The sequence below is a fragment of the Diceros bicornis genome, chromosome 14 (assembly GCF_020826845.1).
Source record: "Diceros bicornis minor isolate mBicDic1 chromosome 14, mDicBic1.mat.cur, whole genome shotgun sequence".
NCBI lineage: Eukaryota > Metazoa > Chordata > Mammalia > Perissodactyla > Rhinocerotidae > Diceros > Diceros bicornis.
Genome location: NC_080753.1, coordinates 40216308 through 40271820, shown reverse-complemented (window position 1 = coordinate 40271820; position 55513 = coordinate 40216308). Strand labels below are relative to the sequence as shown.

Sequence of the window (55513 nt, the reverse complement as noted above, 5' to 3'; positions counted from 1 at the left end):
AATAACAGGTGCTGAATAAATGTATCTTCATTTCAAGGGAACTGTGAACGAAATTTGCAGCACTCTCAAGACCTCCCTTTTATTTGAACTGGGTCAGATATGGCCAGTTGAGGACTGCTCCGTAAGTTAAGCTTAGGATATTTGTGCATTATGATGGGAGGCAAAAAAATGTTTTCAATTGTAGGGGCTCAGAGCACGCCACCCAAAATATGCCTCTCTGGTATATTGATTATTTTAAGTTAAAGGCTTCAAGTGCCTTTTTTCAAGTAAACAGCAGATGCAAGAAGGGCACTCTTACCTTCCTTTTTTCTTCCCGAAGGCAGGAGATATAATTCTCCTGTGAAAGGTGCCCTCCCTGTGCCAGGAGGAAGCAAGCTTTCTTATTGCCAGAGACGGGGAGTCGAGGCTGAGAGATCTGTATAAAAACATCTTGTTAAACTAACCCTTATCATCCTAGTCTCTTTTCCACAATTAACTGCCCTAGCCCAAACCCCTTTGTCCTGTCACGTTTTCACAATGTTTGTCCAACCGAGTGTGTAAGCATTGGGCTCTAACTGCTTCTTTGTCTTCATTTCTCTTGTGAGTGCTCCCATGTACATGTAAAAATTACTTAATAAAATTTGTATGTTTTTCTCCTATTAATCTGTTTTACATCAGTTTAGTTCTTAGGCCCAGCCAGAGACCTTAAGAGGGTAGAGAAGATATTTTACCTCCCCTACACAATCTCTCTCTCCCCTCCCTTCCTACCTATGACACAATATTGGTCTAACAAGTCTCCTTCAAACTGGCTCTGCTCTCCAGAGCCTTAGTAAACAGTTGGAAGACTTTCGAAAGGTGGTGAAGCCACCAGGCCAAGGGGGTTGTTTGAGGGCCCCATAATCCTAGTTGTTCCTTTGTGTTGTTGCAGGTCTTATCAGTTTTTATTTCTCCTTAGAATCAAATTACAGTAGACTTAGAAACTGATGGTCTTGGGGTGGTTATACCAAATCTATGGTGGGCTGGGACCATGATAGAAAGACTCAACTGTGTACCCATTAAACACTGTGCACTAGGATTTTTTTTTTTTTTTTCCCGGGCTCTGAAGGTAAGATGCAGGATTATAGAAGAGAGAAAAATAATCAAATAGCCCAAGTACAAAACAGAAACTCAGAGGTTTTCTGAAACCAACAAGAAGGGCTTCCAGTTCCTATTGAAAAGGACAAATTAGAAGATAAGATCATGTACCGGAAGCAAGGATTGAACCCACGCAGATGAGCAACTTGTAAACTTTAATTTCAAAACCTTGCCCACTCATCCATTGCAGCAACATAGAATCCTTGTTCTTATATCAAATCAAATCAAACCAAAATAATTGTTTAAGTTTGAGGAGCCTAGGATTAACTTCATAGGTCCTTGAAACATCAGTGCTGACTCACAAGAAAATAAACAAAAAACAAATCTTTTGATTTGATTTGTTCCTTGATGGGAAATTCATAAAATTTAATTCAAAAAGTTAATTTCTTAAAATATGTTGTTTACATGCTATGACTTGTGCTGGGTGTTAGGGGATAACTAGACTCTTCCTGACCTGGAGGGCATATATTCTAACAGGAAAAACATAACTTTATTAAATACATGACAATGTGAGGAGGCTAAGATAAAGGAACTGTAAGATGCTGCATGAGCACCCACACAGCCTGAAGACCCTTACTAAACCAAAACTTTGGGCACTAGAAGACACAACTACAGCAGATTATCATATAAAAAACTAACACACGTATAAAGAAATCTAGAGGGATCAATATCTCAAATGTGAAAAAGAAAATCTATACAATTTTATTTTTAGAGAATAAAACATTTTTTTAACCTAGTAGCAGAGAAAGACCCTTTAAGCATAACCTCAAAAGTACAAACCATAAGGGAAAAAAAAAAAAGATAAATCTTTAACAAAATCAAGGATCTGTCATTAAGTTCCTCAGCTGACAAAGTCAATAGACAGGTAACATAATGGTAGACAATATTGCAAGGTCTAAAATCTACAATAGACTAATAACTGCGATATACAATATACCCCCTGTACATCAACATGAAAAATACATCAATCTCAATAAGAACATGGGCAAATAATAACAAAAGAGTCAATGTATATAAGATGAATTCAAATGGCTCACAAACATGTAAACAGATGCTCAAAATCTTTAGAAAACATAAATGCAAATTTAAAAAAACAATAAGAGGATTTATCACTCTACACATATTAGGTTACAAAGTAGAAAGCTGGATAATGTTGAGCATGGGCAAAGATACAATGCTGGTGGGAGTGTAGGCTGACTGGAGAATAAACTAGGATTAGTTATTAATTCTGCTTCCACATGTATATCCCCATGAAATGCTCACACAAGTGCATAAAGGGGGATGGATGAGGAGGAGGTGTTATTTGGAGTGGTGGGACAGTAGAGGCAACCTGTGAGTCCACCACTGGGACAGAAGATAGGAAATACATCATGAATGCCCACCATGAGATTTTATATAACAGTTAGAAGAAATGACTTACATGTACACAGGGCAACTTTGGTCGACCTTAAAGTGATGATGTTTTTTTAAAAGGCATAAAATATACAATATGCCATTTATGTAAATTTATAATATATGTGCACAAAACAAAAATGTAAATTTTGCAAAAAATACGTATGATCAAAATGATACACAATAAACAAATTGGAAAAAGTTGCTTAAGGAGAGGAAAGTTACATAAGGAGAGGAAAGGCAGCAGGACATGGGGACAAAGGGAATAAATAAATCTTGAAGTGTTGTAAGAAGGGGCAAATAGATTAGGTATAGGCTAGACTGGCAGGGAAGAGCTGGAGGATGCCCAGAAGAAATCAGGTATACAGAGGATCTGTCACAAGGAGATCTCCTAAGTGACTTATCACCTCTCCAGGGTCTTGCACTTTGTAGGTGCTCAGTGAATGCATATGCCCTCATCCTTCCCCATAAAACACAAGATGGTTATTTAAACATTTCAGGATGATGGGCTCATCGGTTTTTCCCCCATGCTAAGCTGTATTCAGGCCAAACAAGTTACAACCCCTTGTACATTGTCAACCTGACGTGTAACCTGTCAGGTGAGAAGGCGTGTTACTCTGCTAAGACACTCCCTGCCCCACGCCATTAGAGGCTCCCACAGCATCCTGTGGGGGTTATCACATTTCACCCTAATTTTCTCTTTACTTCTCGGTATTCTCCACTTAGTTTTACAATCAATGAAGACATAAATCAAGTCAGTTTTAACCCAGAGGGTCAATGAGCAGAACAAGACTATGCCAGAAGAAAGGTTTACTCCTGCAGAACGCCGTGCGGAGCAGCAAATCTATTGAGGCACAAACTTTGTAAGAGAGGGCCTGACAGTGCCTGGTTTGGGCAACTTGGAAGCAGGATGGCTGCGAATCTCCTCTGCATCAGTGTGTCCTCATTTTTGCTTGCTTTCTTGTGACAGCTTAGATAAAATAGAAGGAAGCATGATAGTCTTGTTCAAGTGCAGTGAATTAGCTCTGAAGCTAACACCGTGGGCTTTGTAATCTGTCAGTAGCCAGATTAATTCTTAATTCCCTCGTCGTTTCTTTGGGGGCAAATTTTTAAAACTTGCTTTCTTTACCTCCCTCTAGAGTACAAATTCTATAAGGGAAGAAATTTTTGTCTGTTTTGTTCACTTTTCTATCTCCAATACCTAGAAAAGTACCTGAAATACAATAATGACTGAACAATTTTTGACAAAATGAATGAATTAACGGAGAAACAAATTTAAAATGTGTTGCAATGTCCAATATTTCCTCTAGAGGGCGATAGTCACCATGAAATAGGAATCTAATTCAATCAATTTGAAATCATTTTTTTAAAGCTTGCATTGAAGACTGCATTTTTTAAATGTAGAAGTTTGTGTTTTAGTAGGAGTTCAGAAACACAGAAGTGTCCTCTTTGTCATAAAATCAAGTAAGTTTCTGGCAAATTGCTACATTTCACAGAAAATGTTACTAATATGATATAAATGAAGAGTGGCCCAGAAGTGGGCCCTGTGGCTTAGCTGGTCAAAGCGCCTGTCTAGTAAACAGGAGATCCTGGGTTCGAATCCCAGCGGGGCCTTCTCTTCTCTGATTTTGTATTTTCAATAGTGTAGTTGTTACTAAATACGTTGGAGATGCATTGAGATGTTTATATAGCGGGTGAAACCTGTATTGAATTGTTACGCCAATTGTAGTCTCTCTTCAGATAATTGCATCACAATCTGAGGGATTGGAATGAAGGGAAAAATGAATAAGTTTTCTGTAGTTCATAGAAAGCGATGGGTTTGCTGATGATTGGTAAGACTAGGATATGAATTGAGCAGAAACTTTCTTGCAGTAGGTGACAGAGAGTAACATTTCAAATTTTCTTGAAAGTTTAGTCTTGGATCTCTTAACCTGTGACAGCCAACATTTTCAGCTAAATAATGGGTTTGGGTTGTCAGTGTCAAGCAAAGAATTAATAAGCCACAGCATCTGGTTTGGAGTTAGACTCGTTTTTACTTTTGAGAAGAAGTAAGAGAGCACTGGCAAAAACTAGACTCACCATTTTGGCTTTGTATGTACAAGCCTAAGACCTGTCTGTCACATCTGTGCATCAGTAGAACCTACTGAGTGCAAGGGGGAAAATTGGAGCTCAATGACATTTGAGGAAATAAATCACAAATAGATTATCACTTCCTTGAATCTTAAGTGACACTGTAGCTCATAAACTAAAATGTACTCTGTGTAGCACTGGCCTACACGTTGGACTTTTCCATTTTGTCTAAGGAGATTCCAAAGATAATGACTGGAATTCTGTAAGAGTCATTGTCTTTTCGCTTTAGTAAAAGTAGTCCTGCACTATGCCTGAAACCCTGTTTATATTTCACAGTAAACTTGATTTCATCTTCCTTGTTTTATTCATAGCCGTTCTACTCCATCTACTTCCAAAGAGATGTGAGCAAAATATGCCACTTGGGGATAAAGGTAATTGGGAACTGAAGGCAAATGAGAAGAAGCAGATACAAAAAAAAAGCTCTCTGCCTTTCCCCATCTGCCTAAAAGCAGGACATAAATTTACAGAGATCCCTTCTTCTCTCTCTACCAGAAAAGACAAAAGTTAATCCCCAGAAACAGCTTTAGACCCTATCAGCCTGGAATCTAAATAACAAAGTTTACTAACTAGCCTTTATCTCTGCCCTTGGAGACCTAAAACTGCTTTCCTTTGTCCTGTCATTTCTCCATAAATTTATTGTTCTTTACTGATGCTATCTATACAAGCTGGAATTCTAAGCCACCTCCGAGAGTTAGTTGTTTTTCCCTGCATATCTCCTGTGCATACATGAGGTATACATGTTGATAAACTTATGTTTGTTTTTCTCTTGTTAATCTGTCTTTTATTACAGGGATCTCAGCTAAGAACTCAGAAAGGTAGAGGGAAAAGTATTTTTCCTCCTCTGCAATCACAAGCCTCATATAAATTTAATGCTGCAGTATTCTCTCCTTGCAAACTAAATCCAGTGAAGGTTGAAAATACCTTTAGACCTATGTATCATATATTAAAGTGCTGTTATTCCTGCACTATACTTACCAAAGGCTCAGTCAGGGAGGGACAAATACGTTCTCATGTACCTGTCAATACCCTAACCCTAAACTTAACTATTAACTCTGTTTAGTAAAGACAATTTTGCTTATACAAAAAACAATAGTTTACAACAACTAGAGTACTGGAAACACCATCAGCTGCAGAGAGACACTGCAGGTACCTGGAGCCCTTCCCCCACACCCTTCCCAGAAGACCCTGGGGGCCCAAACAATCTTTGTCTGAACTATTAAGTGGAACACATAAATCAAGAGTCAAACTCTAACTACCTAACACCTGTCAGTTACTTCAAACTCAGGAAGGAAGGCTTCCTCCATTAATACATCGCCAGATTACCCTTACGGCCTGGTTGAAGGATAAAGAAGTTAAACCCTCTGTCCTTTTGTGCTGTTATATTTAGGAAAGAAGGAGGAAGGAAGTTAGGAGGAATGATAGAAGATGAGACAGAACATATGGTGCCAACATCATTTAGAGTTTTGCAAGATAACAGATTCAGTGAAGATTTTTTATAGAGGAGTGACATGAAATCTTCTTAGAAAGATAATGATTAAAACAAATTCAAGAAAGCAAGACATACAGACCAAAATAAATACACAAAAATGCTTCAAGCAAAAGGAACAACACTTGAAAATAAAAATATCTGACAGTTTACTGGCAGTTGCCTTGGTTTTTTAAAGAGACGGATTTATAAATCAGATCCTGAAATACGATTTTTAATGATGTACTTATTTATTTATCTATTTATTTACATTTTGGGACTGGCAGAACATTTCTGAAACAGGATTACATCTCAAGATCCTCCTGTTCCTGGTTTTAATTCTCCGGTGTTTAGACCGGTGTATTCAAAGAGCCCTTTGAATTGGAATGCTGCTATTGAGAAACATTATAAACAACTGGTTAGACTGTGTCTTGAAGAGTTAAGTATCTAAAAATGCAAATTTGGAATGCTTGTACCATTACAAACAATTCCAACACAAATTTTGAAAATGCTTACTTACTAATTCATTTGAAGACAACAAAGTTGAACACATTGCATGTTAATAACATCTTAATAATACTACTAAATTAGTTCTGACATTGTGGACTCCTGAGATCAGTCCTAAAATAAAGTGTCAGATTGTTCCGGAATGCAGATGGGCATAATAAAAGACAAAATTTGGAAATGAATTTTATTTCTCCTCATTTATAATACCTGAATTTGAAAAGCCATGAAATGTATTAAAATCTAGGAAAGTTTGCTTAATTTTGATGGGCTTGTTTCCTTGGTTTACTGCTAATGATCTTCACCTACAGTATGACAGGGCTTTTTCCCCCTATGTAATCTGCTTGGATTCTGTATTTGAGCAGAACAAACTTTTATAGTTTATGCTGACTTTATTGCCTTTAATTATTGGAAAAAACAAAGGTTTCTCACCTAGGAATGAGCTAAAATTCTTTACAATAATGTTACTTCTACGTTTATTTTTAAATGCTTTATTTTCACTTTGAAACGAGTAGCCAAGTGTTTTCCCAAGCAACCGTGATCTGATTCCTATCCTAAGTGTTCAAATGTTCTGACAACTTTTAATTTTTGCCTTCCCAAAATCAAATCCTAAATGTAAAATAAAACTTTCAGGATATCTTTTGCACCTAAAACTGTCCTTCAGACTTCCCAGAAGGCCCCTGGAAATCAAGACTTGTTCTTTCACGTTGCAAAAAGAGAGATGCTGGAGAGAATCACGGTTACTTGATATGTTATTGTTGATGAGCGGCATAGGAAGAGTTGTCAAATCAGAAGGGATACCAGAAGAAGAAGGAAGAAGAGGAGGAGGGAAAAGAGAGGAAGAAGAGAGAGAAGGAAGGGGAAGGAGAGGGAGTAGGGAGAAGAAGAGAAAAGCTTAGTTTTCCCTAGGTCAAATTTGCATGGGCAAAATGTTATTAATATAAATATTTCAGAAATTGTATACTGAATGGGAAAATCCTAGAAATTTATCAGAGCTCTTACTGTCCATGATATGTTTCTATTTATCAGAGTCCTAGTGTTGTTTTGCCCGATACTAGAAAACAGCAGTAGAGTGTAATCAGTCATAATTTCAGTGATTTTTTTTAAATGATAACTTGGTCACAACTTTACTTCTCTAATTTGAAGCTAGCATTTTCTGGGCCACTGAATTTCAATTACAGATTTACATCACTTACCTACGGAGTCTCATTAATATATAAACATGTAGGATCTACTCCAGACTTACTGAATCTCTCTGCTTCATATTAATATATTCTTGATATATTCTTACTATGTGATTTGTATATTTGTGGCATATTATGTCTCAGGATTATTATATGTTATGTCTTGAAGGGCAGGAAGACTATCTTTTACCCACTCTGCGTCCTTTCTGGCTGGGCTACAAATTAAATTGACATGAGATCGAATAGCAGGAGAAAATCAAACAAAGCTTTATAACATGTATACGTGAGAGAGACCCGGAAAAACTGGGTAGCTTGACAAAATGGCAGAGGTTCTCATCTTAAATACTATCTTCAGCTGAAGACAAAGGAGGATGTTGGAGGTGGGGGGAGTCAGTTATGGGAAATTATCAGAAAAGTACAGTAAACAAGAATAAGGTTATTATGTAGATTTCAGGCCTCACCTTCCACATTGATAAGTTTCTAGAGATGAGGTCATCCCCTCCTCTTCCCAGTACGCAGAGGGAGATACCTTTACAAATGGAGATTTCCCTTACAAATGTAAATGTTTGGTAAACAGAACTTTGATAAGAATGGGCTCAGCAAGGACTCTCCCAGTCTATCCATACCCAGAGTTATCTATGGTTATGGCCTGTCCTGGGGACAGGCCTCTTATCTTAAATGCTTTTAGGCTGTTTGGGGGAAGGTCAAATGTCCTTCATGATTCTTCTGAGCCTTTATTGTCTTCAGCTCAAAATAATCCACATACCAGAGTAGTAAATCTTGGAGCAGCCTGCCCTAAATCCCATCAGTCTCAAAACTTTTTCTCTGTAAAAATTATGTTCATCCACTTTCATAAATTAGATGCAGTGTTCACTGTCTCCTTTGAAAATGTGGTTAATCATTATGTCTATAGCTATTTTGTCTAAAACTTATTTTGGATTGTCTTTGTTATCTTGTTTTGCATGCTACAGAAACAGCCAAAATTCTGTTAGTGGCATTATTCTTGTTATGAACTCTGAGCAGATCTTCACTTTTGAAAATTATAGTAATAAATTAACCACAGCTATTTTAAATCTTTTGTCATCCATATATAGTTATTTTGTTTTACTTTGATGCTTCCCTGAAAGCACTTGCTATCAGCTACGGGCCAGAGTGCCTTATCTTCAACAAAGAAGGACTGTCTCAAAGCTTCATAGAAAAAGCAGGTACTTTTCATAGCAGGTCCTCTTGAGTACAGGCTTCTGATGGCATGGCTTAAGGAACTTCAGACCATAGCATTCAGTTGAGTCAGGATTTCCAGAACTCTGATCAAGAAGCACATGGGTTCAGGAGACTGTGTTGGGGAAAAAAAATTCTGCCATCAAAAAGGCACTTCCTTATCAATAGAAGAGAGAGAACAACACACTTTATTAAGTAAAAACTAACAGATTTACATGTATATAACGGAGCACAAAAGCAATGACAAAATTATGACAAAATCTCACTTTTTATAGGAAAGCTGAAGAAAGAACATTAACTTCTCTTATTTCCTTGAGAATCAAAGGGCTGTACTTTATGACAGCCTCCCATGTTTCTCATGAGAGACTCCTGAGCTAATTCTGGAGGTACATTTTCACATCTTTGGGGGTTATTTGGGCCACGACCTTAGAAATACTCTACATTGTAAAAACTGAAGACTGAACTTAATCCCTAGAAATACTTATCTCTATTCTGAAGATTTGAGTAAAGCCTCAGATTCACTATGTCTCCAAGGAAACACTCCACAGAAAGGGGGGGAGGGGATGGGCACTTTTCTTTATATTAATAGAGAAAATTATTTTCATTTACCCTTAAAACTGTTAACTCAAGATCTAGTGGAACAAGAATTAATTATGTAGGACTAAATGAATTGTCGAGGGATAATTGCAGTTTTTGTTTGGAATATTGTTGATGTTGTTTTAGTGTTCTATTTTCTGGATCTATAAGGAAGTTCTTTCTCTTCTTAAGCGATCTATGTTATACGACTACTCATAACAATTTAGTAGACTTTGATTTGTACACTGAAACGAAATATATGTAAATATCTTACTGTCTAACAATGTGTTCATTTTTATATTTGCATGAGAGTCATGGTTTTACCTTTTTCTGACAATTGTCTTTGAATAAATCTACACATAATTTCCTTTGATGAAAAGTGCACTTTGGAGCCCCTTCTTAGGACTATTTGAAATATCATATGGTTTATGATATCATATTTGAATAAAACATATTAAAGTGTTTTATTCACATTATAACAGAAGATCAAAGGTGCCATCTCTCCACCTTCTCTCCAGCCCTACTTGCATACTTCCTGTCTTCAGTGATAGGATGGATTTAAAAGTTCAGATTCAACTTCTGGCTAGCTGGACCAACTCAATTGAAAATAGGCTCTGTTTCTGTATAGTATATAATATTAAATATGCTGTTTGAAAACTCTGTAAGTGCTGATAAACTAGATATCTCCAAGATACAGCAAGTGAAAAAAGCAGGATACAAAACAATGTGTACAATGTGAAATTTCCTGTAACTAGAAATAAAAAAGAAAATTTATATTCATATTTACATCTATATACATAAAGAAAACCAGGGAGAATATATATGAAACTAAGAATAGTAATTATATATGGGAGATAGTGCTGAGAATTGGCAGTAGAGGAGGCAGTGCTGAAAACTGGACAGATAGGGAATGAGAAGGAGAGGGAAAATCTTCACTGAGTATCCATTTGGTTTCTGACCATGTGAATGTATTACCTTATCCAAGAAAAAACAAACCAACAGTCTCATCAGACCAACAAGAAGGTGTCGCAGGGCCAGGTTCCTTACTGGAGGCTCTAGGAGAGAATTTGCTTCCAAACTTGTTCAGGTTGTGGACAGGATTCCGTTCCACGCAGTTGTAGGACTGAGGTCTCCGTTTCCTTGCAGGCCCGCAGCTAGAAGTCATTCCCAGTTTCTAGCGGATGTCAGCATTTCCCGGCTGGTGGCCCCCTTCATGGCCTGTGAAGTCCTTGTACTTCAAATCTGTAAGTATATTATTTAATATATAATGGGGTAGTAGATATCCCTTATTAATTAAGACAAAATTTTTTGGTGCTGACTGATCCAGTCACTGTTCTTGACATGAAGGGGGCAGCACTGATCAAAACGGAGGAAGGCCCTGCCTTCTTGGATTTATGGAGCATCCGCTATGTCCCTGGCGCTGTACTTGAGACATTACTTACATTATTTAATCAATATCGTTACTGTTATTTTCACATAACCCAATACAGTACTTGCAAACAAGAGAAAGAGTAAACATATGTTGTGAGCCTGAGGGACAGTGCAAGGGGCGAGGCGAGAAACAGGTAAAGGAGGCTCGTGCTAGGCACACGGAGACCCAGTGGCCGGACTTGAAGAAAAGAACAGGACAGGGAGATTAGATTAGGTTAGATTGACAGCGGCCCCCGAGGATCTTGCCCTCCTATCCCCCACCGCGCACCCCGCTTTCGTCATTCAAATCTCAAATCCACCGCTTTTATGATACAAGCTCAAAAAAGATTTAGACAAGTTGTAAATGGGTTGGCAAGTGGCAGCGCTGAGGTAACGGTCAAATATAACCCAAAGGCCGACCATTGCTCGGTTTTACCGCAGAGCATTCGCGGTTGCCGGTCTGGAGCTTGGCGGGAGGCAACACTGCGAGCCTGAGAGAGTCTCATAGCGAGAAAAAGAAAAACTAAATACCGCCTTGAGTATACTGCAGGTGTATGGAATTTACGATCTTCACACTATAAAAACAAAGCCCTAACCAAATGAGCAATTTACCATGACGAAGAGTAAAGATTTCTCTTTCGAAAGCTTAAACTATACCAAAACAGTATTGCTTCAAGTTTTTTCCAGGATGATGCAAGAAAGTCTCTACTTCTCCCTATTTCCCCTTCCCTAACTGGACCTGCCCTATCTCATTCAGTTTTCTTAAAAGCTCTCCATCCTAACTCTTGTGCGTTATTTCTTTTAAAGAAAATAAACTCACAAATCAAATCGCTCAGCGGTGTGATCTAAGGACTATCTGTAATTGGATAGAAGACGGCAGTGTCCACGGGTGATGTGTTGGATAGAAATGAGTGGGGGAAAAAGGGAACCTCCTAGTGGCCCGTACGGGGATCGAACCCGCGACCTTGGCGTTATTAGCACCACGCTCTAACCAACTGAGCTAACCGGCCACCCTGCGAAACAGTTCCTTACTTACCTCTTTTAAAGTCATATCCAACTGAAGTCCGGCGTTTTCCCTTGCATAAGTTTACGAAATGTTCCTTTTTTCTATAAAGAAAGGGAAAAGAGAAATCCCGGCTCCCGGCTCGGATGAACCGTGTTTCTTCCCGGGAAAACTAGTCTTTCTCAAGCTGGCTGGAGAAGACTCAGATAAATGTCCCCGAGAGGGATTTTCTTCCAAATACTCCGAGAAGGCCCGGAGCAAACGCGAAGCTGCTCCAAGCCTGACATGGAGGCGGGCGGATCAAGGAACTGATCACGGAACTCCCACAGTGCAGGGCTCGGAGGACTGGGCTTCCACGCGAGGGGTGAGGATTCTCCGCTCCCGGAGACCATTCCGGGGAGGTCAGCTCTTCCTTGAGGCCGCAGGACCCAGGAACTTGCAGGCTCTCGCCGCCTTGCCTTGAGGTGGCTCCGCAGTCACCGCGACCCTGAATCTGTGGCTGTGCGTCCGGAGCCTCCGGCTGCGCGCGCAGGAAAGTTATGGCTCTGGAGGTGCAGTGCCGGTCATCGAACACTTGGTGGCAACCGAGTGCGGGGAGGGACGTCTGCGGAGACAAAGGGACTGTGGGGACTGCCCCTCTCGAGACCCTTCCTGTCGGTACCCTCCCCATCCTAAAAGAACCAAGACCCCCCAAATCAATGTCAAGGGAAGTCGAGACCAGGGCGAGCCCAGAGTCAGGGCCTTTATCTGGACCAGGGAGAAAAGCCGGGATCTGAGAGGAGCAGAGGAGAAGAGGCCCAGGTCGGGCAACTGAGAGGAAGGAGGCGGGACACCCTTGCCTCTTGGAGGTGCGCCCCTCCCTGCCCCGGCCTGATCCACCTGCAGGCAAGTGTCCATCCTGGCCGGGGCCTGTAGAGGAGCTAATTCCTCAGTCACCCTCTGCTTGCTCTCTTTTCTCTCTTGGACCTCACAACCCTCCCATTTCTCTTCTACTTTTCTACTCTTTGTTGCACCTTAAGTTAATTGATGTGTATATATATATGGCATGATAGACACTTTTTAAGAAAGGAGAGTTATATCTTTTGATGAGGCAGGTTAACTATTCATTTACTTATTTTACTTATGTACCTATCTTTAGCACATTTCTTTAACTTTGTATCTGCACCCACCATATGAACTAGTAGTGGTCTTCATTTACTTTGTCCTCTAGTAAAAATTCGGTGCAAGGTGAATGGAAAAACCAGATTTTTTTTTTTAACTACAGTGTTTGCTCTCTGTAGTTCCTTCTCTTCTCTTTGTACTTTACTGCCACTTCTCCGGTTTTATAAACCCTGAGCGATCTCTCTCTGCCTAACAGCCAGGATGTCAGCTGTTTGGGTCACTGGGCATTCTCTTTGCTCTCCTGTTTTCCCCAGGCTATTTCTGGCTGGGAGATCTCTCTCCAACCAGAAAGCCTTGGAGAGATTTCTTCCAGCTCTCCAGTCCTGGCTTTTGGCAGCTAAAATATAAAGTTCCCTGGATTGGTTGTGTTATCTCCTTGACTCTCTTGTTTTGTCTTAGCACCACCAGAACATTCACCATACCTACCGTAAGTTGACATTTAACCAATTTTTGAAAAGGGAACAACGAATAGCCAGTTTGTTCTTTCAATCTCAAGTAAGAAAGAATAACATGTATTCACATTGATTTTATACAGGGTTTCTAGTGTGCCTTTACACAGTTTCAGATGGCTTAGCTTAAATTCCCACAGATTTAAGCATTAACTTCCAAAGAACATGAAAAAAATAAGAAAAGTGACCATCTGGTATAATTTAGATAAATTGACTACTCCTGTGATGATTCTTTCCTGTGAAGTAAATTCTCTGAAGCCACAGGTGCAGGGAAAGCCTGACTCATTTTTGACAAAAGTTGAAAGTGTCGTGCTGCTTCCCCTCACTCATCCAAAGCTCAGATAAAAATTAGGTAAAGGCATTTTGTACAGTAGGTCAAAGAAATCTGAATCTAAAATGACCATTCAGGACAGAAAATGAGTACTCATGTTCTGTTACTTGGTAGTAGATCCTGGTACCTAGACATGAAAAGTGTCATCGGTAACAAGATGTGGTTCCCTTAACACTACAAAGTGTAGTGACTTTGAAAGAAAGAGGGAAAGAAGACTAACAGGCTGACTGTGAATGAAGATAGAGCAGCCCAGGTTCCACCTTACCCCATTCTAGTGCAGAAGAGATTCTAGTGCAAAAGAGGATATCAAAGAGTAAAGATGGAATCGGATGTGAGCATTTGTGAAAACTTCTGCATATTAGATTCTGGTTATTGTGAAAGTTTTGCACAGGGAGTAGCCAGATGACATCTTGAAGGAATACGGATCATTCGGCAACACCAAACAGACAAACAGGAGAAAAAAACACAATAAGAGGCTGAGAGCAATTGAAACAACAATGCTGTATAAACATTTTTTTGAGATCTGAAACAAAATCCAGGGAGATATGTGGGAGGTACCCAGGAAAACCCAGTAACTCCTACGTATGTAGGAGGTATACATGTTATTAAACTTTTGTTTGTGTAACTCCTGTATACATGGGAGTTACTCAATTTTCCTGGGTATCTCCCATGTGTACAGGAGGTATACATGTTATTAAAATTCTCTTTTTTTCCTCTTGCTAATCTGTCTTTTATTATTATTCTCTTGCTACTCTGTCTTTTATTAATCTGTCTTTTCATTACAGGGGGGCCTCAGCCAAGAACCTAGAAGGGTAGAGGAAAATTATTTTTCCTCCTCTATACAGTTATTTGTGTGAACATAAGACTTCCTTTCTCTGGGATAAATGCCAAGGAGAGCAATTCCTGCTTGCATGGTGATTTCATGTTTAATTTTTTAAGGAAATGCCAAACTGTTTTCCAGAGTGGCTATACCACATTCCCACCAGCAATGTATGAGTATACTAGTTTGCTAGGGCTTCCATAAGGGTAATTCTATTATTCCATTTTCTGGTTCACTGATTCTTTCCTCTATCCCTCCATTCTGCTTTTGAGCCCATGCCCTGAGATTTTTATTTTGGTTATTGAATTTTTCAATTCTAAATTTTCATTTTGTTCTCTTTTATATTTTCTTTCTTTTTTTTCTGTTGCTTTCTATTTCTTTGCTGAAGCTTTCTATTTTTCGTTTGTTTTGAGCATATTCATAATTGTTCACTAAAACATTTTTATGATGGCTGCTTCAAAATCTTTATCAGATAATCCTACCATCTCTTTCATCTTGATTTTGGGCTCTGTTGAAATTTTTTTTTTTAATTCAGTTTGAGATTTTCCTGGTTTTGATTTGACAAGTGATTTTCATTCAAAACCTGGACGTTATGTGTTTTGTGTTATGAGAATCTGGCTCTTATTTACACCCTCTTGTTTTAGCTGGCCTTCTCTAACAGGGGAGGTGGAAGCATCTCCTCATTATTTCCAGGTAGAGTTAGAAGTCCAGGATCCTCCACTCAGCCTCCATGGACACTAGAGGTGGGAGGCTCCTTATTACTGCTGAAAGGTGGTGAGAACTCTGGCTCCCATGTGGTCTCCACTGACCCAAAGACGGGTGGAGGCAGGACCTAGTCACCACTAGGCAATGGCAAAAGTCCTTATTCTTCTCTAAGCCTCCTCTAACACCACCCCAGCAGGGAGAGAGAGAGGGAGAGGAACTGCTGGATGGGGGTACAAGTCCTGGCTTCCTACTTGGCCTTCTGTGACCCCTCCCAGACAGGGGTGTTACGTCTCCTGGTTGTTACAGCCCCTAACGGTGGAAGCCTAGGCTCCCCACTTGGACTTTGCTGGCCTGGGTAGAGATGGCACTATAGTTTTTCTGTGGTGTCTGGTTGGAGGAGAGCAGTTATTGTCTAAAAGTTTTCTGTCTTGCTAGGCTGTCCCTTTGATGGTCTTTTGGTAGAGAGTGGCTTTTCTTAGGGATTTTTGTGTATTCCCCCATTGGCATTTCACTTTTTGAGCTTATTTAGCTCCAACTCAAGGATAGAAGAGGCAAAAAGAAAACCTAGGTAACTTGCCACCATGTCATTCGTCTGGTCCCAAGCTTCCTAGCCAGTCTGCCTTCTTTTCTCCACTTTTCAGATTCTTCTTATGTTTGTTTCATATGTGATGTCCAGGGGTTTTAGTTGCACTTAGAGAGGGCACAGGGGTAAGTACATCTACTCCGTCTTCCCAGAAACTCTGATAAGTTTTTAAATCTGTATTTATTATATTACATTTATTGTTTATATTATTTATGTTAATAGACTATAATAAGGATATTTATATAAATTATATATTTATAATATAAATAAATATCAATATAATATTTATTAGAAATATATTATGTTTATTTTATTGTATATTTACTTATATTTCTTTGTATATATCCCATGAAAGCAAACATGAGGTTTCTAGAGCAAAGATTAGAGTTATTATTACTAACAGCAAAGCCCCTTAGTCTTTTCCTGATTTACATCAGTGTGTCTTAGATTTTCTGGGTCTTAGATCCCTTTGAGAATGTGAATATTCCGTAGACACTTTCCCAAGCTACTTTCTACAAAGGCCACCAGCGCAAGAACAAGCACTCCCAACTCCCAGACGGGGTGACAGAGGTTGCTGCCACCACCCAACACCAGAGGTGCTGTTGCTCAGTGATTGGTGCCCTTAATTGTTAACTGTCGTGTGCTGCCAAGGATGTCCCTTATCTGCATGTACAAAGGCACCAAGATTGCTTTTTAAAAGACTACTTGGATTAGAATGTTACTGTTGAAACTGTAGTAGGTGCTATTTACTAACTCTTGAAGAGTTAAATACTTTAAAATAATAACCGGAGTATTAGTCAGGGTTCTCCAGAGAAACAGAACCAATAGGATGTTTATATATACAGAAAGAGATTTATTTTAACAAGTTGGCTCATGCAATTGTGGAGGCTTGGAGAATCCAAAATCTGATGGCAGAGGCTGGCAGACTGGTTACTGGAAAAAGTTGCAGTTTGAGTCCAAAGGCAGTATGCTGGTGAACTAGGAAGAACTGATGTTGCAGACAAAGTCTGAAGGCAGTGTGGTGTCAGAATTCCTTCTTATTCAGTGGAGATCAGCCTTCTTCCTATTCGAGCCTTTAACTGATTGTATGAGGCCCACCCACATTATGGAAAGTAATCTGCTTTACTCAGAGTCCACCAATTTAAATGTAAATCTCATCCAAAAACACCCTGGAAGAAACAACTAGAATAATGTTTGACCAATCTGGGCACCATGGCCCATCCAAGTTGACACATAAAATTAACCATCACAACTGGTAAATATATTTATCCTACCGAATAATTTCCAGACAAGGCCAAGACATTCAAAGATGTATATCTTCGCTAGAGTGTTTCTCCCTGAATGAAATACTATTTTTCCCTTCTGGTCTCAGTAATTTTTTTTCTCATCCTTTAGATCCTATTAAAAGTCATCAGTTATCTGATTTACTAGTCAGAATGGCCTACATCACTTTTAATCTTATGATCTTGTGCCCAAATAAAAACTAGACTTTGTCCATCTATCTGCATATTCAGCTGACAGCACAAATGTAAATTTTGGCAAATTCAGCCAACTAATTTCTTACCAAATAAAATGAAAAATGATGCCTGCTAAATGTCCTGTACATCTTGTAAACAACAATGCTAAGAAGAGGTGTGGTTTACTCACCTATGATTGAAGCTTTCATAATTAAAGGCTTTGGTCAGTTTTCAGATTCATTTGGTAATTTCTCATTCAGAAATGAGATTTTTGACTGCATATAAATAGATGGATATGGCATATTTAAACATGTGCTTACAGGATATCTATCATTGCTACTGGCCATAGAAAAGATGTTAAAATATTGGCCTGCTGTAAAATCATATTTTCAAATTATGGATCAAGAAGAATGCCCTACTCTAAATTAGGAATATGTTGAGGATGAGAATGTAGAAAAGAATTACAGTAAAATAGAAATTTATATGCTTCTTTTCCAAAACTATTTGATGATCTTTGAAGAGGCCATGAGGAGATTAGAAAAGGGTGAACCGACTACCCCAGAGTTGTTCAGTTACGTGTCAATTGCCACAAAAATTCATATACTGAAAAAAATGACTCAAGTTTTGGAACTAAGACTATTTCCAAATAGTCTACTAGGCACTGCCCCCAGCTGCTATTTTTAAAAAAATCACCAGAAAAGGGCAGTCAAGTTAAACAGAACTTCCTCATTTCTTTTCTAAAGTAGTAACTTATTTGGAATCCAACTTTTATTTTACAAGTTCAAATTACCTCTGTGCTTTAAAACCATTTTCCCCAAGAAAGAGAGGTTTGACTGCAATAGTATTCAATACGCTATGGGATATGGAATATTTTTAAATGATGGACATTTTTGACATGGAGATGATATGATGAATTTATAGAGGCAGAGGGCCTGATTGACAAGCAGCAGGTCTACCCAAACAAGAGGTAAAGTAGATGGACACTTTTGGAGAGCTAGAAAGTAATTCCCACCAGTCTAAGAACCTGCTGTTTCTATTATGTAAAATCCTGAGGATTCCGTGCTCAAACATTTTTGTTGAGAGGATATTTAGTTTGATGTCATCCCATTGAATTAACACCAAGAACAATGTAATATGGGCTTGATACCAGCAGAGCTGCATGTCAAAGTGAATTTTACCTTTAACTGGTTTTGGTTATACTACTACATTAAAGAAGAGAAGAATGTTCTAAAAGCTGCAGGCAGTTGAGAGAAATAGCACTGGAAAAGGAAACAAAGAATAAAAATATCCTACTGTATCCTGGGGCAGAAAAAAACCATGTCATCGTTATTTTTTATTAAATATAGATAATTTGTTTAATTTGTCCTATTGTATCTGTCATCCTTTTTAAAAATGTTACATGTATGTAATGATACAGTCTAGGAATATATATAGTCTAGGAAATTTAGTATTATTAACAATAATATAATCTAGGAAATTTAAATATCCAATAAAAAGTTTAAAAATTTCTGTACCAGAGAACAGAAAGAAACGTTATAAAAATGTTGTTATATTTTTCTCATATATTATTTGTTTAATTAGTCCCACTATTAATTACTAATTGCTGCTTTTAACTAATCCTATTGTTTTGATTAAATAATAGCATTTATGTAACAGAATAGCAAATAGAATAACATAGTTTCAAATAAACACCTGTTTTTCGTATTTTTATGTTAAGGTAATAATACATATGGGTAATTATTCATTGTATATTATATGATTGTTAGTTCGGCCTGGTGTGGCTATGTCCCGGGTTGGCTGTCTAAAAAGCTGGTCCTCTTAGCACACAACTCCCAGTGTTGAAAATTAGACAATACAAGTGCTCCAAGAGATCTGGAGCGAGCTTGCTCCGTCCTCCCACCCAGGACTGTCCTGGCCCGCCGGGCACCGCCTCAAGCTGGACTGGACACTGATAGCTGGAAACGTCCGGGAGAAAGAACCGCCAGTTTATTTCAAAGGCCCAGTTTAGGCCTCCTGCCGGTTCTCTACACAGCACACCCCTGGTCCGCCCCGCTCCTCCACCCGGGAGAGCCGTGCGCGCAGAGTCCCATACGCCCGGCCAGCGGAGCTCCGGGACTGGACGAGCCAGCGCCCGAGGCAGGGACGCGCGGGCCTAGGGGGCAGCTCCGACCACGCGCTGCCCGGGGGCAGACTCTCCGGGACGCAGAGACTCAGATCGAAACCCGCCGCCACCCCTGTCCCGGGACCACGTTCCGGGCTCCGCCCGGCCTGGGAGCCTCCGGGAAATGGCGCGCGTTAGGAGCGGGGGCTTCGCTCGCATTGTCTCCGCAGCCCATTACAACATCTCCTCCCACGATGCAGGGGGTCAGTAGATTTGGGTTGAAAATATTTATCTGGCAGGAAATAAACTGGAGCTGGCGGCTGATGTCCTTGCCGGATACTGGGTAGCAATTGCCACTCGGTTTCAAGGTGAAGCCTGTCTTTCGTAGAAATCCAAATTCCAAAGAGAGCAACCGGTCCCGCTGCGCCGGCTCGTCTCCATCCTCTGATGCTTTCCCAGGGACCCTCACAGGCCTTGCGGGAACCCAGCAGAGGGGAGAAAGATGGGGAAAAGATGTTTCCATGTGAACAGCGAAAAGATGCGGCAGCGCCGTTCTCTCAGGATAACTCCTGCTTTCAAACAGAGGCCGAGTGCGACGATTTGTGAGTTATTTGTAAACATAAGCAAGTTAAAATCAAATACATTTCGGGGAAAAAGAAAACGTGTTTCCGCCCGGTTTCGAACCGGGGACCTTTCGCGTGTGAGGCGAACGTGATAACCACTACACTACGGAAACCCCCGGTTGGGTAGAAGTGCATCACCCATACATAATTGAGGAGATTTTGCCTGTAGGTCCCAGGCCTACTTACAGGTTTGTTTGGGAAATGTCCATTGTTGCTGTGCATTTCTCGATTTTTTCTATTTATTAAGGAAAAAAAATCCTCATAACCAAGCAAAGCCTTCTCCCAGGGCACCAATTCTTGCACAAATTCCAGGCATGAAAAGCTAAGGCAGCATCCTGGAGATTTTTTGGGTTTTTTTTTTGGTGAATTAATGATATAAGTTTTTATTTTTTTAAACTTTTTTCCAGTTCTATTGAGATATAATTGGCGTACAGCATTGTATAAGTGTAAGGTGTACACCATAATGATTTGACTTACATGTATTGTGACATGATCACCACAACTGGAGAATTTGATTCCAAGACCTCCCCACGCCGTCTGCACCTGTTTCTCTGTCCGTGCAATGCACCCAGATGTTCATCTCTAGGTGACAGAAAATGACTCTTTGGGGACCAGAATTGAGCGGCCTGAGCTCAGGGGACCATCAGAAGCCATCAGAATTTTCTGCCACAGCCTCCTCACTTCCTTTGCAGAAAATTGACTAGAAGTAGCCCTGTGGCTCCATCTAACTACCAGGCTTCTAAGAAATATAGACGAGGAGACGAAACATTTAGAGAACATACCATCTCTGGCACAGAATGCAAGTGCAAAAAGACATAGTCTTTGCTCTCAAGGAACTCAGAATCTAGTAATATGTCTTCCTTATAGATTCATGGTAACTTTGTTCTATTGTTTTATTGTCCAAACTTACAGCTGCTACAAACAAGAATCAAGACAAGATTATAAGTCATCTTACTCTTGGATCTCATGCTCTTTCTATCATAATTGCATTGGAGATATCATATTAAAGCAAATTTTTTTTAATATAAGGAATATATTCCAACTAAGATGGCAATATTTGGCAACAAAATGTAACTGGCCCCAGTTGCTCTTGATGAGACTCAGACTGAGAACTGGGCTTTCTAAATTTGCTAAAAAATTAACCGACTTGGGTAAAATATAAATTCCTATCTTGGGGGATGGGTAAGGATAGGATAGTAAAAAAAGAAAGGAGTAAACTGCATAAAAATTTAATGATATGTGATCTATATTTTAGAGAGTTTGCTAAAAATTAGGAATATTAAAGATTTTATTTTTTTCTGGAATGAAATAAGCTTAGAAGGTGAGAGCTATCACCTCTCTCAACCACATTTAGGGAAATTATTCTACATTTCCAGATTATGACTCCTAGTGCTAACTGGTAGAAGCAGCCCTTCTACCCTAGCCTGAGAAGGTTAGTGCCTCTTGCCTGAGGAATTTGTAATGACCTCTCTGAGGTGGTTGTCTTACTAGGCCCTGCTGATAATCCTCAGGATCTATCACTACCACTTCTCCCTTTTCTGAGACCCCAGAGGGTCAAGTACAAAGTGTGACCCACAACGAGCTGTGATACACATCAAGAGAGTTGCATGATTTTGCCAATTTATATTGATGGAAACCTAGCAAATTTGAATGGGAATGGATCTTAAGGGTATAGGATCAAGGTGGAAAGAATATAAAGTTGCATCAGACCAAATTCATTGATATGGTTTTCCTAGGCAGAGATACCTGGTTTGATGTTTCAACTGAAGAGCCTGGGCACAGCTCTAATTTTTTATTAATTAAAAATTATAATTAGTAAATGATTAATATAGGAACCCAGAGTTAGAACGACCCAACAAAACGAAATTGAAATATCAGTACTTCCTTGGTACTCTGTAGGGCAAAGTATCTAAAGGCTTAAGGACACTAAAATTCTAGAATGGATTTATCTTTTTCTCAGAGGAACTAACTTTCACCAAGGTTGTGAGAAATAAATTCATGAGACGAGCCCAGCATCCTTGAGTTGCTCTGTGGTGACTCTTCCTTGTAGGCCAGAAATTTTAGTGGGACCTGCTACCATTGAACTGCAATCCCTAAACACAATGAAAATGATTGAATCACAGGGTAACAGGGGCCAAATGTTGGCATTTAATTGCCAAAGACTAGATGGGTGTTGTTAAGAACTGAGTTGTGCCCCCTCAAAATTCATATGTTTAAGCCCTAATCCCCAATGTGACTGTATTTGGAAGCAGGACCTTTAGGGAGGTAAATAAGGTTAAATGAGGTCATAGGGTGGGGCCCTCATCCAGCTGGACTGGTGTCCTTTTAAGAAGAGAAGGACACACCAGAAATATATCTTTCCTTATGTGCACAGATGAAAGGCCATGTGAGGACACAATGAGAAGGTGGCCATCTACAAGCTACAAAGAGAGGCTTCACCAGAAAACAACCCTGAAGGCAACTTGATCTTGGACTTGATCTGTAAGAGCGAAAAAATCTCCCAGACTCAAGCCATGTTTGAAGGAAAAGAAGTCCAGTTTCCCTTGAGAAAGACCACTGGCACGTTGCCAAAAATTTATACTGTTGTTTTTCCTCATAGCCTTTCCTGAAGGGACCTGTGTCCATTTACCAAAGTGACAGTGCATTAGGAAAAAGGAAGTAGTCTTTTCAGGGATTACTAGACAAGGGCCCTGAACTGGCATTAATTCTAGAGATGTAAAACATTACTGCTGTCCACCAGGAAAAGTAGGGACTCATGAAGGTCAGACAATCAATGAAGTTTTGCCTCTGGTCCATTTCACTGTGGGCACAGTGAATCCCTGAACCGCCCCTGTGATTATTTCTGCAATTCTAGATAGAATATATTGTTTCTATGACTGATGGAGTGAAGGCTACTATGGCGTAAAAGGCCAAATGGAAGCCACTAGAAATCCCTCTAACTATGAAAATGGTAAACCAAAAGCAATACTGGTATTCCTGGAGGGATTGCAAAGATTACTGCCAACATTAAGGACTTGAAAGATACAGGGGTGGAGATTCCCACCATATCTCTATTCAACTCGCTTATTCAACTGTAGAAGACAAATGGATTAGGGAGCATGACAGTGAGTTATTGTAAACTTAGTCAGGTGATTATTTCAATTGCATCTGCTATTCTGGATGTTGTTTCATTAATGGAGAAAATTAGCACATGCCCTGGCATCTATTATGCAGCTATTGATAAGGTTAGTGATTTTTTCTCTCTACTTAATCATAAAGACCATCAGAAGCGGTGGGCTTTCAGCTGTCTAAGCCAGCAATACACCTTATCTACCTTACCTCAGGGGTATATCAACTCTCCAATCCCATGTTATAAATTAGTCTACAGAGACCTTTACCACCTTACCATATGCTCTAAAGTTGAAAGCTGATTATTGTTTTAAATATGGACATTTGAGGCAAATGTATATTAATGCAAACTGATCGGAAGGTGAACGGGTCCATCTTTCCAGAACTGGCTCAGTCTTGTGAGCCTCATTCGTGTCTCTATTCCAGTCTTAGTCTGTTTGGGCTGCTATCACAAAAATACTATAGACTAGGTGGCTTAAATGGCAAACATTTATTTCTCACAGTTCTGGAGGCTGGGAAGTCCAAGATCAAGGCGCGAGTAGATTCCGAGTCTGGCTTCCTGCTTCATAAATAGCAGTCTTCTCCCTGTGTCCTGACATGGAGGAAGGGATGAAAGAGCTCTCTGGGGTCTCTATAAGAGCCTAATCCCATTCATGAAGACTCACCCTCATGACCTAATCATCTCCCAAAGGCCCCACCTTCAAATACTATCACATTGGGGATTAGGTTTCAACATATCAATTCCTTTTCTGACTTCAACTATGTTTAGTCAATAATTAGTTGACACTGACCTCCTGTGCAGTGAGGCCAGGGGCGAAATGGGTCACAGGTCTGATTAGGGTCACAGTTCCACTCCTGGCTGTCTAGTTTTCCTTTCTTTTTCTTCTGAAAAACATCTTTCTTCCTACATTGTTCAAAGAAGTGATACTGAAACTTGAGAGTAAAGGTGATACTGAAACAAATTATTAAAGCGTTTTGAAAGGAAGTTATCCTGAATTGATTCTTCACATTGGGAAGTGCTGCCCCACGGTGCAGCCTTGGCTCTCAGTTGAGTCTTCAGGAGTCTTCATAGCCACCAAAGGAGCCATCTTCTAAGATTTCTTTTTACCTCTCACTTCTTTCTTCCTGAAATTCAGAAAGAAAGTTGACTGAGACTCTTGGACGAATTTTAAAATCAAAGAAGGTTTAAAGGAAATGATAATTATTTACTAGTACTTTCTCCACCAACTTTCTTGTTATTGTGCAGCGTCCACACTCATTTGCCATTTCACAGCTCTCAGTCCGGGGGTTAATCCTGGGGAAAAGAGAAAGAAAATCTCCTGGGGTAATGCTGTGTGGAAGAAGCCTGCAGGCTCACGGTGCACCAAGTCTGAGAAAACGTTTAGAACCGAAAAGAATCTCAAGGAGACCGGAAGGAAGGGATGAGCAGGGACTGCTTTGCGATGGCGTCCTTTTAAACAAACGGCTTCCTCTCTCCGTTTTTTTTTTTTTTTTTTTTTTTTCCTTAGGGACTCTTTAATTTCTTGGTAGAGTAGAAGCACTAGGGGGAAAATCAAGGTCTAGCTGAGAAAGAACCAAAAACATTTCAACAGAGCCTTTTAATTTGTGGGCGCATTTCACAATCTTCGTCCCAAGATTATTTAAATCTCCAAAGTGTTCTGCCAGAGGCGCTGGGAATTCAACCAATGAAACGGCCACGCGGCCTGCCTTGGGCAGGTCCCGGTCTGTTGCACAACTGTGAACTGGTTAAATGGCAAAGCAGGGGTCTGGAAACTGCAGATTCGTAGTCACTCCACTCAGTGCTCTTTGCCCCTGAAGCCGAGAGAGGATTTCTGGTGAAAACAGCCCCTGGAATCTGTCCGCTGGACGGAGAGCTACTCTCTCGCCGAGACAGAGAGTAGAAAGAGGGCTGTGCTCGGTTCTCTGCAAAAACAAAACAACAGAACAAAACGCACAAAAAACGGTCTTTAAAGTTGTACTCCTAGACCCAGAGGAGGAAGTTTAAGCTATTTAAATTCTGCGAATTTGGACAAAATAGTCCACCGAAAATACACTGTGGAGGGAGAATTTTTTCCACTCCCCCCGGAATATCCTAGACCAAATCAAGATTGCTCTCCAAAGGGCTTTGAAATCAGGATGTGCAGATGGTGGGTCTGACACTCTCAGCTACCAGCTGGTCGTGGCTGCACAGACGGTGCTGGCAAACGGAGGATCCAATTCAGTGTCTGAAGAACGTTCCAGGACCGTCTGATCGGGGATCTGATGACTCTCCCAGAGCCTCCGGGTCTCCCTTGCCCTGCGCGTCGAGGGCGAGACTTGGACGCCGTTCCAGAGCTTTCTTGCCTTTTTGCCTCAGGGCCCCCGAGTGGCTTCAAATCGTATTTTGCGCGATTAGCTCCCTCTAAGGGGGCCAGGGGAGGTCTCCTTCAGAGCCCTCGGTATTGCTGAGTTCGAGAAAGGAAGCTCCCTTCACCATTCCAGAGGAGACCTAGTAAGAACAATTTTTATCCTCCACCTCCTCGTTTATAGTGTTTTCTTGAGCTTTTATTTAATTTTTGAATAGGTAACATCCAAAGTCTAAGATGACATGCAATTACCTTCTCCCTCCTGCTCCCAAACAATTCCATCTCCTTAGCCTCCAGCCCCTCAACTGGTTGCTGTTGTCGTGAGTTTACTGATTATCCTTGAGAGAATTTTTGTAAAAAATGCGTATATAATCTAACACAAATATATCTCCAATGGTAGCATTCTATACAGATTGCTGTAAACTTTGCCTTTATTTTAAAATGCGTATGTACATAATGATCTTTCTCATTTTCTATTTATTTTAAAGTTTCAGTGCATGGTTGTGTATCCTAGTTGTTGGTTTTTTTAGTTCTTTATGTGAGCCGCCGCTGCGGTATGATAAGTGACAGGCAGGTGGTGTGGTTCCACCATCGGGAAACGAACCGGGGCCGCCGCGATGAGAGCGCCGAATCTCAACCGCCACACCACCGAGGCTGGCTCGCCCACTTTCTTCTCAATAGGTATAGCACTCCGCCGTGTGGTTATGCTGTAATTTATCTAATTAAATAATTCTGAGTAACTAGGTTTTTCCCAATCTTGCTATTAGAATTAATGCTGCAGAGAATAAGCTTCATCACAATATAATCTCTCGTGTGTGCAAGTACATCTTGTACATTTATGGAAATGCTGTATCAAAGGGTATATGGGTTTGAAATATTGGTAGATCCTGCCCGATTGTCCTCCACAGCAGCAAAGCGTAGTGTATTTGTCTACGGAGAGCACAACTGAATAGGATCCTGGGCACACTTAATACAACTCCTTACTTCATTCCCTGCCAACTATGAAGCAAAATCAGGCAATCCATGAAGATTGTAGAAAATTTTTGAAAATCAAGGATTCTTGTGATGCTGGGATATTGCCTTCTTTCAGAGGTGAGATTTCGCAGCCTGAGGCCTGTCAGGTTGAGGTGAAGCTGGATGAAGCTGGGAAAGCGCTTAGAGGAGAGATCTGATGGACGGGCTTGGGGGCTGACTTCCTTTTTATACTGCCAAATAAGCAAGAGTGGCAAGCGTTGATAGACAGGGTTATAAATCCGGGCCTTGCACGAATACGTTTTTTAATACACAAATAGGGAGGGCATGTCAGGGCTGTGATGGCCGAGTGGTTAAGGCGTTGGACTCGAAATCCAATGGGGTCTCCCCGCGCAGGTTCAAATCCTGCTCACAGCGTATTTCACTTCTTTCTTTTTCTAAGTCACAAAATTTAATTCTCACAAAAACTGTGATTCTGTGCTTTCACCTTATTCCACAAGCAAACTGACAAGTAAGAAGACAGCCTCCTATCCCTAGATCTGTAGTGGCCTACCCATCTTTTCCCTAAGTACCCCTTTGTGCATTTTGACCCTTATATCCTTTTCCAAGCTGGGCATCTGTGAATCCCTGAACGCGGGGTGGTGCTTCCTTTGGCCCCACTATCCACAGCCTCTCCGCAGTCCACACGAAGCCTAGGACTTAGCGCTCAGAATAGATGCTTATTTTGTGCTGAGATTGTTAAGCCTGAAAGCAGCAGCAGACCCTAATGGCAAAAAACAAACAAATAAACAAACAAAAAAAACCCAGGAAATTTTATTTTAAAAAATCTGTAATAAAATTCTCGGTGCTGATATTAGAAATGTCAGTAACTTCCTTAAAGAGTTCTCTGGTATTAAAAACCAAAAGCAAACAAAAAAACAAGCTGATGGGAACCATAAAGGTCTAAGATCATAAATATCCATCAGTGTGTGTGTGCCAAACGCTCTTTAAAACATTGAACTGAGGAGATCGAGGCAAAAAGATACACAACTTGACAAAGGCAATAAATCTAGAGGGAGAGGAGTCCAGGTAAAGGCCTTGTGCACCTGGCTGCACTTGGACCCAAACTGTTGTGCTTCTAGCTCTGGAGGAGAGGACCGCTCTCACTTATAAATAATTTTGTATTTCCACATGCCTGTTTTGCCTACATTGAGCCCTCAAATATAGCTAGCCAATTTATGTAATGATGACTGGTATTCTTTAATTTTATAATTATATAAACTCTGAGCTTCTAAGGTCCTACGAGAACTTGGTTCTTAAAATGTTTACCTTTATTGAATTCTTGCTTCCCTTTGGCCTTACACAATGTTTCTGAATGTCTTTTCTGTAGCACAGAGTCTGAAATTGTTTTCTCCGAAGTGATTTATGGCTCTTTGGGAGAGTGAAATGGAAATATGATTAATACTTTAAGAATGTATTTTATTTCATTTTATTTTTTATTATATCAAAATTTAAAATTATGTGGATCACTAATTATTGATCCACAAGAAGCATCAGTATCTAAAAAGAAAAATCAAATTGATGGATGGACAGAAGAACCAACTGTATAAGTTAATGAAGTATTCACAAGTAGAAAAACAGACAACAGCACACACATAAATGAAAAAAAAGTGAATGAGTCATTCTCTCACGTACATGATGTTCCAAAGCAGAAAATCCTTTTATAAATGCAAATATTTTAACAGAATGTACCTTATGTAAATTGACCACAAAGCAAATCAGTCAATTTTAGCAAAATCCACAAATCTTCCTTGATAAATTCACTTCTGTCTGCATCATGTAACACTATTTTCTCAACTATTCTAACGAATAATGGATAATCGAAAACCCTGACTAAGTGGGCCAGTGGCGCAATGGATAACGCGTCTGACTACGGATCAGAAGATTCCAGGTTCGACTCCTGGCTGGCTCGGTAACTTCCTTTTCGTTAGAAAAATGTCTTCCTGTGTCTGTTATTCAAATTGATAACAGAAACAAATTCTTAAAGTCCTTCGAAAGGTACTTCATCGATCTGACTCTTCACCCTGCATGGTGCTGCCACGCAGGGCAGTCTTGGCTGTCCAGTAAGTCTGAATGGATGCTCAAAGAACCCCTCTTCTGAAATTTCCTTCTTTTTATCGCGTTTCTTTTACTGACACTAAGAAAGGGAGTTGGCTGAAAGAGATCTTTGGAAAGACAACTTAAAAAATCAAATAAGTAATATTATTCGACCTTAAAAAAGAATGAAGTTCCGATACATGCTGCAACATGGATGAACCTTGAAAACATGCTAAGCGAAAGAAGCCAAACACAAAAGGCCATATATTGTATAATTCCATTTATATGAAATGTCCAGAACAGGCAAACAGAGAAGCCAGGATCTGGGGAAACGGGAATGGGTACAGGGTTTAGGGGTGATGAAAATGTTTTGAAATTAAATAATGGTGGTTGTTGAGGAAGAAGGAATATGAGGCCAGAGAGATACAAAGGAATGAATAACCACAGAAATGGTTACCATGTAGGTACAAATAAGAATTTTTTCCAATTATAATCACACTGAAAATAATTACGTAAAGCAAATCTAATAGCGACAGATTGTACAGTTATAGCATCCGTGAAAGCAAAATATATGACGACAATAACATAAAACATAGGAGGGAGTATACTGTTGCAAACTTCTCACAATACACAGGAAGCAGCATAACATCATTTGAAGGTAGACTTGGATTAATTGTAGCTGTGTACAGAAAACCTTAGGGAAAACATTAAAGATTGTTTTAAAAGACATATAAATGATAAGGCAGTAGTGGAAATAAAAGTAAACCATGAAAAATGCTCATATATTTCAAAGACATTAAGAAAGAGATCAAAGAAAGGAAGAAAGAACAAAAGGAACACATAGGAAACAACCAATAGGATAGATTTTAGTACAAATACATCAGTAACTACATTAGATGTAAGTTATCTAAATCCACCAATTATAGACAGAGTTCGTCAAATTGGATAAAAGAAATTAAGGCCCAACTACATGCTGAACCAACTCCTAACTTTGCACAGGAATTTATTATTTTCAGGTAAAATAATAATAGTAATACCGGCTAGAAAATGAGACCTACCGGGAGTGGGGTTCGAACCCACGCGGACATGCGTCCATTGGATCTTAAGTCCAACGCCTTAACCACTCGGCCATCCCGGTGACGAGAGAGGGTCTTTGATGTCAAATATTACTGGGTTAGAGTTAGAGTTGCTAGTCCTTGGAAGGTTACAAATAATGTTATACCCGTGAAATCTGCAACCAGACTTAAAAGAGTGTAAAGAGGAAATAAATCCTTGTAATGCTTCTTGGAAAAAAACTAAGGAAAAAGTTTATTTTCAACAAGTGTTCTCTAATCACTAATTTATACTGAGTGTTAGGGAAAGATGGAGCCATCCCTGCAAGTCGTGGACTTGCATTAAAATGAGGAATATTGTTACAAAAGAAGCACATTGATGCTACTGGGATACTCACTTTTCCAGACCCAACTCACTTCTCAAGAGAAGACACGTCTTTTAGAGGGTGTGCAAAGGAAAACCAAAGCGGAAAGAAAGTGCAGTAACAGAGATGGAGAGAATGCAGCTGCATGCGCCGTGTCTCATAACTCTACAAAGAGGGTATCTACACTTGTTATTCCTCATCAGAGAATGCTGTTTTGACTGCTGAATCTTAGCCCCTGTTCTAAACCCACTGAATCTGATTGTCCGGGTGAGAACTTCAGGTCTGGGAAAAGAGGATAGTTAATATGGAGACAAACTGCCTAGAGTAAATTTGGAAAACCCTAGGGCACGCAAATGTCCTTTGGAGTTTGAATACATGACATTGGTTTTAATAAGGAAATATTTTAACCCAGAGTTCCATCTGTACACTAATGAGATCTCTTTCCTGAGTACCTACTATGTGCTAGGCACTGATCCAGGTCCACATAATCTACCAAGTCAGTAAGACACTGCCAGACACTTCAAGGATGTGGTAGTGAGTTATACAAGAACTCATTCAGGCAGATCCCAGATGGGTATTGGGCGGGGGGGAGGTTGTGCTGAAAGTCTGTGAAGTCTTCTGGAACCAGAGATGAAATTCAATCCTGAAGTAGGATTGGAATAGTAATAATTTATAAACATCATAAAACATCTATTGAGAGCCACGAAAACAAATAAATAAATACCTCTCTGTTATTTTGGTTACTAGTGGAAAAAACTGCGATATGAGATGGTTGTGTCAGCTGTACCACACAAGCATAAAAGGTCCAAGGACAACTCTCCCCAGGCTTAAAACCACTGAGGCAGAAGGAGTCCAGCCCTTGTTGGTGCTGCACAGAGCTTACTAAGTTCACAAACATATGTCCTCCATTGCCTGACAGAGCCATGAGAAAGGAATGTGTCATTCACTTCATTGGTCCATCCAGCTCAGAGCTATCTCTGGCCTTTTAGACACTCTATGCCAAAGAGGTGATATGGTAGATTCTTGCCTTTATAGATTGAGGGAAATTAAAGCCTGTCAGTGTTTGGGTCCAAGGTGAGTTGGGAAGAGTGAGTAGCAGGTGCAAGAAAGGGCATATCAGAGAAAGGAGTCCCCAGGCACTGGCAGACACAAGAATTATTATATTATTCTATTACTGTGATTCTTCACATAGAGTAGAATCATGTGTAGAGTTTATAAAATATACTTATCTAGAGAGTGTAAGAACCTAAATGTAACAGACACAAATTAACAGAACTATATGTAGAAAAATATCTTTATGAGCTACAGGACAGAGAAGAATTAAAAAAAAAAAAAACTTTAAAAGAACAAACAATAAAGCAAAGCATTGGTATAGTTTACTTCATCCAAATCAAAGACATGTTCAACGAAGGCCACAATAGAAAAGTAAACAGACATGGGTGAAAAAGTGAGAGATATTTGAAACATTTAAAAATTACAACTTAATCTATATACTATAGTCAGAAGCCATGAAAATCAGCAAAATCAGACAGAAAGTTCAGTAGAAAATGGGTGAAGATTAGGAACAGGATACTCACCAGAGCCAAGATAGAGACGAAGAATCTGAAAAGATTAACAAAACTTTAAACATTGAATATTATTAGTAATGTATAAAAAGTCAAAATAAAATGAGATGTTATTCTACCTACATTAAGTTGGAAGAATTAGAAAGCTGTATGTGTCAAATACTGCAGGAATGGGGATGTCATGACCCTCCTGTCCTGCTGGTGAGAGTTTATATTGATGCAGCCATTCTGAAGAGCAATCTAATTCTTTCAACTCAAGTTAAGATTATTCGTCCCCAATGATCCAGATATTCTGCTCCTAGGAGTGCGTAAGCTCTCCTCTACACACAAAAATCACACAAAGGCACAGATTGTGTCATATGTATATGCTAACTGAAGCATTACTTTGGGTTTTTAGAATCAGATTCACATTTGATGCCATAATTGGACAGTAGATAGGTAAATGTGGTAAATGCATAATATTGAATATTATGCAGCTATCAGATGTAATAGAGTAGAAGTACATGTAACAACACATGTGAACTTTAAAAAGAAATTTTTCTAAAAAGATATTTAACACAGTAAACATTTTTCCTTTATTACACTAATCACTCTACTCTCTGGTCCTCAAAGTCTTGCTGCTGCTCTCCACTTTCTCATATTTTTGTCCTTCTGAATTTATGCCTTAAAACATCCATAATATTCTCTATAGTGTAGTTTGAGATAGAGAGAAAGCAAATGCTATGCTTTATTTGCCATAATTGTAATTAGGTCTATCTCTGACTTACTGTGAAACCCCAAGGATTAGTAAAATAGTAGGTGGTGATAGGAAATCACCATTTATATTGGGATCAAAATACTAAAGAGGCTAGAAAATAATTTTGATGCGGAATTTCACTGTCTCTCGTTTCACCACTGACCATGTCAATCTAATGAGGCTAAGCTGAAGAAACAAATGTCACATCCAGGACATGATCAGAATTTCATTGGCAAGCTGTTGCTATTTCTGATCACACTTTCTAAGTTCTGACAAATGCTGGCTCCCTTACCACTATCCTCCCTCCTCTACCGCTCCAACCTCTCAGAATATGGAGCTAAGGGACAGAACCCACGTGAGCTCCACTTTTAGGAGCCACAATGAGACTATCTCCTATTCCTGAGTATTAATTTCTCTCCATGGTGCTGGACTCAAGGCCTGCTCAGGCCATCTGAATCCCTGGCCTCTTTGTTGCTGAAGTTGGCAGCATTTCCTGTTTTCTTAGCTTCCATTACAGTCCCCCAAATCAGCCATTAAATTCTGTGTTCTGAGAATATTTGGCAATTATAGGCACCAAACTTTGCTGAAAATGATTTTAGGTGGCTCCTTATGGTAGCCAGAAAGAAATGAGGGAATATAGATGTCAGGAAGACCCCAGAACCCTGCAGTCCACTGAGGCAGGCATCATCCAGATGGGAAAGGTTGTAAAACAACTTCTTGTTCTCTCTGTTATGAAATAAAAACCCAGGACAAAGGGGTCAGTGCTTGGTTTATTTTGGATCTAGTGGGAACAAAACTAGGGTCTTCTGCATGTAACACGCAAGTGATAACTGCTACACCAAGACACAGTGTCCTTGCTGAGGAGGACAGGGGCAAATGCGAGAAACAGCAGGGAGCTAACAACACATTGACTACAGTTAACAGGTCCAAGAACAGTCTCATCACTAGCTCAGGTGCGGAAGATATTTTAAGTGCTAAGTAACTGCACAGGCATCTCACAGGGCACAAATCTGACAGGCCCATCAGTTAGAATACACTGGGAAAAAGTAAGTTTAAATGAATTCTTGATTTTTACCTGGTCCTTTTTTATTTGTTCATTAATTCATCCATCCATCCATCCATCCATTCATTTGCTCAAGGAATATTAATTGAATTCCTATTATAAGCCAGAGATTGTTAAGTAGCTGGGAATAAAGTAGTGAACACAACAGATAAAATATCCGTTTCCTCATGGAACTTATGTTTCAGTTCCAAGCAAATAGTAGTTGCTTATTAAATATGCCCTTTTTGATGAAAATTGTAACCATACTTAACAGAATTTTTTTTTATCAAATCCCCTTCTTCAAGATTGGAGAAATTTGGTCCCCTAGATATTGTTCACAAAGCTAAGTTGAGAAATTGATGCATGAGGAAGCTGCTAATATATGCGTAAAACTCCAGTAAATACACAGTGTGGGAAATGTTTATACATATATATGTGGACACAAATATATTTTTTCTCCCCAGTAATTTATTCCAAAGCTAAGGAATAAATTTTTTCTGCCTTGATTTTAGACCTCCCAAAACACTTCCAGTCTCTTTATTCTTGTTGTACACCTTTCCTTGAACACTGCCCCTATGTTTTGTTTTCAAACCTCAAGAAAGTGTCTCTTTCAGGAGTATTAAAAGTGAGTGTCTGAATGAATCTCACTACCAAGGACCTGACAGGCTACTAGCCTGAGGAGAAGAACACTCAAGTCCATGCACTGTCTGATAAGATTTTAGTTCTTCAGGCCATTCAGCTTCAAAAAGAAAAGAGCCTATGAGACCATTTGCCCCTCAGACAACAGAGAAGAACGTTTGGTACCTGCATCCCCTAGGGGCTCAAAAGAAAGTGAGCCCAACCTGCCCTGGAAAGATGGATTTTCAGTGACACCTAACTCTTCACAAAGGCGAAGGCTCACAAAGATTGCTCTGGAAACAATGCCAAATAGTAGATTGATTCCAGGAGCAAGGGACATTGTCAGAGAAAGATTGTCTTTTAGAGCAGAAGTTCTCAGCAAAGAAAGCTGAGGACCAATCTCCAATAATTAAAAATGCAGGTAATGTTCTCTGTACAGTTCTTTCAAATGTTATGAATGCTTGAAACATTTATCATAAAATATCGGCCCTCTTCATTCATTGTTTACACAAAATCCAAGAGGTCTTTGGATCAAAATGGAAAATGTCATGTTCTTCTTTAAACAGCCAATTCTTTCCCACCCATCACATTCAGATTAAATCTAAATTCCATACTGTAGAGGGTCATACTTTATCTCCCTGATCCAGCATATGTTATTTTACTTACTCTCAGTGTAATCAATTTCCATGAGGAAAAGGAATAAACAAAGGCACACTCTGATTCAAATCTACAATTGGAGCTCCTCACAGAGCATTCACAATCTGTGCCATGTTCACCCCACTGCAGGAATCCCCTCTCCATTCAAAGCTCTTCAACCACCTAACACTTTTTTTTTCCATTAAAAATGTCACATCATTTCCCCTAGCAAGTATTTCCTGACCATTAAGACTGGAGGGGATGCCCCTTTTCTGTGCTCATGTGACATAACTCTGTGACTTTTAGAGCTGTCATTCCATGCAGCACTCTTGTTGTAACTAAATTACTGTGTATAACCAAATTATGATCATCTTAGGGATCCTTTCCCTCCTTCTAGTTTGTCAGCTCTAGTTTGTCATTTCTAGTTTTTCAGATACCTCCAGTGACCAGAATGGGACGAGGGCTAGTCAATAGTTTTTTTTTTTAAATAAATGTCAAACCAAATTGCTCAGAAATCTTAACAAACACACATATGCCTTAAATATAATAGCTGTTTTTCATTTTTTTTTTTTTGGTGAGGAAGCTTGGCCCTGAGCTAACGTTTGTTGCCAATCTTCCTCTTTTCGCTTGAGGAAGATTGTCCCCGAGCTAACATCTGCGCTAGTCTTCCTCCATTTTGTACGTGGGACACTGCCACAGTATGGTTTGAAGAGTGGTGTGTAGGTCTCCACCGGGATCCGGCCGGCAAATCCCAGGCCACGGAAGCGGAGCCCGCGAGCTTAACCACTATGCCACCGAGCCGGCCCCTAATTGCTATTTTTCCTGCTGATCTAATCTCAAAACAAAAAAAGGTGAGACTAGCGATTGTGCTGATGAGAAACATGACTCTCTCATCCACTACCCACGATATTTCCATCAGGTCGTGTTTTAGCTTCCACAAGAGGGAGTCAAGGCTGTGACTTTTCTCAAAGATCCGGAAGCCTCTTTCTTGTCACTAGTTTCTCAGGACTCCTTTGGGGACAAGCACTCTTTCGCTATTGAGCATCTTCTGCAGGGGCTCAGACTTAGAAGCTAGTAGAAGGCAGATCGCTTCCAGCGTCCAGGGTAAGGACGGTGACCTACGATAGTTGAAATGGGGTGAATAACAAAGAAGAGTCAGGTGAATCACAAAGGTCATCCTCCTGCTATGAGACGTTAACGGCCATCACACACCGAGCTGACACGGTCCAGAGCAGTAAACGTGAGTGACGAGAACAGAAGAGAGAAGCTCGTTTGACGTCGGCTAGACTTCCTCGCCAGCTTCCACTGTCACAAACTTCCCAGCCACCCCCACCGCCCTCGCCTGACAGACAGCTGGGCACAGTCCGCCGCCCTCCCTCTGCCCCGCAGTCTCTCCCGTCGTTGCCCAAGGAAGTCCCCTGAGCTCATACAGTAGGTTCTAGTTCCTGAAGGATGATTTTCAGTCATCGAGAGATGAAGATCAGAGCGTCTTACAAGGTCAGAGAAACCAGCGTAGAACATATCAAGAAATTTCTTGAAATAAAATTTCCCAGGAGTCTGCCTAGGATTTCCCTGCCTGGTGCTTGTAATGTAATTGGGGCTCTGGGAGTAGCATTGGCCTGGCCATGAATTATGGAGTTTAGATGTTGTTGATTCTAAGAATCGAAAAGTGTAGAGAGAAAAATAACACAACAACTAAGAACATATCTTGAAGGAAACGATAACTTTAAGGTCTTTGTAACTAATTCAAAAAGATAAATGGGGAAAAGCAGGCGGGTTTCCGTAGTGTAGTGGTTATCACGTTCGCCTAACACGCGAAAGGTCCCCGGTTCGAAACCGGGCGGAAACAAGTTTATCTTTCTTTTCACGAAAAATCTGAATTTACTTCCAGAAATTTTCTATCTAAATCTCTTTACATTTCCACCAACTCTCAAACATTCGGGCTCCCTTTGCGGCCCAAGACTTTCAATTACAAGAATTATAGAACAAGATAAGAGCTGAAAAATGCTTCCTCGGCTCTCTCAAAAAGTAGTCGTGTCCGTTGGGTTAGAGAAGATACTGCTCTGGGCTGCGGTGGCTGTCCACAGAAAGAGGCGCGGTCCCCACCCGTTATGGGCAGGAATAGTGAATGAATTGCACTGAGACAGGAGTGTGGTTGATGTATGCAAGGAGGATCAAGAAACCAACTGTAACCGCAGCAGAAAGAGCCCAATGGAGAGTACTTCGTGTAGGCGGAGAGGTAACAGAATGGAGAGGACAGACCCAGTGGAGCTTTATTATTTCTTTTAGGACTTTGGCCTTTACTCTGATACGATGAGGAGAAGTTGGATTTTAAGTAGGGAAGTAACTTTACATGACTTGAGTGTTTTAATTCGGCCCCTCTGCCAGCACTGTGGAGAATATTTTGTATGCAGAAAAGAATGGAAGCAAGGAGATCTATTAAGTCCCTCTCATCATGCTACATATCAGAAATAACTGTGGCTTGGGCGGGGTGGTGGCAGTCGAGTTGGTGAGTAGTCACAGTCTAGATGCATATTAAAGATAGATTCAAGAGAAATTCCTGAGAAAATGGATGTGAGGAATGAAAGTTGAATCAATGATGTCTTTGAGGTGTTTTGCTGAAAAATTGGAAGGATGGAGTTACCATTAACTAAAATGGGGAATATTGAATGTAGCAGTATTATTAGGAATTCTGTTTTAGACGTGCTAACTTTTACATGCCTAGTATAAAGCAATCAAGTGTAATGCTAAAGAATGAGTTGAACCTACAAGCCTGGTGTTTAATGAAGTGGTCTAGACTGCAGATACAAATTTGTGAGTTGTAGTCACATAGACATTAGTTAAGCTTTGAGAACAGAGGAAATCACCGGGCAGTGAGTGTATATAAAGAAGAGTTCAAGGACCAAGCTCTGAGACATTCCATTATTAAAAAGGGTGGGTGAGAAGAGGGGAAACAAAGGATATTGAGAAGGAGAAGCCAGTGAGTTAGAAAGACATTCAGGACAGCAGTGTCTTGGAAGTCAAAAGAGGAAAATGTTTTAAGAAGGAAAATGTGCCTATGGACCCTGAGAAGTCAAAGACCTGGAAGTAGTCATTAACTTTAGACATTTAGAGGTCATTGGTAATCTTGACAAGAACTTTCCATGAAGTGGTGGTGCCAAAAACTCTGAATGCAGTGAGTTTGGAGAAGAATGGGAGGAGAGAAACTGCAGATAGTAAAACTGTATAGTTCTTTAGAGATTTTGTATAAAGTCATCTGAGAAACAGGGCAGTAGCTAGAGGAAAATGTTGGGGCAAGAGAAGTCTTTTTAAGATAGGAGTCATACAGTATATTTGAATATGAGATTCGTGAGATTAATCCAATAGTCGGGAGAAGATTGTTCTAGTCAATGCAAATAAAACTCTCTTTAAGTCACTAGTAATACACTGATAGGAATACAAGAATATTTCTTCCCCTGAGAAGACCAAAGAATTTTCCAAAGTTCTATGATAGCACATGTCACAAATAGATTTTAATTGCATGTTTCTCTTTTCTGTTATTTTCTCTTTTCAGGACAAAGATTCATGAAGACTGGTTCTAGAAGGATGCTAAAATTGAAAATGGTGGAAGGAATCATGAGATGTCCACTACGGAGTAACAGACTTGGCAATCCACTAGTTTGCCGTGTCATTAGTCTCGTTGAATAGACACTGCTCCACTATCAGCCTGCAATCACAAAAGTGCTATATGCTTTTTGAGTTTGGTCATATTTTCTAACATGTAATGCTGACACCCAACGTCTGGCCACATATGATTGGGCCAGAGCTCTCAAAGGCAGTCAATCCATGGGCTGGCAAGTAACCTGTAAGGAGACCTATAACCTGATCCTCAATAAAAATCCCTGCCCCAAAAGTGCTTCCAGTATTTAGGTATGTGGTCAACATGGATTTTTTAGGGAGGAAATTGGAACTGGAAAAAGCAGAGAATCAGACAGTAGACAGAAGAGACATAATAGATGCAAAGACAGAATGACACAGAAATTTACTCATTCATATTAATTCCTGATTGCCAACATATAGATCAATGAGCTACTGCCTTTGAGTGGGTCAGGATAATCTAGACCCTCTACAGGTTTTGTTAAATTAAGAGACTTTTCTATCTAGAGTATAGGTGACCTTATTCCTAAAACCCTTATTGGATAACTCCCACTCCAACTAGCTTCTAGATATGGCAAGAAGAGAATAGAGACAGAGAAAATTAACACCAAGTGGGTCTTTCTATGAACTTTTGGAAAAGGGAAATGTGCCTTTCCAGCTCTATCAACCTAACATCTCTGGAGGGCCATATCTAAGGTGATGTTTGTTCCTCTCCCCCATCTTCTCTTCAAGTGTGTGTCCTCCTTGCTTTAGACAAAGAAGAACTTAATCACTCATTCATTCAGTAAATATTTATTGGATGTGTACTATATGTCAGATACTGCATTAGTCACTAGGATAACAGCTCTGAACAAAATAGATAGAAATCTCTTTCCAGTGGCAGAGTTAACAGAAATTTTTTTATAGTAAAGTTGCATATAAAATGCTAGATGAATGTGATAATAAATGCTAAGGATAACAATTAATCAGGGAAGGATGTTAGGGGTGAATTTTTTTTTTAATTTCAATTTCTAAATGGAGTTTGGCGACATTTGAGCAAAAATCTGAAGGAAGAAAATGAATGAGCCATGGGGATATCTAGGTAAAGTTATTCCTTACATGGGATATAGTGACCACAAAGACCTTGATGTAGAATGTACCTTGTGTATTTGAGGAATAGCAAGGAGGCTAATTCTGCTGGAGTAAAATGAATGATATTTTAATGTATATGTCAGTTATCTATTGTCACAAATATAGTGCTTAACAAACCATCCAAATTCAGTAGCTTAAAACAATTAGAATGTTTTTAGCTCACTAGTCTGTGGTTTACTAATATGGGTTGGGATAGACCAGGACTGTTTATGTCCCAGCTAGGCTGACTCACATGTTTTGTGAACAGACAATCAGCTAATCTTGGCACATTACTTATTTTCCAGCATGCTAAACCAAGGCAAGTTCTTATGACAACAGTTCAGGGCAAAAGCAATCAAGGGAAAACAAACCCCCTCTTGGAATGATTATATAAGCAATTATAGCAAGGTTGTGGGATACAAGGTTAATATACAAAAGTCCATCACTTTCCTACATACCAACAGTGAACAAGTGGAATTTGAAATTAAAAACACAATATGGGGCCGGCCCTGTGGCTTAGCGGTTAAGTGCGTGCTCTCTGATGCTGGCGGCCTGGGTTCGGATCCCGGGCACACAGCGACGCACCGCTTCTCCGGCCACGCTGAGGCCGCGTCCCACATACGGCAACTAAAAGGCTGTGCAACTATGACATACAACTATCTACTGGGGCTTTGGGGGGAAAATAAATAAATAAATCTTTAAAAAAAAAACACACAATATGATTTACATTAGCACACCCAAAATGAAATACTTAGGTATAAATCTAACAAGAGTTGTATAAGATCTATATGAGAGAAATTACAAAACTCTGATGAAAAAAATCAAAGAACTAAACAAAGAAAGCAATATTCCACGTTCATGGATAGAAAAACTCAATATTTATAAGATGTCAGTTCTTCTCAACTTGATCTACAAATTCAATGCAATCTCAATGGAAATCCCAGCCTGTTGTTTTGTGGATATTGACACACTGATTCTAAAGTTTATATGGATAGGCAAAAGACCCAGAATAGTCAACACAATATTGAAAGAGAAGAACAAAGTCAGAGGTCTGACACTACTTGACTTCCATACTTATTATAAAGCTACAGTAATCAAGACATTGTAGTAATGGCAAAACAATAGATGCATAGATCAATGGAACAGAATAGGGAGCCCAGAAGTAGACCCAGACAAATATAAACCAGCTTATCTATGACAAAAGTAGAAAAAGTAATACAATGGATAAAGGACAGTCCTTTCAACAAATAGTGCTGGAACAATTGCACATCTACATGCAAAAAAAATAAATCTGGACACAGACTTGACACCCTTCACAAAAATTGACTCAAAATGGATCACAGACATAAATTTAAAACACAAAGCTATAAAACTCCTAGAAGATGACATAGGAGAAAAATCTAGATGACCATTGAGTCTGGTGATGGCTTTTTAGATACAACGCCAAAGGCACAAGCCAAAAAAAAAACCCAATAAGCTGGACTTTATTAAAATAAAAAACTTCTATTCTGCAAAAGACACTGTCAAGAGAATGAGAAGACAAGCTACAGACTAGTAGAAAATACTGTGTAAGATATAACTGATAGAGGACTGTTATCCAAAATATACAAAGAACTCCTAAAACTCAATGACAAGAATATGAACAACCTGATTAAAAAAGGGGGCCAAAGATCTGAACAGAAACCTTACCAAAGAAGATATACAGATGGCAGATAAGCATACGAAAATACGGTCAACACTATATGTCATTATGGAAATGCAAATTAAAACAACAGTGAGGTTAAACACTGATAACACCAAATGTTGAGGAGGGTGTGGAGCAACTGGAACTCTCATATATCGCTGGTGGGAATGCAAAATGGTACAGTCTTTTCGGAAGACAGTTTTTTGCTTGTTTTTTGGTGAGGAAGACTGGCTCTGACCTAACATCTGTTGCCAATCCTCCTCTTTTTGCTGAGGAAGATTAGCCCTGAGCTAATGTCTGTACGCATCTTCCTCTACTTTGTATGTGGGATGCCGCCACACATGGCTTGAAGAGCAGTGCTTAAGTCCACACCCAAGATTCGAACCTGTGAACCCCCGGGGCCACCAAAGCAGAGCACACGAACTTAACCACTACACCACTGGGGTGGTCCCTGGAAGACAGTTTGACAGTTTCTTACAAAGCTCAACACACTCTTACCACCCATATAATTCAGCAGTCGAGTTCCTTGGTATTTACCCAATGAGGTGAAAACTTATATCCACAGAAATACCTGCAAACAGATGTTTATAGCCTTTTTATTCATAATTGCCAAAATTTGGAAGCAAACAAGATGTCTGTCAGTAGGTGAGTAGATAAATATACTGTGGTACATTCAGACAATGGAATATTATTCAGCAATAAAAAGGAATGACCTATTAAGCCATGAAAAGATATGGAGGAAACTTAAATGTATGTTACTAAGTGAAAGAAGCCAATTTGAAAAGGCTACATACTGTGTGATTCAACTATACGACATCTGAAAAATGCAAAACTATGAAGACAGTAAAAAGATCAGTGGTTGCCAGGGGTTAAGAGGGAGGGAGGGATAAATAGGCAAAACACAGAGGATTTTTATGGCAGTGAAACTATTCTGTATGATACTGTAATGGTGGACATATGTCACTATATATTTGTCAAAACCTGTAGAATGTATAACACCAAGAGTGAACCCTAATGTAAACAATGGACTTTGGGTGATAATGCCATTTCTCAGTAGGTTCATCAGTTGTAACACATCTACCATTCTGATTTAGGATGTTGATAGTGGAAGAGAACGTGTGTGGTGGAGGAGGGTGTATGTGAGAACTTTCCACTCAATTTTGATGTGAACCTAAAACTGCTCTAAAAGGTAAAGCCTATTTTAAAAAACAAACAAAAAACTAAAGAAAACCAAAAAAAAAAAAAAAAACAAGCAGAAAGAGCAAAGAGCTTATTCAAGAATCTTCTTTGTCGAGTTTGCTAGTATCCCATTGGTGAAAGTAAGTTGCAGTGCTCAGCCTAGAGAGAGTGGGAGCACTACAAAGTCACATGAAAAACAGCATGGATAGAGGGAAAGGGGAAGAACTGGGTTCATTAAGACAATAAACCCACCACAGGTAACAAATTATTTCTGGTTGATTTGACACAGGAAGATCAAGAAAAATATCAACCTTTTTTATTACCTGGTTGTGTGCTCCACATATTCCAGTTTCTTACCCCAACTCCATCATCACCCCAGCCATGATCATGACCCCTCTGCCAATTACAACATCACTAAGCCTCGCTTGTCCCTCACCCTGTCCTTAACTCCATTTCTGCTATTCATCCTATCACTGAACTGAAAGTTAAGGGTGTCTAAGACAGAGTGAGAGGCTCAGAGATAAAATCAGTGTTTTTATTCTTCATTGCTTGGACACAAAGAGAAAGAAAGAAAGAGAGAGAGAGAGAGTGAGAAAGAAAAAAGGAAAAAGGAAAGGAAGGAAGGAAGGGAGGGGGAGGAAAGGAAAGGAGGGAAGGGAGGAAGGAAGGAAGCAAGGAAGGAAGGAAGGAAAGAAAAGAAAAGAAAGAGAAAGAAAAGAAGAAAGTAGTTTTGCTTTTAGGCCAAAGTAAAATTTGAGAACATAAACTAAGCACAAACAGGAAAAGACTGATTGTTCTATAGCCGTGATAACAAGTACCCACCAGAACCAATACTAAACCAATTCAGTCTCTCAACAGTAACCATTCTGTGAACATACTTTTGCAGGACAACCAGTCACTGCCAACCCTTTCCTTCTGAAAGTCAGCCAGTCAGGGATGGCCTCACTTCAATAAACACACCTTTGAGTGTCAACCAAGCAATAGCACTCTCTCCCAAATAACCAGGTTTCCACAGATATGTCAACCCGTTTAGCCTCTGAAAGTCTGCTTCGCTAAGCCCCTTCCCCCCAAAACATCATCCATTGGCTCTCTTAGAGGGTCTGAGCTTTAGCAACACAGCTCTCTCCTGAAATGAGCTTTGACTTTGTATTTCAAGTATTGAGCAGTGGTTTCCTCATCCTTTGAAAATGCCCCTTTGTCAAATCTGAAACCTTTTCCTAGGATTATATTTGTCATTAATTTTTCATTTTTGAAATTCTTCTGTGTTCTATACAGTAATGTGCCTCTGCAACCACAATGTTTTGTCATAAATGGTGACTTTGGTTGGCTTTGGTTCCTTTATATGAGTGTATTAACCAAATTCGGCAAAATCCCAACTTTTGAAAACACACTGATGGTGAGGCTTCATACATTCACTCCACAAATATTTAATAAATGCCTACTTTCTGTTCAGAACTGTTCATGGTCCCAGAGATCCAGAAGAACAACAGCAAAAAAATCTGTCCTCTGGTAAAAAGTCGACTAGTAGTTAAAAAAGGTAGGGGTGTGTGGGGGGAATGTGCAAGGTATCGGATTGTGATTATTTCAGCAATAAGCAATAGCGACTTCAACAGTCGCTATTGAAAAGGCAGTGCAAGGGACGAGGAGACAACCAGGTAGATGAAGCAGGTAAGGGTCACACGGAGACTAGGTGGACTGGACCCTGGGGAAAGGACAAGGAAACCCGGGCGCTCAGAGGGTTAGCGGCCATCAGCCACACATCTCCAACGCCACCTCTACCCTCATACCCTAATTTACTAAAATTTCTATCTGAAGGCTTTATGCCACATTTCCCATAAGTTGTTTTTTTCTTTTGCTTTTGCCTGCCTTTGAAGATGGGGACAAAGAAAGTAAGTGTTACTGCTGAGGATTAAGAAGTAAAGTCAGCGTTTAATCCCAATTTTATGTCGGAGAGGTTATTTCCAATGTGTGAGGTGACTAAGCAAGATTAACTTTTATTCAAGAGAGAAGAACAGAAGTGATACTCGCTTGGCCCGCACGGGGATCGAACCAGGGACCTTGCCGTTATTAGTACCACGCTCTAACCAACTGAGTTAACCGGCCAATTTTTAATTAATAATATAAAAAGAATGTTGATGTTCCTGTGTTTGTATAAAATTAAAGAAAATCTTTCTTCTCCCTTTCCAAACGCGGCTTTTGTTTTTAGCTACTTTTAACCAAGATCAAGTAACATTGTTTCTTCAAGCCTCTTCCTGTTTTCCATTCCCCCTTTCTGCACTCCCGCGAAAAGAAAAAGATGGGACGAAAACTCGGCCTCCGGTAGAAACGAACTTCGCCTCTCTGGTGGAAAACAAGACTTTCTCAAAGTCGTCGATTCCGCCCCGAGAAAACACAGAGAAACGTTCACAACAGAGGCTTCCTTCTTCCCAGCCCGGGAAGGATCTGGAAAGAGAAGCTGGTCGTCTCGAGCTTCACTTAAGAATGGGCAGATTCTGAAAGTGACTCTCCAGCCAGAATGGCTGGTGGATTTGCTCCCGGCTCGCGGTAGGGGGACTCCTCTCCATCCTGGTGGAAAGGAAATCTGCGGCAGCTCTGGGTTCCTAAGGACTGGGGAGATGCTCCTTCTCTGTGCTCCCCTGACAACGCCCGGCAGTGTGAATGTCTGCTGCTTCACTCCGCGATTTTATTATCATTACCTTCTTGTGTTTCTCTTTCTTCTCCTTGAGGGCGAGACTGTGCTGTCTTCATTCCTCTGGTACCCGGGTGCCCGCACAGCGGGTAGGTCCAGTAAAGTCATTCAGCGAAGGGGGGAAAGGTGTCCGGAAGGTCATTTCTGCTAATGATCTGGTCTTCGAAATCGAGCGCGAGGATACTATGGGTCAGTCATATGTCATCAGGAGTTTCCATTTTTTCTTCTTTCCAGAATGTTACTTTCAACAGAAATCAATTCACCTCCTCCCCGGTGGAGTGTGGTGTTGGGATCGGAGATGGTGGAGAAAGATGACCTTCAATAACAGCTCGGAGATCTCCGTTGGCCAAAAAGGAGCTTCTCTTCCAGGTCCCGCCTCTCTGGCTCCAGAAAGAATTCCAAGGTCTTCCTTCTCAGCCAGGCTTCTTCCGCGTCTCTCCGCGGCGGTCCGCGCCTGGGGCTCGTGGCGCTCCCTCCAGGAGCCTCGCGCAGCCCAAGGTTCTCAAGTTCAACAAGCTTGGCTCGAAATTCTTTTTACACACGAAACACACAAGGACGGCGATGCAACCCAGGTTTAGCAGATGCATGTGTGTGTGTGTGTGTGTGTGTTGGAGGAGACAAGTCTGAGCTTCAGAGCCCTCGCAAAGATCCTGGACAGGCAGCTCTTCCTCCTGGGCGATTTCCCAGCAACTCAGCGTCCGGCTCCAAGTTCGGTGCCCACGCAGGTCAAGGCCATTTCGAATGGAAAGAGGGATCCCAACCGTTTCTGGAGTGACAATGGCACTCGCGGGCGCTCTAGATTTTCGGGCCACTTTCCAGTTTCTCGGATTCCTATTCTGAAGGCTAAAAGAGTGACGCTCAGCTGGCCACCGGGCCCCTGCTGTGAGAAGTCCCAGCAGCTACGCAGACCTCCACGCGCTGGAGGGAAGGACTTGTCGGAATATCCGGTCTGAGTGGGGCCTCTTAACATTGGGTTTGGAGGCTGTTTCCAATAAAAACAAGATACAAACAAACGCTGAAGAATTAACAGAGCTTGTGTGTTATCCTCAGCCAAGTTGAGCCATTAGCCTTCCAAAGTTTGTTACCCATACTCTTCCCCAAAATTTTAAAGCTATGTACCCCTGGCACGTTTTTGACGACTAATTGATTTTTATCATGATTAAGTAGTTATTTTTCTTTGAGTTTTAATTGTTGACAATTTAAAAACGAAACTATTGCATCACTCGAATATATTGAACATAAATTCTGCATAATTTTATACAGTCATTGTTTATGAAAAATAAATGCATGAATAAGTACTTCTTTTACAGCCTTTAATCTTATGTCATTGTTTTCTTCTGGAACATCACTTTCCCACAAGTATGTTTCATAATATAAAATAATTTTATGCTTGAAATTATTTTAAGCTTCTTATAACCTACTTTATTGCAACAAAAATATATACACACATTACAATTAATTTGGGGAGGGCATAAGGCTCTAATTTTTGAGTTCCTCTGTACTGAATTATCATGAAAATTCTTCTTATACACAATCATAACAACAGAAATACTATGAATTTGAAAAACAATCAGTAAAATTAAAGGTAAATATAATTGAAAGTTTATCTAAATGATACAACTAGGTTTTTAAAATTAGTTCATACAATCATGGATAAATGTACACATTGCCATGATAACACAAATTTCAGCATTAATTTTATGCCTAGTTTATAACTACTGAGGAGATCTATTTTAATATACAAATAAAATAAAAGTAGATAAAGTTTTGTTATAGAAATGTCTCACAACTATTTAACACTTTCTGCATTACCTGCAAAAAAATCACATAGTTATCCACCATAAATAATTATTTTTCACATTCTATCACTTTTGATAACTTGACTAGATTCTCCCTTAATTTATTAAAAGTCAATAATTGGAAATTTCTTGCCTTGCTGAAGCATAGTTACCTAGTTATTAGAATAATTCAATTTATCTTAGCCTTTCCCCAACCTTTCTAATTGTCCCTGTGTTAGTCATCAAAGTGTTTATTTATTCTGCTACAGTTACACTGGCCTATTTATTAATCCTTAAATACACTAGGCATAGTCTTACCTCAATATTTATTATGCACTTTCTGCAACCTCTTCCTAGAAAGATCTTCCCCAGATATCAAGTCTCCTTCCTCCCTCCCTCCCTTCCTTCCATTTTTCCTTCCTTCTTCCTCTTCTTCCTTCCTTCGCTCCTCAGGTCTTCCTTTCCTACAGGTCATATGCTCGTTGAATCTTTCAATGAAAACCATATTCAAAATTCCAAACAAACACCAGACTTTCAATATCACTTCCTTGATTAATATTTATCCACCCCACTTATAAAGATCTCTATTTGACTTGTTTATTTTGTTTATTGTCTGTCACTCTTCCTCTAGAGTGTTAGATAGACAATTTTGGCTCTTTTGTTCATTGCTGTACTGCCAGTAACCAATACAAGTGCTTGACACGTAGTATAAGCATTTGATAAATATTTGTTGGATGAATGAATGAATAAGTTAGTGAATTCTGCTTTCTTTACAGTAAAGTAGGATGCCTGACTAATGAAAGGACCTACACAGGCATATGTCTGATTTATCCATGTGCTGATGAGGCTACTGAAAAAACTGGGAAGGAGTTAAGATACTTTTAGATTCAAATGAAAAAAATAACAGGGCCCAAGTCTGGCATAAGGAATAGGGGGATAAGCTGTGAGCCACTATTGAAACTGTATGGAATACTTCACTGGAATTTTAATCCTATGCTTTTATCAGTAGTCCATCAAAGTTTGATTAAAAAACCAAACTTTAGCTAAATCAATTCCGAGGTGATTTGGTGCAGTCCAAGCTTCTCTTCTCAGTTTTACTCACCCCCTGGCAGATCTCATGTAGTCTCATCATTTAAATACTATCTATATGTTAGCAACTCACTCATTAATACCTTGAGTCTGAACCACTTCTTTAAACTCCAGACTGGTATATCAAACTGCCTAGTTGATATCTCCAGTTACAGGTCTTGTAATAGGCATCTCCAACTTAATATATTCAACATCAAACAATTGATCTCCCTCATCCCAATACCTTCTCTCATTTTCTTCCCCTTCCCAATTAAAGACAATTTCATGCTTCCAATTCATGAGGCCAAAGGAATTGGAGTCTTCTTCAATTCCATTCATCTCTCACTCCTCATGTCTAATCTGTCTGGCTATTTCTTTAAAATATGTTTAAATCTATTTTTTACTACCTAAACTGCTACCATGCTGGCCCAAGGTGCATTATATCTGGCATGATATCCTCCAAAATATCTTAATAGTCTTCCTGTTTCACCTTTTCCCCTCTAAAATATTCTCCATGGAGCAACCGTAGAGATTCTTTTTAACCTTAAGTCAAATGAAACCATTCCCTCGCTGAGAAGCCAACAATGGCCCTTGCTTCACACAAAGTAAAAGCCAAAATCTTTACAATGATGTGCAAGATTTTATTGCATAGTTCATTAGTTGTTTAATCACTTCACCTTCTCTCCCTTTGCTCACTCCATTGCGGTTACAATTGACTTGCTTGCTTCTCCTTGAACACAAGACACATTCCTGACCCAGGGCCTTTGCACTGACTGATTCCTTCCTCTGGAACAGTTTTCCCATAGACATGGCTTCCTCCCTCACTTCCTTCAAGTCTTAGTTGAAATGCCACCACATCAATGTTATTTTACCTGAATATTACTCCCAGAATTCCCTTTTCACATTCTTGCTTTATTTTTCTCCATAGCACTTATCATCGTTGAACAGATTACAGCATTTGCTTAATTTTTTCATACACTGTGTTTTCTCCCCACTGGAATGTAAGTTCCATAAAGAGAGAGGGAATTGTTTGAGGATTTTTGCTTATCCATTTTCTTATCTACAAAAGTACTGGCCACATACAGAAAACTCAACAAATATTTGTTGAATTAATGCACCAAATCAATGTTCAATTTTGTATATTCGAAAAATGAAATTCTGAGGAGCTATTGATCTTCCTGGAGTCATGAAGATAATAAAATTCATGTTTAAATCTAAATGTCTGGGTTTAACCCAATTCTGATTAAATATAGCTGTCTGGGATTAATACTTCCCAGCTTCTGATGGATTATTGACCACAGTGACTTCTCTTCCTTTTTTGTCATAAGTGTGTCAGCGTCAAAATCCTAACAATCTTCTGGAAGATATTCTTCCTATATAAAGTTGCATTATAACTGTAACTCATAACTCTCCTTGGTCAATGGCACAAATGATTTTTCACTTAGAATAATAATGACCATTAAGGGAATTTTAACATGTCAAAAACAATAAATTAATACATGTAAGAAGAACTCTGAAAAACAATTAGCTCTAGTCAGAAATGGAGTAACCACATTCCACTCACCTCTCACGTTAAATGCAACTAACAACCTGGGGCAGAATGCATGAAGCAGCTATCCGAGGACTCTGAAAAGTAAATGGTAGACTCAGGTTGGGGAAGAAAAGCAGAATTAAAGTCTCACCAAGCTGACTGGGAGAGTCTCACTTCCTTTTCTCCAGTAGCTCCCAGACCAGACTCAAAGGCAGCCTAAAACCCAGATCTGCTCCAGCCCTCAGGCAATCTCCCCTGTGCTGGTGACAATGGCAGTAGCAGCTGTGCAAGCATAAAACTCTGAGGGAGGGGAAACCTGTCCCTGACAAGAGAAACTGGATCCAAGAGCATGGAGGGAATCTGAATTGCTTTTACTTGCTATCTTCTCACTGCGTGGCCCCAGAGGAAGACTCAGCTGAGCGAAGTGCACAAAAGAGCAAGGAAACTAAATCCTGGGTCTTCTAGCCAGAGCACTAGGAAAAGGATCCCCAGGGATCTGGAAAGTGGGAGATTGCAGAATAGAACTCAGAAATGTGAACTCATAAAGTTGTTTATGAACTTGGAGACTCAATTCTGAGCTGCGCATGTGCATATCTAACAATAAATGTCATACCAAAAGTATTTTTTAACATAGGTATTTTTTAACAGCTATACATAGGTATAATTTACCATAACATGGATCCATTTTGAGTGTACAATTCAACAATTTTCTTTTTAAATCTACAAAGCTGTGCAAATATTATTACAATCCAATTTTAGAATATTTCCATGACTCCAAAAAGAAACTTCATGCCCTTTTGCAGTCACTTCCTATTCTGTTCCCAGCCCCAAGCAACCCCTAATCTACTTTCTGTTTCTAAGATTTGCTTTTTCTGGACGTCTCATATTAGAGGAATCATACAATATATAGAGTTTTGCTTTGATTTCTTCCATTTGACCTAAGGTTTTTGGGTACATCCATGTTTTAGCTTGTATCTGTATTTTGTTCCTTTTATTGCCAAATAGTATTTCATTGTATGGATATACCACAATTTATATTCCCATTCACCCACTGATGTACATTTGAGTTGTTTCCACTTTTTGGCTAATATGGATAATGCTGCTATGAACATTTGTATACAAGTATTTTTGCAGATATATGTTTTCATTTCTCTTGTGTACATATCTAAGAGTGGAATTGCTGGATTATATGGTGAATTTATGTTTACTCTTTTAAGAAATTGTCAAACTATTTTCCAAAGCAGGTGCACCATTTTGTGTTCTCTCCCAGAAAAATATATGAAGGTTTCAGTTTCTCTACAGCCTCATCAACCCTTGCTATTGTCTGTCTTTTATAATATGGCCATCCTTGTGAGTATGAAGTGGTATCTCATTGTGATTTTAATTTGCATTTCTCTAGTGACTAATGATATTGAGCATCTTTCCATGTGCTTCGTGGACATTCATCTCTGTTCTTTGGTGACATGTCTATAAAAATCCTTTGCCCACTTCTTAATTTTGATTATTTCTTTTCTGTTTATTGAGTGGTAAGGATTCTTTCTATATTCTTGATCCAAGTCCTTAATTGAATATTTGACTTGCCAATATTTTCTCCCAGTATGCTGCCTGTCTGTTCACTTTTTAAATGATGTTTTCTGCAGTGCAAATGCTTTAAATTCTGATGGAGTTCAATTTGCAATTTTATCTTTTATATACTTTTCATGGGGCATTTCAGTAATCTTTACCTATTCCAAGGTCACAGAGATTTATTCTAATGTTTTCTTCAAAGGGTTTCATAGTTTTACCTCTTACATTTACATCTATGATCCATTTTGAGTCAATTTTTGTTAATTTTAAAAAGTTAATTACAAAATTAACTCAAAGCTAATTTAAGTTAATTTGATGTGAGGTAAATTTGTGTTTTTTTCATGTGAATATCCAATTGTCCCTGTACATTTTTTGAAAAATCTTTCCTTCACTCATTGAATTATCTTGGCACTTTTGTTGCAAATCAATTGATAATACATGTAGGGGGTTATTTCCAGACTCTCAGTTATGATCTGTTCATCCGTATGTCTATCCTTATTGTCAGTACCGTAGTCTTGGTTACTCTCGCACTGTTGAAAGTTTTCACACCAAGAAAAGTAAATTTATAATTTACCTTTGATCCTTGTTTTCAAGATTATTTTGCCTTTCTTTTGTCTATTGCATTTCTATATGAATTTTAGATAGGCTTTTCAAATTATGCAAAACAAACAGACTCTTGACTGAGATTTGGATAGGAATTACATCGAATTTGTAGATAAATGTGGAAAGTATTGTCTTCTTAACTATATTCTCATCCATGAACATAGAATGTCCCCGCCTTTGTTTAGATCTTCACTAATTTCTTCCAGCAGTCTTTTTGCAGTGTTCAGTGTACTAGCAGTGCTCTTTTTGGAGCCCAGAAGAAAGAAAGCAGACCTGTCTGGAATTTTCTTCAGGAGGGAAAAATGATCTGCACAATGAGCAGGAGCTGAGTCCTCCGAGCCCTGTGGAGGCTCCTGATGTGCTTCCTCTGACCTCAAACCTGTGAGCAGCTTTGCCTTTTCTGCAGGTTTTTTTGAGAAAGAGGAAAAAGGAAGGAAGCCTTCCTGGAAGACGTTTCTCTGTGTCCTTTCTGGTCAGAATAGAGGGTTTGAGAAAGGCAAAATTTCCCAGTGAGCGAGGCTTATTTCAGCTGAAGGTGGAATTTTTTCTTTATTTTTTCTCTATTCCCGATAAATTGGGAAGGGTGAAATGAGAAAACTACAAAAAATGTCTCCCATTCTCTGAAGAGCTACTGCAGGAAATAATGATTAAAACTTTTCAGAATCATGAAAAATACCTTGCCTTGTTAGCTCCACTTATGCTCAAGAGAAGACACTTCTTTTAGCGGATTTGCAAAAAAAAACCAAAGGGAAAAGCAAGTGTAGTAATGGGGTGGGGGGAGGTGGGGAGAATGCAGATGCATGAGCCATGTCTCATAACCCTACAAAGGTGGAATCTACACTTTTTTATTCATCGTCAGAGAACAGTGTTTTGCCCACTGAATCTAAGCCCCTATTCTAAACCAATTGAATTGGATTATCCAGGTGAGGGATTCAGGTCTGGAAAAAGAGGATAGTTAATATTGAGACAAACTCCCCCTGAAGAAAATTTGGAAAGCTCTGGTAAACACAGGTGTAGTTTGGAGTTTGAATACATGACATTGGTTTTAATAAGAAAGTATTTTAACTAAGAGTTCTAACTATCTATTAATGAAACCTGTTTCCTGAGTACCTACTATGTGCTAGGCACTGAGCCACATAATCTATCAAGTCAGTAAGACACTGCCAGACACTTCAGAAATGGGGTTGTGGGTTTTTTAAGAACTCATTCAAGCAGGTCCCAGGTGAGTATTTAATGGTTTGTGTTGAAAGTCTATGAAATCTTCTGGAACCAGAGATGAAATTAAATCTTGAAGTAGGATCTGCAATGGAATTAATTTATAAACATCATAAAATACCTATTGAAAGCCACCAAAATAAATAAATAGATACATCTCTGTTATTTTGGTTACTGGGGAAAGAACTGAGATATGAGAGGGTGGTGACAGCTGTACCACACAAGCATAAAAGGTCCAAAGACTACTCTTCTCAGGCTTAAAACCACTGAGGCAGAAGGAGTCCAGCCCTTGTTGGTGTTGCGCAGAGCTTACTAAGTTCACAAGCATATGTCCTCCAAAGCCTGGTAAAGCCTTGAGAAAGGAATGTGTCACTCACTTCATTGGTCCATCCAGCTCAGAGCTCTGTCTCTGGCATTTTAGACACTCTGTGCCAGCGATCAAAGAGGGGGCATGAGAGATTCTTGCCTTTGCGCATTGAGGGAAATCCAGGCCTGCCAGTGCTTGGGTCAGAGCTGAATTGGGAGGACTGAGTGTGTAGTGGGTGCAAGAAGTGGCATATTGGAGAAAGGAGCCCCCATGCACTGGCATGTACAAGAGTATTTGTAGTATTCTATTATTATGATTCTTCACATAGAGTAGAATCATCTGTAGAATTTATAAAATATACTTATCTAGAGAGTGTAAATACATAAACGTAACAGATAAAAATTAATAGAAATATATGTAGAAAAAAATCTTACAACCTAGAGGACAGAAAAGAACTTAAAAAACAAGACTTTAAAAGCACAAACAGTAAAGCAAAGCATTGGTGTAATTTACTTCGTCCGAATCAAAGATATGTCCAAGAAGGCCACAATGGAAAATTAAATAGACAGATTGTGACAAAAGCAAAAAATAGTTGAAGCATTTAAAAATGCCAACCTAATCTATATAATATAGTAAGAGGTGAAGAAAATCAGCAAAATCAGACAGAAAGCTCAATAGAAAATGGGTAAAGAATAGGGACAGGATACTCATCAGAGCCAAGATAGAGAAGAAGCATCTGAAAAGATTAAACATTTTTTAAAACATTTAATATTATTAGCAATGTATGACAAGTCAACATAAAACGATATATTATTTTACTTACATTAAGTTGGATGACTTAGAAAGATGAATGTGTCAATTATTGCAGGAATGAGGGTATGATAACCCTCCTGTCCTGCTGATGGAAGTTTATGCAGCCATTCCGAAGAGCAGTCTACTACTTTTTACTCAAGTTAAGATTACTCATACCCAATGATCCACATATTCTGCTCCTAAATGTGTACGATTCCCCTTCCCTCCCCACACACAAAAATCTCACAAGGGCACAGATTGTATCATATGTGTAGGTTAATTGCAGCATTATTTTGGATTTTTCAGAAGCAGATTCAACCTTGATGCCATCACTGGACGGTAGATAGGTAAGTGTGGTTAATGCATAGTATTGAATATTATGCAATTATGAGATGTGATAGAGTAGCTGTACAGGTAACATGTGTGAACTGTACAGAGAAAGTTTCTTTAAAAAGATACTTAAGATACTAAACTTTTTTCCTTTATTACACTAATCATTCTGCTTTCTGGTTTTCAAAATCTTGCTGCTGCTCTCTGCTTTCTCATATTTTTCTCCTTCTGCATTTATACCTTAAAACATCCCTAATATCCCCTGTAGTGTAGTTTGAGATAGACAGAAAGCAAATGCTGTGCTTAATTTGCCATAATTATTATTAGGTCTTTGTCTGACTTACTGAGATTTTTCATTACTATGAAACCCCAAGGATTAGTAAAATAGTAGGTGGTGATAGGAAATCACCATTTATATTGGGATTAAAATACTAAAGAGGCTAGAAAATAATTTTTATGTGGAATTTCACTGTCTCTCATTTCACCACTGACCATGTCAATCTAATGAGGTTAAGCTGAAGAAACAAACGTCACATCCAGGACATGATCAGAGCTTCGTTGGCAAGCTGTTGCTATTTCTGATCATGCTTCCTAAGTTCTGACAAATGCTGGCTCACTTACCACTATCCTCCCTCCTCTACTGCTCCAACTTCTCAGAATATAGAGCTAAGGGACAGGACCCACATGACCTCCACTTTTAGGAAGCCAAAAATGAGGTTATCCTCTATTTTTGAGCATTAATTTCTCTCCATGGTGCTGGACTCGGGGCCTGCTCAGGCCATTGTATCCCTGGCCTCCTGTTTGTTGGCTGAGGCTGGCACATTCCATATGTCCCTAGCTTCCACAATAGTCTCCCAAATCAGCCATTAATTCTGTGCTCTGAGAATATTTGGCAATTACAGGCACTCAGGCTTTGTTGAAAATGCTTTTAGGTGGCTCCTTATGGTAGCCAGAAAGAAATGAGGGAATGTAGATGTCAGGAAGACCCCAGAACCCTGCAGTCCACTGGAGCAGGCATCATCCAGATGGGAAAGATTGTAAAACAATTTCTTGTTCTCTCTGTTATGAAATAAAAACCTAGGACAAAGGGATCAATGTTTGGTTCATTTTGGATCTAGTGGGAACAAAACTATGGCCTTCTGCATGTAACGTGTGAGTGATAACCACTACACTAAGGCACAGTGTCCTTGCTGAGGAGGACAGGGACAAACAGGAGAAACAGCAGGAAGCCAGCAACACATTGGCTACAGTTACCAGGTCCAAAGACACTCTCATCACAAGCTTA

General features: G+C 39.6%; 1 long non-coding RNA gene and 7 other non-coding genes across 9 annotated transcripts; 4 read left to right on the top strand and 4 right to left on the bottom strand.

Annotated features, from left to right (window-relative positions):
* Nucleotides 1–4045: 4045 nt before the first annotated feature.
* On the top strand, nt 4046–4119 carry TRNAT-AGU (transfer RNA threonine (anticodon AGU)). The gene has a single exon. It is a non-coding gene; the product is annotated as a tRNA-Thr (tRNA).
* A 4368-nt stretch (nt 4120–8487) lies between these two features.
* Nucleotides 8488–12789, bottom strand: LOC131414015 (uncharacterized). Of its 2 annotated transcripts, none has more exons than XR_009222092.1 (3): nt 12029–12789; nt 10558–10824; nt 8488–9159 (listed from the first exon to the last, which is right to left on the bottom strand). It is a non-coding gene; the product is annotated as an uncharacterized LOC131414015 (long non-coding RNA). The 2 variants fall into 2 exon arrangements; XR_009222091.1 differs by having other exon boundaries at nt 8488–9163; nt 12029–12787.
* Nucleotides 11929–12002, bottom strand: TRNAI-AAU (transfer RNA isoleucine (anticodon AAU)). Its single transcript has one exon. It is a non-coding gene; the product is annotated as a tRNA-Ile (tRNA).
* A 7476-nt stretch (nt 12790–20265) lies between the features above and the next one.
* Nucleotides 20266–20338, bottom strand: TRNAV-CAC (transfer RNA valine (anticodon CAC)). The gene has a single exon. It is a non-coding gene; the product is annotated as a tRNA-Val (tRNA).
* Nucleotides 20339–26985: 6647 nt separating this feature from the next.
* On the top strand, nt 26986–27067 carry TRNAS-CGA (transfer RNA serine (anticodon CGA)). Its single transcript has one exon. It is a non-coding gene; the product is annotated as a tRNA-Ser (tRNA).
* Nucleotides 27068–28528: 1461 nt separating this feature from the next.
* TRNAR-ACG (transfer RNA arginine (anticodon ACG)) lies at nt 28529–28601 on the top strand. The gene has a single exon. It is a non-coding gene; the product is annotated as a tRNA-Arg (tRNA).
* A 1180-nt stretch (nt 28602–29781) lies between these two features.
* TRNAL-UAA (transfer RNA leucine (anticodon UAA)) lies at nt 29782–29864 on the bottom strand. Its single transcript has one exon. It is a non-coding gene; the product is annotated as a tRNA-Leu (tRNA).
* Nucleotides 29865–36516: 6652 nt separating this feature from the next.
* On the top strand, nt 36517–36589 carry TRNAV-AAC (transfer RNA valine (anticodon AAC)). The gene has a single exon. It is a non-coding gene; the product is annotated as a tRNA-Val (tRNA).
* The last annotated feature ends 18924 nt before the right edge of the window (nt 36590–55513 follow it).